The sequence below is a fragment of the Pagrus major genome, chromosome 21, assembly GCF_040436345.1.
Source record: "Pagrus major chromosome 21, Pma_NU_1.0".
Lineage (NCBI taxonomy): Eukaryota > Metazoa > Chordata > Actinopteri > Spariformes > Sparidae > Pagrus > Pagrus major.
This window is the reverse complement of record NC_133235.1, coordinates 32,648,214-32,709,161: the sequence shown is the minus strand read 5'-3', so window position 1 is coordinate 32,709,161 and position 60,948 is coordinate 32,648,214. Positions and strand designations below refer to the sequence as shown.

Sequence of the window (60,948 nt, the reverse complement as noted above, 5' to 3'; positions counted from 1 at the left end):
TTGGACCCTGAAGTCTTTTTTAAAAAGGGGTAGGTGGAGTTTCTTCTCTCTCCTGTCCCCAGACCTGAGTTCTGGTCACAGCGGTTGGGTGTTGCCACTCTCTGGTCTCCCTTCTGGTAACTCCAACAGTCCTGGTCCCTTCCCCCAAAGTAAAGCACATACCCTCCAATTTTTAAGCAAGTTTAAACCAAATTTCAACCCCAGTCATCGAAACTCTGCAATGGATCAGCACAAGTATCGCACGGCGGGCGTCCAGGAGAAGCTGGAGATCATCGGGGTGGAGGACGAGGCCGGGAACCCCATCAGCGCCCTGACCATCCTGTCTCTGCTGGAGCGCGTGGCCGGCATCATCGATAACGTCCAGTCCTGCCAGCAGCGCATGGAGGAGCGCCAGCTGGAGCTGGAGAACAACATCAAGACCATCCAGGGCGACGTCCTCAAACTGGCCAAGGACCACACCGACACCAGCGGCACGGTGGAGAAGCTCCTGCAGAAGACCCGCAAGGTCAGCGCCAACGTCAAGGAGGTTCGGACGCGCGTCGAGAAGCAAAATGTCCGCGTCAAGAAGGTTGAAACCACACAGGATGAGCTGCTCACCCGCAACAAGTTCCGTGTCGTCATCTATCAGGTAAGAAGAGGTGTTACGACTTGTTTCTTACAAATGTGAAGAGGGTTTTTTTATTTCTGGGTTTCTTAATCTCAGGGATTCAACAGTTTTCTCAACTCTTAAATGCTAGAAGTGAAAATGTGACCAGCAATAACTGAGACTGGAGCAAGTTTCAGGTTTGTGTTGAAACAATTAATCAATCAGTCGATCTCAAAGTCGAGCCAGTCGTCAGTGACAGTTTGCTGCTTTTGTCGTTGGAAATCGTTGTGTCTGGTCGAACACTTTGATTATTTTTAGACTTTTCTTTAGTTGATGTTGATGCCTGGCTGCTTTACACCTTTACTATTTCACAAACTTGGGAACAAAGAGTCATTTTGTGAGAAAAAAAAAGATTCATCCAGTGATTTCCAAGAAAAATCTGTCCAGAGGTGATTGAACGTGAAAGTGGAAAAACACTTCCCTGACACACAAAACAACAAATTCATTTTATGTTTGTAAACTGCTGAATAATTTCACATCTTCAGGCCCTGAAAACATTTAAAATATAAATCAAATAATAGTCAGGTTGAACTGGCGACCATCATATTTTGCTTAAGTAAGTAAATACTGAACGTGATCACAGTTGTGTGCTTGAATCGAAGCTTTGCCTGCACACATCCGTTTGTCACAGGTTGCATATTCCAGCCTTCAAATCGAACGAGCGTATTCGTGGTTGTGGAAATTTAGTTGTTTAAGGCTGGATTCAGACCAAATCCGGTGGTGCGGCACAAACGTGGATCCTCCTATTCATTTTAATGAGGGCAGTCTGTGAGGAGGGGGCCTGACGTCACGTTGCAGTGGTCATTCACATAAGCTGGTGATCAGACTCGCAGCATGAATAACTGAAACCACAGTGGACTGTAATGTGTCATGTGTATTCACTCAGTTTGGTTTTGTGCACCGGTTAAAACACACAGCAATGATCTGCCACATTCTGGTTGTTCGTTGTTATTTTTTTAAACCCCTTCGTTGTGGACAAACGATCACTGTAGGACCGGCATGCTAACAGCATAACAACACAGCAGCTTCAACTTTTGGTTTACTGACCAGCAGGGGGGTTCCCAATACGTCACACACACGGACCATGGAGTCACTCCCACACCGCCACACCACCCTGCAGCGCTTCGCCAACAAATTAAATTATTACTTTTGGTAAAAGTGAAAGTCACAGTCCTAAAGTATCTGATATGACATGTACTTAAGTATTAAAAGTACAAGTAAAAGTATGCGTGATGTCTTTGATAAAAAATAAAGAGGACAAAAACACAAGTAGAGAAATCTCGTTCTGTAAAATAACCACTAGTGGACGTTGAGGTAGAGCCGCTCCTCTCTGGATTATCAGATCCACGGTCCCGTTTAGGAGGAACTGGAGCATAATTAAATTAAATATCAAAAAAATAAAGTAGATTCCTTCCCTCAGGCGGTACAGACTCTGCCGAGCAGCGAGATCTTAACTCAAATGAACTCTGACTCAATTCATTAAGCGCTGGACGCAGTAAGAGGCCGAGCGGGGATGTGAGGAAATGTGGTTTAAGTTCAGCGCTTAAGAGCCCTCGCCTCCTTAATGCTGGCAATTTATAGAAAAGCTCCCTCGTTACGTGGAGAGAGAGCGCACTTTCATCAGGACGGCCTTAATCAGGTCAGGTGAAACGAGCGAAAACAAGATGATTCACTACAGAGTGTAATTGGTAATCTGAAACACTCGACTGAACACATCCGTTCGAGTGGCTTTGAGCCTAAAAGTCAACATTTGCACGGTTCCTGTTGAGTCATCTCTCAACATGAAGGGATGGAAAATAAACGGAGCGAGGCGTCTTATCTCCAAATAGACACATGATACGATGAGAACACTTTGAGGCTCTCGTGTTGATTGAGGAGGCTGTCGCTGGTGAAGAGACGGACAGACTTTATAATAGCTTTAAATTGGAGTGCTGCTGGATTTTCTGGGGAAGCAGCTGGACAGATGACGGACAGAATGAAACGTTTCTCTGAACTCTGAGGACTCTCAGCGGTGATCAAAGACTGTCGGTGCATCGCTGCAGGCTTTATGAGTGCAGCTTTGGTCAGACAAGGGGAAAATTTAAGATGCCGCCTCAATCAGAAACACTCAGTTTGCAGCGGCTACGTGGCAAATAATCTGCGGTAGTTGGATCAAAACATTGAGAAAAAAAAACACATTGCAGCTTTAAGATAAACACTTTCAAAGTGAAAGTGAAGTGAAGGTCTTTATTTATAACACTTGAAGCGTGTTTGTGCGTGTTTCACTCTCTTCTTCGTATCCAGTTGGAAAAGCTTAAAGTGGACACTGCGACCTGCCACTGAAACTCTCCTGACAATAAATGAAAGATGAATCCTCGTCTTTACGCTGGACTCTGCATACCTTCAGCGGTCAGTATTAGATGGAGACGTTGCCCTCGTTAACGTCCAGACTTCAGAATAGTAACGGGGCTGCTATGTGCTGCTAACAGCTGCGGTGGATCCGTGACAGGGAGGCCTATTCTGGGACGGCAGCATTTTAGCCTCCCTGCCAGCAGTGACACGCCATAAACTGCTTTCAGCCAGAGTCGGGGGTCTGACACGGCAGCTTGTCATGTCGAGAGAGTGGAGGGCCTCAATCATGAGGACCTGAGACATAAGTACAGTAACAGAGGGCACGATAACGATAATGGACTAAGACACATCAGGATAGTGCAGGTTTATCATCCAGTAAGGTCAAAATGTAAAAGCTTGTGTCAGACGAGCTGCAGGTGGGGAAGTATTAAAGGCCCGGTGGATTTAGGGGTGTGGTTGCAGATTGAAGCCAACTGAACACCCCTCGTCTCACCTCCCTATATATATATACAGTGGCTGCAGAAATGAGAAAGGTTCAGGGTTTGGTTTGTCCGCTCTGGGCTTCTGTAGAAACATGAATCTGTGGAAGAGGACCAGCTCCCTCTGAGGATAAAGAGCGGCAAAAGTCAGAAAAATACGTGGTAGTGACAAATAACGTGACCACACAGATGATGTTTGTCACCAAACTAATGAAACATCAGCCTGTGAAAACACGTCATTATAAAGACGACACAGCCGACAGCCTCGTTAGTGACGTCGTCTCCTAACTTAGACATTGCAGAGCTGCTCCTGTGTATCAGCAGCTCATAGAACTGAACCAGAACCAGCTCTCCTTTCACAGAACTGCAGTTGTCAATATGAGCAGATTTATTGTGATGTTCATCTTTTTTACGAGCTTTTCTGAGCCCAGTTGAGCGATTTAAACGGTGTAGTTCACTGAACGCTTTAACACAAAACTACGTGAGATTTTATTTTCTCTACTGTCTGGAAACTGTGCCGACATCTCATCAAAGATATCCGTCAAACAGCCACTTTATCGAGTTGAAAAATTTTCTTTTTATCATATCCATTGACTACTGTACTGAATTTCTTTAGAAATAAGGTCCCGCGGGGTCCACTGGAAAGGGTGTGATGCTCTAATTTCCCGAAAACACAGTTTCAGATGATTTTACACTATTAAAATATAACTATGAATATCTTTTTTTCATTTTTGCTCATTAATTCCTCCTAAATCCTGCACTGTGGGAACCAACATGATGACAGAAACAGTTAAATCCACCGGGAGAGCCTGTAAAAGCTCAACAAATCTGCTGCTTTTCTTTCTTGAGCGCTTCTTTAGACCAAAATTTGTTTACATGTTGTCAAATTGGCACCATTGAAGTGTGCTGAATTAGCTGTTAGCAGGTCCTGTTTGCATTGTACCCACTGATGTACAGACGACTATCACTGGATTACTCTGATACTGAAGAAAACATAAAAACATGAAGATTTTCAAAGTTCTGCAGCCTCCTTTTTATTCACGGTGGACATCAGAGATCATGATACCCCCAGGAAGTGTTGGTCACGCTGAATAATATCAAAGTGTTTCATGTCTGTGTGTTTCAAATTCACCTCACTCAGTATCTCTGTCTCATGCCTCTCCCTCCGCACCGTCCCTTGGAACCAGGGGTGTCACGATTTTGATTTTTAATTCCGAAATCGGTCGAAATGAGCTTTCAATCATCTCGATCAGCTCACATACAATCACCCTGATCCTGACAGGCAGCGGAGGAAACTCTGACAGCGTCCCAGATGTTGGCTTTATTTCCTTTTCGCAGAGATCCTTTATTGATTTGTTTGAGAAGAGGGTTCACTCTGGACAGATTTGAGAAGCTGAACTTGAAGAGAGGTATTCTATGTTGAACTTCTGGGTGAATATTAACTGAACCTGTCAGACCATCACCTGCAAAAAGTCGCCAGGATGGAGTCACTTTCTTTACTTTAAGTTGACACTATATTAAATATAGATATGTGATTTATAGGATATATGATAAACTACCAAGAAATTACAGTGTCACAAAGATAACAGCTCTGGGAGTGATCAGTGAAATGAGCTTTACAGAAGCTAAAGTTAACCGTGGAGCAGCCACAACAGTTGGTTCCTCCGTGTGCCTGCTGGTCCTTCTTCTTCACGCTTTGTATTTCTGTGCACAGGCTCCAGGTTTAGCTCAGTCCGGTCCCCGGCGACTCGAGCTTTCTTTCTGTCCGTCCTGCCTGCAGAGGAGACAGTCGCAGTGTTGAGTTTCCTCATGACTGATGTGCTGTCGGTTATTCTGAGGCCTCCGTTCATCTCCTAATATAGAGCTTCAGCTGCGGTCATTTAACCAGGAAGCAACAGGCAGTTTGTTAGGGACCGCCGTCGCCAGCGGCTGAATAATGAAGGCCGGGACGGTAATAAGAAAAAGATAAATGGCTGCTGGTTAACACCCAGGGCCACTCCGCCTCGGCTGTTGTTCACAACACTGGACATTAGAGGACAGTGTGTAATTTCAGAGGAGTTAATGACTTTTAGTTTGTGATATTTCTGCTGTGTGGCAATGAGAGAAGCTGAGCAATGACAAGGTTATGAGTTAAACTTCCCACCGGCACCGACACAATTAAAACAAGAGGTCACCCAGCTAACAGGGAGCGTTACATAACAGCCCACATCTCTACAGGTTCTGCACAAAAGTTGCAGAGGAATATTCCTTCATATTGTTCGTCGACAACAGAGCAAAACATTTGGACTAATTTATTTTAAACTGGAAACTGTCCCGACAAAATATCTGTTTCTGTTGTCACAAACATGGCTGGAAACCGTCCCAGCGTCTTGTCAAACATACCCATAAAAACTAATGGCTGGAAAACTGTAGAGATGTCTCGTTAAAATATCTGGATTTGTTGCCTCTAACACGGCTGGAAACTGTCCCGACGTTTTGTTAAAAATATTCCATTTCCATCCAGTTCATCAAAAAAATCTGATTTTTTGTTGCCACAAACCCATTTGGAAACTTTTCCAAAATCAATATCCAGTGGATTCACACTTACAAATGTTGAAACAAACGCTGTCTTGAACAATGAGCTCTTGCTTGGCAGCCGTGTCGTCCCGTATGAAACGTACAGCAACATTTCATTCTGGTGACTTGTCTCTGAAAACACGTATCATTTGGTGGTCGGATGAAGTGTTTCTGTATGTGTCGAGAACATCCTCCTCCTCCTCCTCACGCTAAATAAACTCTTTTAAAGCTCCTCTTGGATTAGCTGGAAAATGCATCATCAAAGCTGAGAACAGGACGTTTCTCTGAGCTCGTGGCCGAGTTGTTTCACAGTGTTGTATCAGTGCTTCTGCTGACGTGGAGGATCTGAATACTTCTTCCACCGCTGTGACGAAGGTCGAGATATTCTGACCGTAACATTTCTACGACCTTTTCCAAGACGTTGTTAACTTAAGCTTAATGTGTTGACAGGTAAAAGGTGTGTCAGGGTGTAAAATATCTTCCTCTGGTTGAACTGCTGAGACATCACAGCGTGTGTGTGTGTGTGTGTATGTGTGTGTGTGTGTTAACATAATGAATGTGTTTGTAAAATCAAAGTGTCTCCGCTGTCGTTCTGCTGATGGTCTCGGCTCCAGAGTCTGTCTCCTGCGCCAGGATATTAATACATGCCTTGACCCACATTCCCTGCTGGTGTAATTATTGTGTCACTCACAGTGTCTGGACGCGCTCTGATGACTCCTCCCTGATTAATGAGTGTGATCGTTGCAGGTGGCCGCAGTTTAATTAGGATTAATTGGCTTTCACAACCAAAGTCACCTGTAGGGCGCAGCAGGTGGAGCGGGCCTGGGAGGAGGTTCCTCCAGGAGCCGCTTTGGTTCAAGTCGGCCAGTAAGAAACATCAAATAAACGTCAAGAAACAAGTACAATATATCTGAAATGAGAAAAAGTCATGCTGGCAGCTCTGCGAGGCTGAGTTTAAAGACTTAATGTGACATTTCTGCATATAAATGTCTAAAAATGACTCAACTTCTGTTCTATATGTTGTCATATAACGTCTCCGGATCAGAGCAGAATCTGATGAGACTCCCAGTGTTTATTCCTCCAGACGGTCTGGATCTGCACCAGACTCTAATATTGTGAATTTAAAAAGTGGTGCTTCGAGCTACATGCTAACATCATGCAGGTGAAGTGTTTGCCATGATCACCATCTTTAGTTTAGCTTGTCAGCATGCTAACTTTTGCTGATTAGCCAAACACATCTGAGGCTGATTATATCGGACAAATGAAATTCTTGACCCGATGATGAGATATTTCAGTCTGGCTCAGGACCGACTGTCTAAAACCGGATGGTCTCATCAGGATTATCGGCCATCTTGAGTTACAGGTGTTGTCTCTGCCAGCAGCTTCCTGTCTGAATGAGTCTCAGTTACTCCTCATCTGTAAAAATAGAAGAAAAAAAAACTCGATCTCATGAAGATGCCGGTGTGTTCGAGGCAAGAGGCAGCAGGTCGGCTCTGACAGAGTCTCTCAGAGGAATATCATGTTTTCTTTCTGGACCTGCGTCAATGAGCGACATAGCAATTTATCAGTATTGTCTATGAGACAGATAAGAAGACGGATATCAGCTTCAAGTTAAGTTCCCATGAAGTCAACACGGATGTTTGTGTTTGTTATCACGTGTCCTGCTCGATATCTCACCTTCACGCCAGCATCACCACCAAGAAAATAGACCTGAAGTCTACGATACTGACAGGTTCTGATCACGATCATCTTCACAGATGAACTCCACTTTGTGATGTTTGAAGCGTAAATTAAATGTGTAGCAGTAAAAAGCTAATGTTAGGCTACACACAGACGACATCACGGTCACATGACTTAAACGTCTCCACCACTGAGCGTCTTACTGCACAATTACATCCAGGTTTTCTATAAACTGATCGATGTACAAGTTGTAAAGTCAGAGTCAGAACAGTGTGTAACTAAAGTGGCCTGTAGAGACGAACTAGTGAGTAGATGAGTCTCCGTGTTCGCTGTGAACAAAAACAAAAGGTGTAAATATCTTCAGCCTGTGGAGACCACACACCTTATTTCAGGCATTTAACAGAAAACTAATTCAAAACACTCATAAACTTTGAGACGAGGGAACCGGATGTGCAAAAATGCAAACTGGTTTCTTTGTTTTAGGACTACAGACCACTCCTCAAGCACTGTGATGGTTTTATTGGCTAAGTTGAGTTATTTAAGTTAATAATAAGTTATTTCTGATTGTCCTGAAGGACTTGTTGGACACTTTGTTTTCCTGACTGTATTTGACATGAAGACTCACATTATGTTCTGTTTTCTTCTCTGCAGGGCGAGACAGAGGTCCCATCAGTGGCCGTCACCAAGTCTCCCAAAGGAACCGGCCTGGACGGGCTGGAGATTGAGCCCGACTCCTACGACGTCCCTCTTGACCTCTCCTCCGACGAGGAGTACCTGAGCGTGGAGGAGGCCGACCCTTCCCGAGCCGCCCGCCTCAAGAAATCAGTGGCGAAAAGCACAGAGACCCTGAAGGCCGCATTCTCCAAGGAGAAGATGACCAAAACCAAGGACAACCTGGGCACCAAGTTCCACAACCTGGGCGAGAAGGTCATGCCGCCCGAGCGGCGGGACAAGATGCACCAAGCCGGCGAGCGGCTGAAGCAGTCGGGCGAGCGGCTGAAGGAGAACATCGCCAAGAAGGCTCCGACCAAAGAGACCTTCCGCATCAAGCTGAAGAAGGAGAGAGCCGTGGGCGAGGGCCAGGAGGGCGCCGAGGCCGAGGGCGCGGAGCCGGCGGTAGCATACACCGAGGTTGCCATGGAAACCAAGAGGGAGGGGCCCGTGGAGGAGGCCGGCGCCACCCGGATAGGAGAAGACGAGTACAGGAAGTAAATCAGACGTCAGATCAGACAGCGCTGACATGAAGAGGAGGCGGGGAGAAAAGCTCGTAATGCCCAGGATTTAGAGAGAAGGTCTGTGATTGGTCGACAGCGACGATGGACATTTTTATTCTCCAGAATGTTTTTAGACAAAAAGAGTTTCTTGAGACGGGACTGAGTCCAGAACGTCATCAGAATATGGACTGGTAATTTATCTGTTTCAGAGTGTTGATCAGAGTCGAGTTACTCGTTCAAATGTTATCTGACTTTAACAATAACATAATTTAAACAACTTGACCTGAATGTGAGAATCTTTATTTCGAACGCACAAAGAAAAGTTCAGGTGTGTTTCACTAATTTGAGTCCAAATTGAGGTTGAGGTTTATTTGCACAAGATGGCCGGAAGGAAAGAAAAGATGGCAAACGGTTGATAGAAGTTTGAAGAGGATGATGAATGTTGATCTGAAGTTCATATATTGATCTTTAATCTGGATGTACATATATTGTTGTACATACTGCCACACACACACTGGGAGGGTGAAATTTGGTCCATGCAGGCCTCAGCTGGTTTGAGGCGCCTGGTGAGAAAATCCCATCAAATGGATTCAACGTCAGACTGGTTTCTGAACGAAGTTATAGTAACCTAAACTTTCAGTTGCTTGAAAGCAGCGTCAGCGGTCGCTTAGATAGACATTAAAGCTGCACCAGGCAAAAAGATTTAGAGCTGGGGTCGGTAAGATTGTAGAAGCAAGAAAGAGCAAGCTAAATTTTGAAAGTATCCAACTGAAAAATCCCTCTGAAACACATGAACGCTGGCCAGCTGACAGATATATTAGCAGCTAGTTCTACTTCATCAAGCTCTCTTAGCTTTTTTAGTCTAATAAATACATAAATAACAACACACACGTCTCTTTTTAAATGTCACAATCATATAAATACGGGAAAAACTGCCGTCAAGAACGTACTTCAGTCCGAAAAGGCTACCCAGTGCGTCAGTTACTCCTTTCTGCTGTAGAAGTGTGCTTTGTGCTAACGTTAGCCGCCGAACAAGTGCGTTGCTGCCGCCGTAACTCTTCTCTTCGGCTCAGGTGCTGTGTGCTTCGTGCTAACAGAGTAGCATCTGATCGACAGTCTGCTGTTGCTGCTGCTGCTCACTCGTTCTTCGGCTCAGGTGCTGTGTGCTTCGTGCTAACAGAGTAAGCTAGCTGCTGAACAATGGGCGCAGGGGCTGCGTTCGGTTCATGAGAGAAGAAATCATCTCGAGTTGGCAGGCAGCTGGTTACTGCGGGGTAACGTGGTCAGCAGTTACCAAATTGGCCTTAAGTTAGCGTGATGAGGTGATAATGAGGGTAAATTCATTCATTCGATCATTCACTTCATTTTTGACACTTTTCCCCAAAATTCAGCCCGACAGATTTGGTATCTTTGGATCTTCATTAGAATTAAAGTAAAGTTATCTGAGTTTGATTGAAGGTCGACCAGCGACAGCGTTCAGAGGAGACACTGCAGGTGAAAACGCATTGTGTTCATGCACTGGTCATTTTTGAGATTTTGTTATTTTACACATGAAGGTGTTAATTTGAGTTCAGATTTCTGTCCCACGACAGGGAACATTTGCATGATTACGACAGGGATAGTGTCAGCATCAACAATAAGAAAAAAGCTATGAACAAGAGGAAAAATAAAGCAATGAGAACAATATAAACAATATAAATAAGAAACAATATCTAAAATATTTACACTGTTGAACACTGGGAGGTTGACATTTATGCAAAGTGGTGAATATTTCATTAGAAAGCCTAATTTGCGTATTTAAACATGAAATATCTCGTAAAATAAATAAATCCTAATAATTATTTTGTTCTCTGGAATTTCGCAGCACATATCTGAATGTTTTTTACAGATCATATATCATCCGCAGCCTGACTGATATCACATTTATTCCTAAAAGCATGGAGAAAATGTTTGTCTGTGTTTTTATGGCTGTTGACAGGATTTGTCTGATTTATGAAGTGAGATCGTCCCCCCGTGAAAGACTTTGACTTTGATACGTCACCAACATGTTCACATTTCTGTCCTGGAGTTTTTAACAACATAATTCCTCATTCGTGTATTTAAACATAAAAAATTCAGAAACTTTACCAGAAAAATAATTGTCTTAATGTGAATAATCGCCTGTGGAGAGCGTCACGTATCAGCTGTCATCACCTGCAGTGTCTCCACACAGACCGAAGCACCTTCAGTAGCTGGTGACTAAACTTTACAACGTGAAGCTCATCTCGATCGTCATATTCGGAGACATGAGCCTGTAATTTCTCTCCTGACAGTGAATGTGGTGGATTTAAGGCGGTATGAGACGCGGTGTTGGCGGCTTCAAAGCTTTTTTTTTTTGGAGCGCTGCTGAGTTTTGGCATATGAATGTTTTATTATTTTTTTTTCTTTCTCCAGTTTTGCTGCTTGATATTCATAGTTTCTTTTGAAGTCCGGTGAGCGCGCTGACTTCATTCTCCTGCAGTGATTAGTGAGGTCACAGCGTCTCATCAGGACTTTCAGTCATCAGATACTCTCCGGAGAAGCTTAGCTCACAGTGCTGTCGTTAGATATGAGAGCAGCGTCTTATTCTGAAAAATACACTTCCTGTAAAGCTTTAAGCTTCTGTTTCATGTGATAACTGACTGTATTTATGTATTTATGCCGAGTTGAACTGTGTTGATGGTGAATGTGATGCAGTGTTTGATAGTATTTGAGTAACTAGGTTTTTTTTTTTCATTCTTGGTTACAGCTCAGTCACCACGTTGTGTTGTTTTTTGTTGTCATATTAACAATCACCTCTCTCCTGTTTTAATTCTTTGCCGTGACAGAGGATTGATCGAGGCTGCGTATTGTTGTTGTGGCAGCACCAGACATTAATCATTTTGTTTTGTTTTTATATAAATAAAGTTCCCATCAAACCCGTATGAGGTTGAGTGCTGGATGAACACACACACCAACAAAAACGTGTTGTTGTTGCTGGGTTTTTAAAGTATTATTTTATCAGCACATTCTTTTGAAATGCTTCATTATCCAAACACCCGACACCACTGCGGACACAATCAGACCCTGCAGGGATAATTTCATTTATATAACTGTGTTTATGATTATAATTTCCATTATTTCTGCGCTTTTGATTCTTGCTTATCTTTTCACAGATGTGAGCTTTTATCACCGACATCGACGGATCATCTCTCCTCTCCGCCGCCGCTATCTCCCACTGATCTCATCTATCCGTGGCTCAAATTAAATCATTAACTCGATGTCGGCTCGAGCAAAACACGATCACTCGACTGAGTCAGCAGCAGATTCACTTTCTCTGCCAGCGTCGCCGTCTAAATGAAATGCCAATCACTCCGCTCGGCTCTGGAGGGAATTTACAGTTCGACTGGTCTCTGTGTGGCCGGAGGTCTCGCCGGCAGTTTGTCAAGTGTGAATTTATCAGCCCTGAAACAAACAGCCGGGCCAATCAAACCGGCCAGCTGCAACATAAACCCCTGAGAGGATGATAAAAGACGCTCGGTGGTCTGACTGGACACGTACGATCAGACACATCCCGGTCGGAGAGGTCGTAAAATTACATTTGAATTCAGTCTCACAGCCAGAGGAGACGCCACTAAAGCTGAAACTAAAGTTCACTCTGTTTCACTATCGACTATAACGGTTATTAATCTTACATAAGAACACATCATCAATACATCCAACTGTTCACGATTCAAGATCTTCTTTGAAGCGGCGGTGCTGGTACCGCTTTTGTCCACAGGGGCCGCCAGAATCAATCTTGTAGTGGCTTTAAGTAAAAGTACAAATACCACACGTCTAATCAGGACTAACGCATCTTAAAGAATGAATTTAAAATTACTCATTATGCATTAAATGTTTTCCTGTTATATCTGGTGTTTTGTGGATTAATCAACTTTTCATGGTGCCTTCGCTGTCACAAAGACTGTGTTAGCAACATGGGGACAGGTTTTGTAGAAAGAATGAGGAAAGAGGAGCGCTCTCCATCCAGTGAACGTCCGTCCATCCACTCTTGTTTTTACTTTGGTTTCTATCACTGCCTCTTCACCTTCTTCACCTTCTCCATTAGCTTCCTTTTCTTTCGTATAGTTTCCACAGTTAGTCCAGTCGTTCCACTGCAGTGACCGGGGGAAAACAATCTCCCTCTTTCTGTTAACTCAAATTAATTCGACCTCCACTTTCTGGGGAAAATAATCCCTCCTGGTGTCAGACTGAATATCACAGTGAAAGTGCGGTTTATAGGGAATCGATGTATACGTGGATGGTGTCATCTTTCTACAGACGTTACACTGTGACACCAGTATTCACTTCAGTAACAGAGAGGCGAAGTCCTTTCCAGTGAGTCATCACTGAAGTTTACCTCAGAAAAAACATGACAAGGCGAGAGATGCTTTATTGATCCTGTTTGAATTGTTTGTCAACTAATGAAACATCAGACTGTGAAAACACGTCGTTATAAAGACGACACAGCCGACGGTCGTTAGTGACGTCGTGCTCCTGTATATGAGCAGCTCACAGAACTGAACCAGAACCAACTCTCCTTTCACAGAACCGCAGTCGTATTATTTATTATTATTGTGATTTTCATCTTTTTTTACGACCTTTTCTTTTTCTTCAGCTTCATGGCAGAACCCAAATGGGATAAAAACAAACAATGTATGTAACTTTTTAGGACCCATGAGGTCACTGAGTTCGTCTCTCTATGATAAGTTAAAGCAGAAAAGTTGTTGTTCCCAGTTTGACAAGTACAGAGGGACACTTCATCCTTCAGCTGATCACAAGCACATCTGGAGAAACAGGAACGGGCTGAGTTGTAATCTGAAAAGTAACTTGTAACTAAAGCAGTCAGACGGATGTAGTGGAATAAAACGTACAGCCTCTGAGGTTGAGTGAAATAAAAGTACAGAGTTGCATTAAAGGTGAAAGTACCTCGACTTTGTGAGCTCACAGGTTTGATTCCCTGAAGCCTGAACGAGTCTGCGGATGTTTCTGTAAACGAGCTGCAGACTCTGATCAGCTTCAGCTGCCGCGTCTAATTTCAGCGCCGCTGCTTTTTATAACCTCGACCAAACTTAGAAAGACGACACCTCCGCTGCCGCCTGCACCTCCCGCCACAGATACGGCCCGTCGCCTGCCGCCACCTGTGCTTCACCGTTACCAGGTTGTCACGGCAACTGCACCCGTCAAAGCTCGAGAGAAGTGGAGCAAAAACGATGTTAATTAATTTCCCCCCCCACCACCACCCCCACTCGCTCAGGCAGATCTGTGATCCTGAGCCACGCGATAACTCTGTCGCTCTTCACCGTTTCTCGTCCTGACGCCAAAAAAAAACATAATTTTGATTTATTTCAGCACTTACGAGAGGGAGAGGCAGAGAGGAGGAGATAGAGACGCCACTCCGGAGTGATTGCATTCAGCTCCATCTGTTTGTTATGCATTAGCCGAGCACAATTGAGCTCTTCAAGCAATCTGTCGGAGAGACGTGGCCTTGGGTGATTCCAGTGCAGAGGAGGGAAAGACGAGCGCTGTCTGCTGATCCACGGCTCCATTAACACCATCTCATCTCCTCCTTCAGAGTGTGAACACTTCTTCCTCTTCTTGAATATCCTGCAGATGTTTTCCTGAGGAGTCTGTGTTTCTCCGAGATTGACTTGTCAAATCTGCTCTGTCAGCAGCGTAACACACTTTTTCACAGGTAGGATTTGCATTTACATTTTATGACACAGAGCAGGAGCGAGTTGGGAGCTGAACCGGGTCCAGGACTCGCTTTATTCTTCTCTTTCTTTTGAATTTGGCTTGATTCATCTGCAGAGAAGCCAAACTCTCCAGGTACAATACAGGAAATGTCTTCTTTTTAAATTATCTGTGTAAAAGGCCGAGATTAAGGCCTGCGGAGGTCTAATGCCGTTTTCTTTCTTTGTCCACTGTGACAGCTACAAGACCACAGAAGAAGAGCAATCAGCAGAGCAGAAGGGACGGAGAGAGTTTAAAAAACAAGCGTCAGTGTTGGAAAAATCAATCCCGTCTCTTTGACAATGCAAACGCAGGAGCACAATATCACCTGACTGGTTTAATGACAGCTTTTCCAACAGGATGGAGGAATAAATGAACAGATGAACCACTTAAACCACAGAGCGACAGCAAACGCAACACTTACTGCCCTGTTAGTTTACTGAGGGTTTGTTGTGTTGTGTTGGCCTCGACTCAGAGGCAGCAGGTGGACCCGTTTCATTTGTCTGCATCCTCCATATTTGAGAAATTATGAAGCATTTATCGTAGTTTCACAATGTTTTGGTCTTTTCAGTATCACAGTTTGATTGCAGGGGGCGAAGCTGTTTACGTCGAACAGTAACCGCTTTATTTGGAGCATTTATCAAGATGACGCACTTTGTAGTTTGTCACCAAAACGTGAATAAACTGTGATGTTTTTCTTCTTCTCTCTGTACACACAACATTTTACTTCCTGTCTGAGGTGTCTTCCATATTTTTAAGTGTTAAAAGGAGTCATAAGGCAAAATGTGGTTAGTGTCAATGAATAATAAAATGAAATCTAAAGACTTGAGTTCTGGATCGACACACTGAACTCATCTCCAGACCTGTAAACTGAACCATCTTGCCAATGGAGCGTGCAGTGTGTGGGATCTAATCGCTTCGCCTGTCATGTCGGTTTTCGGGGGAACAAAATGAGTCATCAAGCTGCGAGAAAAGGAGTGTTTTCTTTCAAACAAATGACAAATCCAGCTTTTGAAAGAAGTGACACCCTCCGTTAGGGAGAACGAGCGCTGACACGACGGCAGAGGAAGTGGAATACTGATGAAGACGTGAGCCGATCTCACATCTGGGCTCAGCGATTAACGACATTAGATCCTGTTCCTTTACTGACCTCCATCAGCCACGGGTCAGAACTGAGACAATATCACCGATGGGTTTTATACCTGCCAATATTTATTAATTAATTCATGTTTCTATATGTCAAATTTTACAAATACTAATATAGAAACTAATATAGGTTACTTCTTGAAGAAAAGTCCCCAGACTCCTTTAAAAAATCATGCAATTTAGCGAGTTGCTGAGTCAGGAGGAGCTTTGTGAACTATGTGAAACACTGTCTCAGACAAATACTTAATTATCTGGACCTTCTTGTAAATTCGGCATTATTTGTTACACAATCAGTTGTGTCAGTTTGGCTACAGCTTGTTGTACCTGCCAACGTTCAGCAGCTGTTTGAACACACTCGTTTCACCTGATTCGCCTGATTGTGAGACATTAAACAAACTTTTAAGTTTATTTTTGTTGTTGACCTTGAGAGGTGGTAGACACCTCAGAAGGTGAGATAAATCTTCCTCATTACTTTGACAACCACCAGCCCCCACATGGTCCTTTAATGCTGCAGAGCCGTGAAAACATCACCTATCACCCCTTTTAGAAAACATCCAGCGAAGTAATGACTCTCAGATAGCAGTTATTTTGGCACAAAAAGGCATAAATAGCCTCTCTGAATGACGCCTGGTGGGCTGATAAGCTTCCTGCTGGTCCTCAGGCGAGGCCTGCCGGCAGCCGGCTCTCATTACCGCCTCACTCAGGTTAAGCCGTGGATCCACCTCTGCCTCTCCTCCCAATTACCTCTCCGTCGAACACTGGCAAGCCAAGAAAAGGAGGCCAGGCCACAGGCTGACACGCTGTCTGGCTGCACCGAGCCTGTAATCACACCAGAGCGGACGAGAGCCCAGTTCTCTTTCTCCACAGGCTGCGTAAAGACTCGCTCGGGTCTGGGTTTGATTTGTAGGCGTCTGGAGGAGACTCATTAACAGCTTCTGCAGCCCACATCCACAGACAGCAGGCTGTCAGTGTGGTGGTTGACAATTAGGTGATACTTTTCACATTAACAACAAGCAAACAGCTCGCTGCATGTGAAGTGAAAGACAGGAGGACGATGACGGGTAAAAGCATGTCAACCCTCCGACAGCCATTTATCTTTTTTAAACAGTTGTTTTTTAATCGTCTTCTTTTTCAACGTCCGCACTGTAATAATCCTGCAACAATATCTCGATGAGCCGGATTATTCAGTGCCCAGTGCTTCTGTGTCTCCAGCTGTAGATAAATCCAGGTTGGCTTCTATCATTGCTCACTGGTTAATCCATGCGATAACATGTGATGTATGTGAGGGATTAAAACTCCGGTGTGAAGAATTTAGTGGCATCTAGTGGTGAGTTTGCAGATTGCAAACAACAGAGCACCCCTCGCCTCAGCTTCCTCTGCAAGTCTCTCTTTAGAGTCGTTCTGAGCTGACGTACAAACATGGCGGCGCAACATAGCGGACTCCCTGGGTATTATACTCCATTTCTCACCTTAAATCCTAATCGCTGCACCTTTAAAGGACCAGTTCCCCCAAAAATAAAACAATCCATTCATCATCTCCTCACCTCCATGTTGATGAAAGTCAGGTGAAGTCTCGTCGTCCACAGAACATTTCTGGAGCTTCACAGTAAAACAGCGTTGCAGTGTTCTCCATAGAGATAATGACTGAATTTGTATTTTTGGGTGAACTGTTCCTTTAAACAATATTTATATATTTCTCAATAAACAAGATGCAACATGTAAATTACTCTCTTTTTCAAGTTTCCTCCTACTTTTAAGGTGCAATATGTATGAACTTTAGTTTAAAACATTAAATAATGAAGTAAATTATCGTCAGAATTTGAAGAAATAATAGTGCTGACGCTATCTGAAACTAGTCTTTGTGCTGTGTTGCACAGATATCTATTGAAGTTGGCATGCTAACCAGCTAGCCCCACTTTGTACGCTCCCTCCGGGTCTCCCAGTCCAGGCAGAGTCGGTTAATACGACCGCTAGCTGCTCGATTACCTGAACTGTTTACTTGCTGCAGCTAACGGCCGTCTGAGTTTTCCTTTGACTGTCTGAATCACATCCACACCTGCACGTTGTGTCTCTGTGAGTACGTTTCTCAGTTCAGCTGAGTCGAGGCCGTCGGCGCAGCAGCTCTGCAGCTCGCTGGGCACCATCAGTGATGCAGCAGGCAGTGAGCCGGCCTGTCAATCAAAACACAGTCGCCAGGGAGCTCCACCTGTGTGTTCACAGACAGACAGGGAGCAGCATGCAGATTAAACAAACACACACCTCCCTGCACTGCCTGCTGCACCACAGGGGGTCGGGGGGGGAGTTATGAATTATTCACACACACACACACACACACACATGTTCTCGTCTCCAGTGGTGTGAAGAAGTATGCAGATCCTCATCAGTGTTTTCCTTTTATATCTGATGTTTTTTGCTTTATTATTACTGCTGCATTAATGTGTAGCCTCTGTTGCATTTTACTGCTGTAGATGTTCGCAGCTGAGCTCATTTTAAGTACTTTATGTGTTATATAGATAGCTACAGAGATAATTACACCGGTGACTGCCTCCCTCTTTTCAAAATTCAATATTGTTAGTGAGCTTTTAATTTGAAAAGCGTCGGCAGCAAAGCATCCGCAGGAAGACTTTTATTTCGAAGGTCTACACAGGAAGCCGGGACGCTGAGTGGAGATGTTAGCACACGATGCTAACAGTTAGCGCCGTTAGATGAGCGAAGTGCTGCTACACCGCGGTCGGGTTGTATGTTTCCGGCCCGCAGAGATGCTTTCACCTGATAAATAACGTTTTTTTTTTACTTTGATAAACGTTGAAGATTAAAATATGATTTCGCTTTCCGCTAACGTTAGCTTCCTAGCTAGCTAGCGTTAGCTTCCTAGTTAGCTAGCGTTAGCGCTCGGTTGCCTGACAACAGAGAGGAAGCCAAACAAACTAGCTAGCTAGCACAAGCTAGCTGGCTGGCTGAAGGAGTCTGGCGTCTGGTTTTTGGGGTCGTTATAGTTAAACGTTGAGCTGCAGGAGAGGCAGCTGGGGATATTAATTTAAAAAATAAAGAAACATGATGGCGGATGACGGTAGACGAGGGGATGAAGACGAGCGCGGCCCGGGAGCAGCTCACCAGGTGTTCGTGGTGATGGAGAATCTGCTGGAGAAGCTGAAGGTGTTGAGCTTTGAGGAGGAAGTTCTGGCAAAACACAACATGAAAAATCTGTCCAGGTGAGGAATAAGTCCTTTAAAGTGGCACAAAGAAAAAAGAAAACTCAAGACTTTAACTGTACGTTTTATTCTTCTACTTCTGTTTGATTTAGTTATAAATTACTTTCCACACGGATGTGTCGATATTGAATGTTTGTGATGTTCCTGTTGAGTTGAGTTAATATTAATGAGGTAATATTACAAACTGGTTTCCATCAGTGAATAAACAAGCTGTTAATAAGGTCCCAGAACACTGTTTGAAGCTGGAAAGGTGGCAGGGTCCGCCACATGTAAACACAGTAAAACAGGATGACTGTGTTGTCCTTTTAAGGTCAGTTTGTTTATTCAGTTTATTCAGTCATGAAGACAAAGAGAGTTTGATTATTTAGTTTGTTTTAGACATTTTTAAAAAAAGAAATGACAGACTCTTTTTACATTTTTTTGGATAACTGTTCCTTAGAAGGTGCAGTGATTAGGATTTAAGGTTTAATGTTGCGCTGCCGTGTTTCTACATCAGCCCAGGACGGACCTTTTTAGTGGCACTGCAGAGGAAAACTCCAAACTCATCCCTTAAGAAACACGGCACAAGATGACCGCTCACTGCAGAAATGAGAGGACTGAGAATCTCCCTGCTTGTCACCTCCTGATGATCTCCCGTCTGTTTCCCCCTCATCAGACATTACTTTGTGTCCAGTCCATATCTGGCGTCCAACCCGGGCGAGCAGTTCTACATGTTCACCATCATCGCAGCGTGGCTCATAAACATGGCGGGCAGGCCGTTCACGGAGCCTCAGGAGTACGACGAGCCCAACGCCACCGTGTCCAACATCCTGGCGGAGCTCCGGTCTTTCGTAAGTGACACTTGACCCTCACTTCTGTGTGTTGTGACAAACAAACCATCCAACTCTTATTGTGGCGCTGTGATCAGTATGCAGGTTTCATTTTGTGCTTCTTAAATCTTCTCCCGACTGACGTAAAAGTGCTTTCACTCTTCCTCTGACAGGTTACACTTGGTTTTCATTTTTCACTCACACAATTGAGCGTCTTCTTCGTGTAGCTCAGAATAAACTGTTCTTTAGACGTTCAGAAGTCTGTCTCACACTTATCCTCCATGAAACGTGCCGACGCTCTGCAACTTGGCAGATGAATAGTGAATAAAACAGAATGAAATATAAAATGTTTCTGATTCTGACCTCGGGCTCCTTGTTGTTAGCTGCTGTTATACAGTTAGAAGTCAGAGGTTTGAGAGTACAGGGGAATGATTTGACTCCTCGATGTGTCTCTCAGGGTGTAAAAGTGGACTTCCCGCCCTCCAAACTGAAATCCGGTTCAGGTGAATACGTCTGTTTCGTGTTGGACCGACTGGCTGAGGAGGTTCTGAGGAGGAGGGGCTTCTCCTTCAGAAGGTACTCAAGCATTTCTCCTCTTCTCACCTCAATAACACAACTCAAATCTTTCCGGTCTCACTCTCGGCTCTCATTTGGTTTCATTTTGTTGAACGTCTGCTGCTCATTACGTTTGATCTCCTGCTGGGTTCCTTCTCAGGTCTTAAACGTTTAGATTTGGATATTTTCAGGTCAGATATTTAACTGGTGAGATGGATCCTGTAGGGAACCCTTTATAATTATATTTAGTTGTGATGGTGAAGGCTTCAAGAGTCTGGAAATCTTTGGTTGAGGTGACTTTAAAAATCCTCAAAGTGTTAAAAAGCTGAACAAACCCTGGTCTTTGCAGGTTTATCACAAGGCAAGCCAAGTGTAATTAAATACCACCATTTAGACACACAACAATTCAAAAAGTGGACATGCAGAGTGTCCAGGAGAAGCTGATTGTGTCTGTGTATTCTGACTTCCTGTCCCTCTTCTTTCCTCCAGACCAAACTACCCAGCAGAAACCACAGAAGAAGAGTCGGTGATCGAGGACGACGCAGAGCTCACACTCAGCAAAGTAGAAGAGGAGATGATCGTAGGTGTCCAGCTTGAGTTAGTCAAATGTTCATTTGTTACTTGCAAATCTGAGCCTGTTTAAATCAAACTGAATTAGTGCGTTTTATTATTAGTAGATGTTTCTTACTTTAAGAGCTGTTTGGACCCGTGTTACATCAGTGACCTGTCAGAGACTCTATACGATACAATACAGATAAAAAAGGATCACTGCAACCTCTGACCCTTCAAAATACTTTCTAACAGCTATAAAAAAGCACATTTATGAATAAAGGAGTCATAAACTTACTTGTTAGATTTATGTGACCAGTTTTGCAGCGACAGTGAAGCTGAATTTCCAGTCGAGTGTCACAGAGTCCGGCAGGTTTTAATGTTACTCGTGTTAAGGTTAAAGGGTAATTCTGGTATTTTTATACCAGGGTCCTATTTTTACATACTTCGTTGTGTAAATGATTAAAAGGTACAAAAGAGATTGTTATTCTAAGTGTGTGACAACATTATGGAAAGGATCCCTACAGAGAGAAAGAGTCAAATCATTTTTTTAAATACCACAACAGCTGTTATATCGCTTTGTTTAAAGCCACCAGACTCCATTGACAAAAACAGTAATTTTACCTCGAAAAACACGGGAGTTGCTCGTCTACTGCTGCCTCCATCGGTTAGTTCGTTGGTGTTATTATGTGACTTTGGTGTTTTTGAAGGAATCTGGTGGCTTAGTTCGGATCTGAACCGACATGTTTTTTCAGGTTAAATAGAATCAAAACAATCATTTGACTCACGTAACATCTGTAAAGTTTATCCACGTGTTTTGTGTGTGTGTGATCTCAGGAGGAGCCTGACGATGAGGAGGAGAACGTGATGGACCTGGAGGCTCTGAAGTTACGAACCACTCACACTGTGAGTTCGTCTGGAAATATGATGCGTCTGAAAACTTTTTAAACACATTTATTGTAAGATTTTGTCAGGAGGGTCTTGTTAGGAGACGACACAAGCCCCTTCAGGTTTGTAAATCTGAGAATGAAACTGATCGTGTTGTTGGTTCCCTGACAGGAAGCAGAGCCGTCCTCCAAACCGGACGAGATTCTGGAGTCGACGGTTGATGCTGCAGAGTGGAACCTGGAGGTGGAGAGAGTCCTGCCACAACTCAAGGTCACCATCAGGACGGACAACAAGGTACACACTCACCTGAGCACCGCCTGTAGCTGGACGTCTGTTCTCTGTGTTTTGTAGTTTGTGTCTTATTAGATCCTGTCTGGTGATGTTCGGAAATTGCATCACTTTGCTGCAAAGCAGCCTTTAAAACCAGGAAAAATCAAAGGTTGTAAGACTGTTGTGTCGGTCTGAGTTTCTCTCCTGTATAAACTGTTTAAACACAGGCTGCTGTTATTCTGTAGCTTCAGTTTCTAAGGTGAGTGCAAAGCAAAGCACTCTGGGTCGCTGCTCCACATTTACATTAGACACCGAGGGAGCTCATTCGATGAAAAAAGTCAATTTCAATTGAAAGTCTGAGCAGGTTTGAGCTCTAAGAACTGCTTTCATGAGTGGAAGTGAAGCTGTAACCAACTGAGGGGAAAGCTGAGACTCTTGTGAGGATAAAAAGCAGCAGGCAGGTGTCTTTGTGCTGATTTTAATGTCTTTAATGGCTCAGTGGTCCCTGAAGGCAACGGTCTGACATCTGTCTGTTGATTTTGTTGCAAAGCAGAATGTGGTATTAAAGTGTTGTCTCATAGATCAGTTGTGATTAGAAAAACAGGCTGAACTTTTACTACTTAACTACTGTTTTACTGCAGATAACTCATGAATATGCTCGACGTCCGTTCTGAATCCTTATTCATATTCTGGAGAGCATCCAGCCACGTCACCAGGTTAAAATGTTTGCAGCTAATGTTTCTGCAAACCACAGATACAGTGAGTCCATTCACTCTTGTCACAGGCTATGTGATTATTGACATTTGTACGAAACGCATCATCTCACATTACCTGTTTATTTCCCCGACTTTCATATGGAGAGGTGGAGGGGATGGTGGTGGAGGTACAGCCAACAGGGCCCCAATCCAGTGACCAGTGAAACCACAGCGTTTCAAACATATGACAGCATGACATCACTGGATATTTTTAATTTTGGGACAGTGTCCAGCCGTGGGACAGATATTATTGACGGGAAGTCGGGCCATCTTCAGCCATGTCCGCGCCAACAAAGCCAGGTGTTTTTAATGAGTCCTCGGGACATCTCCGGTTCTCTCCGGTTCTCTTCAGCAAGTTTTGTTACTTAGCTGAATGGTTGTTGTTTGTTTTAATCTGCTCTAGCTATATGTTAATTATAATGCTCCAAAATGATGTGAAACTTCATAGATATGACTGGAAAAAGTGAAGTGTCCACTTGAGGGAGGATTTTCAAACCCCGGTCAAAAGAGACAGACCGAGTAAAAACGCTGTGTGTTTACAATCTGTCTCTATTCTTACCATCCTGATTGTTCTTACTGTAATTCTGTCATAATGAGCTGTACCCCCCTCTGTTGCTCTTCCGGTAGTTTCCCAGCATGCTCTCTGTTGTGTTGCTCTTTGACCGGTCTCCGGTCTGTGTGTCGCTCTGCAGGACTGGAGGATCCACGTGGACCAGATGCATCAACACCGAGACGGAATCAAGTCCTCGCTCAAAGAGGCAAAGGTGCGTTCACTGACCTGGTTCGATACTAAGAGCAGTGTTAAGCTGATATCTGTGTGTGTGTGTGTGTGTGTGTGTGTGGCTCCACCTGCTGTTGTTTCTTGGTATAATTACAGCAGACGATCTACATTGAATGCTGCAGCACTACTGGTGTCGTTACTGTGAGAAACAATCATTGATTTAGAGTGTTTTCTTTGTTTCCTCTCCACGACATCACAGAGGCAAATATTTTCCAACACGTTACTCGACACTTTAGAAAGTAAGAGTTTTACACACACAATGTATGACGACTAAATGATAAACTACCCGACACTATTCAGTAAGTACAGCTGAAACCAGAGCAGCTCAGTAGAGCGCATACCTCCGCCAAGGCCCAGTAGTCAACTTTAGTTCAATCAAGCCTAATCCAAGATAACGTAAAACATTAAAAACACTTCCAGCTGCAGCAATTTGCTTTTCCATGTGGTGAACTCCAGTGGGCTGCGGTGACGTCCCGTCTTCCCCTCAAACAAGTGCGTGATGTTGCAAATCGATATTCAGCTCACAATCATCTACTGACGTCAGCCTGGAACATTTTACTGCAGCCACCGCTTTTTGTTGAGAAAATCAACATCTTCATCTGGAGTACAGAAGAAATGTACACACAGAAAAGTTCATGGGCTGGAACTGAAAATGGCAGCAGGGATTCTTCTGGAAACATCCTTTAATAATATCCAGCTGTGTGTCATGACGGCGTCCTGGTGTGTCCTTTCCTGTCTCTGCAGAGTTACCTGGACAAACTGCAGGAGGACATCGGTAAGACTCTTGAGAAGGTGAGCAGCAGAGAGAAATACATCAACAACCAGCTGGAGCATCTGATCCAGGAGTACCGCAGCGCTCAGGCCAAACTCAGCGAGGTAAACGCCAAAAGACAAGTATGACAAACAAAAACTTCCAGCTGATCGATTGAAGGTTTTAGGAATGGGCAAAAACGCAGAAAGGTTGTTCTGTCCTGATGCACGTTTGGATTTCAAGTTTGGAAATATAAATCATTCTTTATTTAAGGACCAAACACAAACCTGGTAACAAACACGTGTTCTCCAACAGGCAAAGGAGCACTACCAGCAGGCCAGTGGAGGAGTGACTGAGAGGACCAGAGTCCTGGCAGAGGTCAGTGAACACATCGTATGTTTTCATGTCACTGAGGTCGTGTCCGTGTGGAGAAAGACCCAACATTAACATTCATCTCTGGTGATGCGAACACAAACGGACGGCTCTAAATACAAGTGTAAATGACCACCAAGACGCTGGCGAGGTGGTCTGGGACACATTGGACCACATTGTAAATGTCATGATGCGTCCCCGACAAGGACATCATCAGTGGAGGATGTGATGGTTGTTACGGTGACAAAATGACTTGTCTGGGCTCTTAACCTGCCAATGTTAGCAGCAGATGTTAACACACTGTCTGTTTCAACCAACGCTTCAAACTAGCAACTGCAATATCACCAGACTCCCTTAACAAATCGCAGCATTTTGAGAGTTGGTGAGTGAGGAGAAACTTTACACGATTTGTGACACAGCTGCAGCAAATTCTTAATCATTGGTGCCTTCTTCTAAATTCAGCTTCTGTGTGTTTCAGATCAGTGAAGAGCTGGAGAAGGTGAAGCAGGAGATGGAGGAGAAAGGCAGCAGCATGTCTGACGGAGGTGAATCTGATGACTGACTCTGTGTCTAAGTTAATTTGAAGAAATAAGCTGTCTGTGTTTGATACCGACCGTCTGTCTGTGTTTGATACCGACCGCCTGTCTGTGTTTGATACCGACCGCCTGTCTGTGTTTGATACCGACCGTCTGTCTGTGTTTGATACCGACCGCCCGTCTGTGTTTGATACCGACCGTCCGTCTGTGTTTGATACCGACCGCCTGTCTGTGTTTGATACCGACCGCCCGTCTGTGTTTGATACCGACCGCCCGTCTGTGTTTGATACCGACCGCCTGTCTGTGTTTGATACCGACCGCCCGTCTGTGTTTGATACCGACCATCTGTCTGTGTTTGATACCGACCGTCTGTCTGTGTTTGATACCGACCGCCCGTCTGTGTTTGATACCGACCATCTGTCTGTGTTTGATACCGACCGTCTGTCTGTGTTTGATACCGACCGCCTGTCTGTGTTTGATACCGACCGTCTGTCTGTGTTTGATACCGACCGTCTGTCTGTGTTTGATACCGACCGTCTGTCTTTGTTTGATACCAACCGCCTGTCTGTGTTTGATACCGACCGTCTGTCTGTGTTTGATACCGTCTGTCTGTGTTTGATACCGACCGTCTGTCTGTGTTTGATACCGACCGTCCGTCTGTGTTTGATACCGACCGTCTGTCTGTGTTTGATACCGTCTGTCTGTGTTTGATACCGACCGTCCGTCTGTGTTTGATACCGACCGTCCGTCTGTGTTTGATAACGACCTTCTGTCTGTGTTTGATACCGACCGTCTGTCTGTGTTTGATACCGACCGCCCGTCTGTGTTTGATACCGACCGCCCGTCTGTGTTTGATACCGACCGTCCGTCTGTGTTTGATACCGACCGTCCGTCTGTGTTTGATAACGACCTTCTGTCTGTGTTTGATACCGACCGTCTGTCTGTGTTTGATACCGACCGTCCGTCTGTGTTTGATACCGACCGCCTGTCTGTGTTTGATACCGACCGTCCGTCTGTGTTTGATACCGACCGTCCGTCTGTGTTTGATACCGACCGCCTGTCTGTGTTTGATTCCTCCTTCAGCTCCGGTGGTGAAGATCAAGCAGAGTTTGACCAAGCTGAAGCAGGAGATCGTTCAGATGGACGTGAGGATCGGCGTCGTCGAGCACACGCTGCTTCAGGCCAAACTCAAAGAGAAGTCCAACATGACACGCGACATGCACGCCACCAACATCCCCGAGCCGGCCGCCGGGCCCTTCGCTTAGGTTGACCGCCACAAACAACAAACACCAGCAGCTGTCTCATGTATTTCTCATGACGTTGGATCTTTAACACTTGTGTCTCCACAGTGTCGGTCCGTCAGCTGGAACAGTTCATCAGTTTGACTCTTTGTCCTGAACGTCACTTATTTATTTCTCAGATACATTTTTTATTGAGAGTATCTGGTTTCCTTTTTTGTGAATATGAACATACAATAAATTTTTATTCCAACAATAATTTCTGTCTTTTGTTGAAGTTGAATTTGTTCTGTGAACATTTACTCTGAGCAAAAAGGCCACGAGACGTCAGCAGCAGAGAAACTCCTGAACCTGATGAGGTTTTAATTTTAAAACTCTGATTTTATTCACCTTTAAATGACAGAATGAAAACAGGTCCAATGTTCCAACACAAGAGGGCGCCGTCATCCTGCCAACCACAGATGTGTTGGAGGTTAAAGCTCCTCAGCTCACCTGTTATACAGTTTTAGTTAACAACATGTGTTGAGGCTGATGTGAGTCTTCATCATTAAGGTGCAGTGCGTCACACATCATGGTAAACGTGTGTCGGACCACTGAAAGTGCAGATTGGATCTCTGTTGCCTCCTTCAAACTACAGTCAGCTCTCTGTGTGAGGTTGATCCATCACACAGGACACATCGTCAGCCCGCTGCAGGAAGTTAAAGTGAGAGTCTTGAACTTTAACACTCGTCGGTTTACACAGTAAAGATGATCAAATGTGTCCTTGTGATGCACCGGTGTTACAAGTCCTCATCTCTGACACTTCACCTTTTACACCCAGTGGAGAATTACATCATTTACAACTAAAAGAGCTTAAATTATTGTTTTATCAGCCTTTTTTTATTTTAACTTTAGTTTTTCCTCCTTTGTTTCAGCTTCAAATCAGCCACGTTTTACAAAAGTCTTGTGGTTTCTTTTGGCCTGATGAGACTTCATGCGTCCACCTGCTGAAGTTCAGCTGACGATGTTGTGTTTGAAGAAGATTCGATTTCAAGATGAAACTTTCACATCAACAGTTTTCAGTCAGCCTGAGATCATTTTAAGGTCCCGATGATGGAAATCAAATGTTTGGCTGTGATCACACGAGGAAACAGACTAAAGTACATCCACTTTACTGATTTATTGATTCATATAAATCATCACATGAACAGCAGAAGCAGCTGATCTGGTTCATTTGTGTCCTTCTGGGTTCAGAGTGACAACAAATATCTGGATTGATGATTTTTGTTTGAAGCTTGAAAAGCTGGTTTGACTCAGGATGATGTTGTGAAACAGAAATGTTAATCATTAAACGTGAGAACATTTTATTCCAGCAGCTTCAGTGTTTTATGACAGGCTGGTTTGATGACTCCCTGTTGAAGGTCGACTGTTTTTATGAGCAGGAAAATAAAACTGAACACAATCTGAGGAAGAGTTAGAGAACTATGGAGCCGTCAGCAAAGCCTGAGGAGCCCAGAAATATTTCACAACTAAAAACTTTGATGTTCTCAAATGTGGAGCAGGTTGTAACTGAGGCTTCATTGTAAACCAGCGAACAAAGTCCAGAGTCACAGAGCGGCTCCTCGTCCTGGAATGAAGCACAGCTGGATCAGCCCTCCCTCTTCTTCCTGCTCTCAAACACAGCAGCTCCACTCTGTCACTTTATCTCCTTGTTCCCTCCCCTTCAGATCTGCACTTTGAATGAGGGTGTAACCAGGAAGTGAAGGAGCTGACGAGCCTCATTCACTGCAGAAGCTCATGTTGTTCAGATCAGAGCTCAGACTAGTTTCAGTTATCAGGAAGTGAATCTCAGACAGTCGTCGACACTCGGAGGTGAAATGGCTCAACAAAACAATCAACTGGACCGAGCAAAGTTCTGCTGTTCCATCTGTTTTGATCTACTGAAGGATCCGGTGACTATTCCCTGTGGACACAGCTACTGCATGAACTGTATTCAAAGCTACTGGGACGAAGAGGATGAGAAGAAAACCCACAGCTGCCCTCAGTGTAGGCAGAGCTTCACACCGAGGCCTGTCCTGGTGAAAAGCACCGTGTTAGCAGATTTAGTGGAGGAGCTGAAGAAGACTGGACTCCAAGCTGCTCCTGCTGATCTCTGCTATGCTGGACCTGAAGATGTGGCCTGTGATGTCTGCACTGGGAGGAAACTGAGAGCAGTTAAGTCCTGTCTGGTCTGTCTGGTCTCTTTCTGTGAGAAACATCTTCAGCCTCACTTTGATGTGGCTCAATTCAAGAAACACAAGCTGGTGGAGCCGACAGAGAAGCTCCAGGAGAACATCTGCTCTCGTCATGATGAGGTGATGAAGATCTTCTGCCGTACTGATCAGCAGACCATCTGTATTTTGTGCTCCATGGACGAACATAAAGGCCACGACACAGTGTCAGCTGCAGCAGAGAGGACTGAGAGGCAGAGAGAGCTCGAGGTGAGTCGACAAAACATCCAGCAGAGAATCCAGGACAGAGAGGAAGATGTGAAGGTGCTTCAACAGGAGGTGGAGGCCATCAATGGCTCTGCTGATAAAGCAGTGGAGCACAGTGAGAAGATCTTCACCGAGCTGATCCGTCTCATGGAGAAAAGACGCTCTGATGTGAAGCAGCAGGTCAGATCCCAGCAGGAAACTGAAGTGAGTCGAGTCAAAGAGCTTCAGGAGAAGCTGGAGCAGGAGATCACTGAGCTGAAGAGGAAAGACGCTGAGCTGAAGAAGCTCTCACACACAGAGGATCACAACCAGTTTCTACACAACTACCCCTCACTGTCAGCACTCAGTGAGTCTACACACTCATCCAGCATCAATATCCGTCCTCTGAGATACTTTGAGGATGTGACAGCAGCTGTGTCAGAGGTCAGAGACAAACTACAGGACGTCCTGAGAGAGACATGGACAAACATCTCACTGACAGTGACTGAAGTGGATGTTTTACTGTCACTACCAGAGAACAAGACCAGAGCTGGACTCTTAAGATGTTCACGTGAAATCACACTGGATCCAAACACAGCACACACACAGCTGTTATTATCTGAGGGGAACAGAAAAGCAACATACATCAGACAACCACAGTCTTATTCTAGTCACCCAGACAGATTCACCTACTGGTCTCAGGTCCTGAGTAGAGAGAGTCTGACTGGACGTTGTTACTGGGAGGTGGAGTGGAGAGGAGGAGGAGTTTATGTAGCAGTCGCATACAAGAGTATCAGGAGAGCAGGGAGCTCTGATGAATCTTTGTTTGGACAAAATGACAAATCTTGGATGTTAGATTGTGTCAATAACAGTTATAACTTTTATCACAACAAAGTCCAAACTCCCGTCTCAGGTCCTCGGTCCTCCAGAGTTGGAGTGTACCTGGATCACAGTGCAGGTATTCTGTCCTTCTACAGCGTCTCTGAAACCATCACTCTCCTCCACAGAGTCCAGACCACATTCACTCAGCCTCTCTATGCTGGAGTTTGGGTTTATTGTTCTGACACCAGTGCTGAGTTCAGTAAACTCAAATAGACAGAAGTAATTTAAGGGACAGTGAGTTAAACTCTGAGTTTTAACTCTTAAACTTTTTCTGTCTTCATGTTTGTGGCTGATTGTTGTGTGGTGTCTTCACCTGTCAATCAAACATGATGGGCGGGACTTTGACATCTTCTCATCTGTTGTTGTGTAAATGTTTGAGTGTCTTTAGGTGGCGCTCCTTCCTGTGTCTGTTTAACCATGGAGGCTCTCACTGCTCATGATGACTTTTGTTCAGCTGAACTGACATTTGTCTGCATGAAGATATAAACGTGTCTGTGCTCTAAATGTGTGTTGAATATTTGTACTGATGTGTTTGCATGTTGTTGTTTCTCTCCCACTGCATGAGTCTAAAGAGAGAAAGCAGCAGAGCTTCATTTATCCTACATATTTAGTTCTCATCACTTTGTACATGTTTAAATTCATCTATAATCACATTTACATTTATTTGTTTGGCAGAACAAAAGCTGTCCTTGTTCCAATCGTCACACAAATTCAATAATATATGAGGAAGATCATTTATTATTTTCTTGTACGTAGCTGAGATTCAAACAAACTGATTGTGTGGATGAAGTGAAATCATTGAACCAGAGTCATTGAACAGACTTTACTGATGGGACGTGTGAACAAACTGAAGCTTTACATGGTGAATAAACAAACACGAACAAAGTCTTTTCTTGTGGTCTTTGTAGTGCTTCATGCAACATTAATAGGGAGTTTTGGGTTAAATATGGCTATCAATAACAATTAATGATTATCAGGGATAATTATTAATTATGATAAATAATAAGATCCAATTTATATTAGATCACCTCGGGGCACCACCCTTGAAGAACAGAAAAGATGGTCAATTCACCAAATCAGCCTCATAAAAATGTACTAAACTGTTTGTAACGGATTAATAATTAAGTTAATAACTACAACCAATATTGTCATAACAGCTGTAATGGTCGAAGGATTTTTGAGTTCTTGACAGTCGATGTTGGCAACATTCACTCTTGTACAATATAAAAATAGAAAGCATGAAGGTTCAAAAGTCTTTTATTTAACACAAAGATGAAAACACACTAACTAACATGTACTATATACAGCTGTGTGTGTGTGTGTGTGTGTGTGTGTGTGTGTGTGTGTGTGTGTGTGTGTGTGTGTGTGTGGCTCCACCTGCTGTTGTTTCTTGGTATAATTACAGCAGACGATCTACATTGAATGCTGCAGCACTACTGGTGTCGTTACTGTGACAAACAATCATTTATTTAGCTGCTTTTTTTTCATTGAACTGACAAAGTTGAAGCTGCAGTTGAAGAGAAGAACAATGATCTCACGTCAGCTGAGTGTTTTCTTTGTTTCCTCTCCACGACATCACAGAGGCAAAGATTTTCCAACACGTTACTCGACACTTTAGAAAGTAAGAGTTTTACACACAGAATGTATGACGACTAAATGATAAACTACCCGACACTATTCAGTAAGTACAGCTGAAACTAGAGCAGCTCAGTAGAGCGCATACCTCCGCCAAGGCCCAGTAGTCAACTTTAATTCAATCAAGCCTAATCCAAGATAACGTAAAACATTAAAAACACTTCCAGCTGCAGCAATTTGCTTTTCCATGTGGTGAACTCCAGTGGGCTGCGGTGACGTCCCGTCTTCCCCTCAAACAAGTGCGTGATGTTGCAAATCGATATTCAGCTCACAATCATCTACTGACGTCAGCCTGGAACATTTTACTGCAGCCACCGCTTTTTGTTGAGAAAATCAACATCTTCATCTGGAGTACAGAAGAAATGTACACACAGAAAAGTTCATGGGCTGGAACTGAAAATGGCAGCAGGGATTCTTCTGGAAACATCCTTTAATAATATCCAGCTGTGTGTCATGACGGCGTCCTGGTGTGTCCTTTCCTGTCTCTGCAGAGTTACCTGGACAAACTGCAGGAGGACATCGGTAAGACTCTTGAGAAGGTGAGCAGCAGAGAGAAATACATCAACAACCAGCTGGAGCATCTGATCCAGGAGTACCGCAGCGCTCAGGCCAAACTCAGCGAGGTAAACGCCAAAAGACAAGTATGACAAACAAAAACTTCCAGCTGATCGATTGAAGGTTTTAGGAATGGGCAAAAACACAGAAAGGTTGTTCTGTCCTGATGCACGTTTGGATTTCAAGTTTGGAAATATAAATCATTCTTTATTTGAGGACCAAACACAAACCTGGTAACAAACACGTGTTCTCCAACAGGCAAAGGAGCACTACCAGCAGGCCAGTGGAGGAGTGACTGAGAGGACCAGAGTCCTGGCAGAGGTCAGTGAACACATCGTATGTTTTCATGTCACTGCGGTCGTGTCCGTGTGGAGAAAGACCCGACATTAACATCCATCTCTGGTGATCCGAACACAAACGGACGTTTAAATACAAGTGTAAATGACCACCAAGACGCTGGCGAGGTGGTCTGGGACACATTGGACCACATTGTAAATGTCATGATGCGTCCCCGACAAGGACATCATCAGTGGAGGATGTGATGGTTGTTACGGTGACAAAATGACTTGTCTGGGCTCTTAACCTGCCAATGTTAGCAGCAGATGTTAACACACTGTCTGCTTCAACCAACGCTTCAAACTAGCAACTGCAATATCACCAGACTCCCTTAACAAATCGCATCATTTTGAGAGTTGGTGAGTGAGGAGAAACTTTACACGATTTGTGACACAGCTGCAGCAAATTCTTAATCATTGGTGCCTTCTTCTAAATTCAGCTTCTGTGTGTTTCAGATCAGTGAAGAGCTGGAGAAGGTGAAGCAGGAGATGGAGGAGAAAGGCAGCAGCATGTCTGACGGAGGTGAATCTGATGACTGACTCTGTGTCTAAGTTAATTTGAAGGAATGAGCCGTCTGTGTTTGATACCGACCGTCTGTCTGTGTTTGATACCGACCGTCCGTCTGTGTTTGATACCGACCGTCCGTCTGTGTTTGATACCGACCGTCCGTCTGTGTTTGATACCGACCGTCCGTCTGTGTTTGATACCGACCGTCTGTCTGTCTTTGATACCGACCGCCTGTCTGTGTTTGATACCGACCGCCTGTCTGTGTTTGATACCGACCGTCTGTCTGTGTTTGATACCGACCGTCTGTCTGTGTTTGATACCGACCGTCTGTCTGTGTTTGATACCGACCGTCTGTCTGTGTTTGATACCGACCGTCTGTCTGTGTTTGATACCGTCTGTCTGTCTGTGTTTGATACCGACCGTCCGTCTGTGTTTGATACCGACCGTCTGTCTGTGTTTGATACCGACCGTCTGTCTGTGTTTGATACCGACCGTCTGTCCGTGTTTGATTCCTCCTTCAGCTCCGGTGGTGAAGATCAAGCAGAGTTTGACCAAGCTGAAGCAGGAGATCGTTCAGATGGACGTGAGGATCGGCGTCGTCGAGCACACGCTGCTTCAGGCCAAACTCAAAGAGAAGTCCATCATGACACGCGACATGCACGCCACCAACATCCCCGAGCCGGCCGCCGGGCCCTTCGCTTAGGTTGACCGGCACAAACAACAAACACCAGCAGCTGTCTCATGTATTTCTCATGACGTTGGATCTTTAACACTTGTGTCTCCACAGTGTCGGTCCGTCAGCTGGAACAGTTCATCAGTTTGACTCTTTGTCCTGAACGTCACTTATTTATTTCTCAGCTACATTTTTTATGAAGAGTATTTGGTTTCCTTTTTTGTGAATATGAACATACAATAAATTTTTATTCCAACAATAATTTCTGTCTTTGTTGAAGTTGAATTTGTTCTGTGAACATTTACTCTGAGCAAAAAGGCCACGAGACGTCAGCAGCAGAGAAACTCCTGAACCTGATGAGGTTTTAATTTTCAAAACTCTGATTTTATTCACCTTTAAATGACAGAATGAATCCAGGTCCAATGTTTCAACACAAGAGGGCGCCGTCATCCTGCCAACCACAGATGTGTTGGAGGTTAAAGCTCCTCAGCTCACCTGTTATACAGTTTTAGTTAACAACATGTGTTGAGGCTGATGTGAGTCTTCATCATTAAGGTGCAGTGCGTCACACATCATGGTAAATGTGTGTCGGACCACTGAAAGTGCAGATTGGATCTGTGTTGCCTCCTTCAAACTACAGTCAGCTCTGTGTGTGAGGTTGATCCATCACACAGGACACATCGTCAGCCCGCTGCAGGAAGTTAAAGTGAGAGTCTTGAAGTTTAACACTCGTCGGTTTACACAGTAAAGATGATAAAATGTCTCCTTGTGATGCACCGGTGTTACGAGTCCTCATCTCTGACACTTCACCTTTTACACCCAGTGGAGAATTACATCATTTACAACTAAAAGAGCTTAAATTATTGTTTCATCAGCCTTTTTTTATTTTAACTTTAGTTTTTCCTCCTTTATTTCAGCTTCAAATCAGCCACGTTTTACAAAAGTCTTGCGGTTTCTTTTGGCCTGATGCGACTTCATGCGTCCACCTGCTGAAGTTCAGCTGACGATGTGTTTGAAGAAGATTCGATTTCAAGATGAAACTTTCACATCAACAGTTTTCAGTCAGCCTGAAATCATTTTAAGGTCCCGATGATGGAAATCAAATGTTTGGCTGTGATCACACGAGGAAACAGACTAAAGTACATCCACTTTACTGATTTATTGATTCATATAAATCATCACATGAACAGCAGAAGCAGCTGATCTGGTTCATTTGTGTCCTTCTGGGTTCAGAGTGACGACAAATATCTGGATTGATGATTTTAGTTTGAAGCTTGAAAAGCTGGTTTGACTCAGGATGATGTTGTGAAACAGAAATGTTAATCATTAAACGTGAGAACATTATATTCCAGCAGCTTCAGTGTTTTATGACAGGCTGGTTTGATGACTCCCTGTTGAAGGTCGACTGTTTTTATGAGCAGGAAAATAAAACTGAACACAATCTGAGGAAGAGTTAGAGAACTATGGAGCCGTCAGCAAAGCCTGAGGAGCCCAGAAATATTTCACAACTAAAAACTTTGATGTTGTCAAATGTGGAGCAGGTTTTAACTGAGGCTTCGTTGTAAACGAGCGAACAAAGTCCAGAGTCACAGAGCGGCTCCTCGTCCTGGAATGAAGCACAGCTGGATCAGCCCTCCCTCTTCTTCCTGCTCTCAAACACAGCAGCTCCACTCTGTCACTTTATCTCCTTGTTCCCTCCCCTTCAGATCTGCACTTTGAATGAGGGTGTAACCAGGAAGTGAAGGAGCTGACGAGCCTGAGTCACTGCAGAAGCTCATGTTGTTCAGATCAGAGCTCAGACTAGTTTCAGTTATCAGGAAGTGAATCTCAGACAGTCGTCGACACGCGGAGGTGAAATGGCTCAACAAAACAATCAACTGGACCGAGCAAAGTTCTGCTGTTCCATCTGTTTGGATCTACTGAAGGATCCGGTGACGATTCCCTGTGGACACAGCTACTGCATGAACTGTATTCAAAGCTACTGGGACACAGAGGATGAGAAGAAAACCCACAGCTGCCCTCAGTGTAGGCAGAGCTTCACACCGAGGCCTGTCCTGGTGAAAAGCACCGTGTTAGCAGATTTAGTGGAGGAGCTGAAGAAGACTGGACTCCAAGCTGCTCCTGCTGATCTCTGCTATGCTGGAGCTGAAGATGTGGCCTGTGATGTCTGCACTGGGAGGAAACTGAGAGCAGTTAAGTCCTGTTTGTCCTGTCCGGCCTCTTACTGTGAGAAACACCTGCAGCCTCATTATGAAGCAGCTCCTTTAAAGAAACACAAGCTGGTGGAGCCGTCCAAGAAGCTCCAGGAGAACATCTGCTCTCGTCACGATGAGGTGATGAAGATCTTCTGCCGTACTGATCAGCAGACCATCTGTATTTTGTGCTCCATGGACGAACATAAAGGCCACGACACAGTGTCAGCTGCAGCAGAGAGGACTGAGAGGCAGAGAGAGCTGGAGGTGAGTCGACAAAACATCCAGCAGAGAATCCAGGACAGAGAGGAAGATGTGAAGGTGCTTCAACAGGAGGTGGAGGCCATCAATGGCTCTGCTGATAAAGCAGCGGAGCACAGTGAGAAGATCTTCACCGAGCTGATCCGTCTCATGGAGAAAAGACGCTCTGATGTGAAGCAGCAGGTCAGATCCCAGCAGGAAACTGAAGTGAGTCGAGTCAAAGAGCTTCAGGAGAAGCTGGAGCAGGAGATCACTGAGCTGAAGAGGAAAGACGCTGAGCTGAAGAAGCTCTCACACACAGAGGATCACAACCAGTTTCTACACAACTACCCCTCACTGTCAGCACTCAGTGAGTCTACACACTCATCCAGCATCAATATCCGTCCTCTGAGATACTTTGAGGATGTGACAGCAGCTGTGTCAGAGGTCAGAGACAAACTACAGGACGTCCTGAGAGAGACATGGACAAACATCTCACTGACAGTGACTGAAGTGGATGTTTTACTGTCAAACCCACAACCAGAGCCTGAGACCAGAGCTGGACTCTTAAGATGTTCACGTGAAATCACACTGGATCCAAACACAGCACACACACATCTGTTATTATCTGAGGGGAACAGAAAAGTAACAAACATGAGACAACATCAGTCTTATTCTAGTCACCCAGACAGATTCACTGACTGGTGTCAGGTCCTGAGTAGAGAGAGTCTGACTGGACGTTGTTACTGGGAGGTGGAGTGGAGAGGAAGATATGTTGATGTAGCAGTCGCATACAACAATATCAGGAGAGCAGGGGACTCTGATGAATCTTCGTTTGGACGAAATGACAAATCTTGGTCATTACAACGTTACAATGACAGTTATTACTTTTATCACAACAAAGTCCAAACTCGCGTCTCAGGTCCTCGGTCCTCCAGAGTTGGAGTGTACCTGGATCACAGTGCAGGTATTCTGTCCTTCTACAGCGTCTCTGAAACCATCACTCTCCTCCACAGAGTCCAGACCACATTCACTCAGCCTCTCTATGCTGGACTTTATGTTTATTCTGACACCACTGCTGAGTTCAGTAAACTCAAATAGACAGAAGTCATTTAAGGGACAGTGAGTTAAACTCTGAGTTTTAACTCTTAAACTTATTCTGTCTTCATGTTTGTGGCTGATTGTTGTGTGGTGTCTTCACCTGTCAATCAAACATGATGGGCGGGACTTTGACATCTTCTCATCTGTTGTTGTGTAAATGTTTGAGTGTCTTTAGGTGGCGCTCCTTCCTGTGTCTGTTTAACCATGGAGGCTCTCACTGCTCATGATGACTTTTGTTCAGCTGAACTGACATTTGTCTGCATGAAGATATAAACGTGTCTGTGCTCTAAATGTGTGTTGAATATTTGTACTGATGTGTTTGCATGTTGTTGTTTCTCTCCCACTGCATGAGTCTAAAGAGAGAAAGCAGCAGAGCTTCATTTATCCTACATATTTAGTTCTCATCACTTTGTACATGTTTAAATTCATCTATAATCACATTTACATTTATTTGTTTGGCAGAACAAAAGCTGTCGTTGTTCCAATCATCACACAAATTCAATAATATATGAGGAAGATCATTTATTATGTTCTTGTACGTAGCTGAGATTCAAACAAACTGATTGTGTGGATGAAGTGAAATCATTGAACCAGAGTCATTGAACAGACTTTACTGATGGGACGTGTGAACAAACTGAAGCTTTACATGGTGAATAAACAAACAGGAACAAAGTCTTTTCTTGTCGTCTTCATTCCAGGGTCTCACACAGAGCTGATGGAGAACATGTGACACTAACATGAGAGTATAACTGAGGCACTTTTCCTCCTCAAACACCACAAAGTTCACAGTTCATGTTCAGAGCTGAAGCCGTCAGAAAATCATCAAATGAATAAATTATTCTTCACGTTTGGTTTCAAGTATTTCCATGTTGTTGAATCATAATTCTAGAAGTCAGAGAACTTAAAAAGCCTCAAATGTCACATTCCTAAATACTATTTACAACCTGAGAGCTGATGTGAAGAATATTTGTAAAGCTGAAACTCTTCTCTCCCGTCTTTCCCGTGTGACCTGAATGCAGCATCAGTGTTACAGGCTGTGACTCCTGTGAACAAACTGACACAATGTGATGTCACATATATTTAAATGTGTCTTTACTGATGTTGTTTGAAGCTGCCAAAGGCTCAGTGAAGTTTCTACATGTCTTCCTGCAGTGAACATCACAGCAGGTCAACAAGTGAACTGTGAAAACTGATGCAGGACACAAGAGGGCGCCGTCATCCTGCTAACCAGAGATGTAGTGGAGGTTAAAGCAGCTCCGCTCACTTTGTCTGCATGTTTTACTCAAAGGAGACATATTATGCTCATTTTCAGGCTCATATTTTTATTTCAGGTGTCTTTCAGAAGACGTTTACAGGCTTTAACGTCCAAAAAACTGATGATTCTTCTCCCTCTGTCCACTGACGCTGTCTGAATGTTCAGCTCACACAGACTTCCACCTGCTGAAGTTCAGGTCGACCACTTGTGTTTGAAGGTTTTACTCCAAACTTCACTTTTCTTTACAACTAACAGTCACATTTTAATCATTTTCAGGTAAAGATGGAAATCAAATGTTTGTCTGTGATCACACGAGGAAACAAACTAAAGTATATCCACTTTACTGATTTGTTGATTCATATGAATCATCAAATGAGCAGCAGAAGCAGCTGCTCTGGTTCACCAGACTCCCTTAACAAATTGCATCATTTTAAGAGTTGTTTCATGAGGAGAAACTTTAAACGATTTGTGACACAGCTGCAGCAGATTCTGAATCATTGTCTCCTTCTTGTAAATTCACCATTAAATGAAAACAGTAAGTTGTGTGTTTCCTTGTAAAAAGTGTCAGTTTGTGGCAGCATGGCTGCACCAGCCTGTCTGCTTCTGTGTCTAAAGTGCTAAAGTCTGACCTGCCAACATTTAGCAGCTGTTTGAACACACTGTTTACACTGATTTCACCATTTACACTCAATTTATGAAAGAAGAAACATTTTATTGACGCTAAACATGTCACATTTTACAGATACACTAAACAGTAACCAGTATAGGCGACTTCTTTGTCCCCCGTGGAGAAAGTCACCAGACTCCCTTTGAAAATGTCTCAATTTAGTGAGTTGTTGAGTTGGAGACACTTTATAAACTGTGTGAAACTCTGTCTCTGACTAATTCTTCATTATTTGTTCCTTCTTGTGAATTCAGCAAATGTTCTGCATGAACTTCTTTCTGTCTTTGTGTAAATGCTGTACGAAGTCTCCAGACACTTCAGTTGTTTAGGAGAACGCTGCAAAGCTACTTTAATGTTTTTGTTAATGACTGTTAGCACATTGGGATGAGCCATTATGAATCTATAGACTGGACAAAGCTGGCAGCCAATGTGACTTTGACAGACTCTGAATGAACACTGGCTCAACAGTTCATTGCAACCTTGCGATAATGTGTCTCATTTTGTTTATTTTCATATTGTGTTTATGCTTCTCGATGCTTAATGAACGTGCTGAAGGAAAAGTGTTTTGTCACAACCTTCCACCTATAAAGTGGGATGTCTGAGACTGGACAGGTGAAGTTTCACTTGAGCAGTGAGTTATTATTGTTCAAAAAGTGTATTTAAGTAACGTATATGGTCCTAACGATGATAGTCGATGATTTATTTCTCTTAATCTCTGACCTGTCAGGTCAATACTTGATAGCAGGTGATGTGATTTGCACTTTGGACCCAGTGAAAGATCGTTCAACAGGCATCGACAACACACAGGCCAAATGAAGAAGACCGATCCAACAGTTGATGAAAGATTTAAATCTGTTGGATATTTGGAGACATCTTGATCCTAGCTCGATAGCTTCCTCATGCTACTCTAGTACTCACCAAACATACTCAGGTATTGATTACTTTTCAACTGCTTCCCAGGATTACAGATCGTCAGTACCACAGTGTCGTTATCTCTGAACATACAGCAGTTTCATTAATATATATCAGTAATAAAATGGTGTGCGACGCCCCTAAATGGCGTCTTCAAACAGGATGGCTTCAGGACCCGTCATTCATAGACTTCCTTGGTAAACAAATAGAGCTTTACTTTGAAACTAATACATGTGAAACCTCAGCATGTGTAAGATGGGAAGCATTCAAAGTATTCATCAGAGGTCAAATTATTGGCTTTTGTAGTTCAAACAGCCAAACTAAAGATATATATCAGAAAACAACTGATAATACAGATGATCTTAATAAAGTGCTGCTACTAAAGGGCCTGTTGTAATGAAATGTCAGCGAGTAGAGCAGCTGCAAAGGTACTGAAATAGAAAACAAGGTGACGAACATGGAGATAAAGCAGGAAGACGACTCGCATGGCAGATCAAACTAAGACAAACTGAGCGAGCTGTTACCACAACTGAAGGCCCATCGGGAAACATAAGAGATCCAGTGAAGATTAATGAAGCATGTAGAGATTATTATGGAAAGCTGTGTGGTTCAGAGTGCTCTCCTAACTTGGACCTCCAGACGCAGTTCTTAGATAATCTTAACTTACCACAGATTTCAGAAGAAGATGAGATTCATCTAGAAGAAGAGTGAACACTGAAGGAAATATCAGAAGCTACTGATGCGATGTGTAAACGTGTAGATTTCCCAGATTCATCCAGTCATCATGACGGTCTCCACCTGAACTGCAGAGTCAAATGATCTGATGCATTCATGTTGTGGGATTCAGAGACGGAACAAGACACTTTTGATTTCTTTGTTTGAACGCATCTCACATCAAAATACAGCTTTTAATCCAGATTATATTCTGAGTTTAACGTGTTCATCTGATGTCTTAGAATCACTGCAACCATGGAAAACTTTAATTAAACTATATTTTAGGAGAACAAATGAGCTGATTGTGAAAACTGGAGAGTCGTCATCAAACCCTCTGATTCTAAGAAGAGTTCACCTCCTAGAAACTGAAGTGATCAGTGTTTTTAACAGAGAAATGATCTCTGTTGTAAACAAGTGTTAAACAGTGTCTCTCTCAAACCTCCTCTTCCTGGAATGAAGCACAGCTGGATCAGCCCTCCCTCTTCTTCCTGCTCTCAAACACAGCAGCTCCACTCTGTCACTATATCTCCTTGTTCCCTCCCCTTCAGATCTGCACTTTGAATGAGGGTGTAACCAGGAAGTGAAGGAGCTGACGAGCCTCATTCACTGCGGAAGCTCATGTTGTTCAGATCAGAGCTCAGACTAGTTTCAGTTATCAGGAAGTGAAACTCAGACAGTCGTCGACACGCGGAGGTGAAATGGCTCAACAAAACATTCAACTGGACCGAGCAAAGTTCTGCTGTTCCATCTGTTTGGATCTACTGAAGGATCCGGCGACTATTCCCTGTGGACACAGCTACTGCATGAACTGTATTCAAAGCTACTGGGACGAAGAGGATGAGAAGAAAACCCACAGCTGCCCTCAGTGTAGGCAGAGCTTCACACCGAGGCCTGTCCTGGTGAAAAGCACCGTGTTAGCAGATTTAGTGGAGGAGCTGAAGAAGACTGGACTCCAAGCTGCTCCTGCTGATCTCTGCTATGCTGGAGCTGAAGATGTGGCCTGTGATGTCTGCACTGGGAGGAAACTGAGAGCAGTTAAGTCCTGTTTGTCCTGTCCGGCCTCTTTCTGTGAGAAACACCTGCAGCCTCATTATGAAGCAGCTCCTTTAAAGAAACACAAGCTGGTGGAGCCGTCAGAGAAGCTCCAGGAGAACATCTGCTCTCGTCACGATGAGGTGATGAAGATCTTCTGCCGTACTGATCAGCAGACCATCTGTATTTTGTGCTCCATGGACGAACATAAAGGCCACGACACAGTGTCAGCTGCAGCAGCGAGGACTGAGAGGCAGAGAGAGCTGGAGGGGAGTCGACAAAACATCCAGCAGAGAATCCAGGACAGAGAGGAAGATGTGAAGGTGCTTCAACAGGAGGTGGAGGCCATCAATGGCTCTGCTGATAAAGCAGTGGAGCACAGTGAGAAGATCTTCACCGAGCTGATCCGTCTCATGGAGAAAAGACGCTCTGATGTGAAGCAGCAGGTCAGATCCCAGCAGGAAACTGAAGTGAGACGAGTCAAAGAGCTTCAGGAGAAGCTGGAGCAGGAGATCACTGAGCTGAAGAGGAAAGACGCTGAGCTGAAGAAGCTCTCACACACAGAGGATCACAACCAGTTTCTACACAACTACCCCTCACTGTCAGCACTCAGTGAGTCTACACACTCATCCAGCATCAATATCCGTCCTCGGAGATACTTTGAGGATGTGACAGCAGCTGTGTCAGAGGTCAGAGACAAACTACAGGACGTCCTGAGAGAGACATGGACAAACATCTCACTGACAGTGACTGAAGTGGATGTTTTACTGCCACAAGAGCCAAAGACCAGAGCTGGACTCTTAAGATATTCACGTGAAATCGCACTGGATCCAAACACAGCATACACACAGCTGTTATTATCTGATGGGAACAGAAAAGCAACAAGAATGAGTCAACATCAGTCTTATTCTAGTCACCCAGACAGATTCACTTCCTATCGTCAGGTCCTGAGTAGAGAGAGTCTGACTGGACGTTGTTACTGGGAGGTGGAGTGGAGAGGAACAGGAGTTGAAGTAGCAGTCGCATACAAGAGTATCAGGAGAGCAGGGAGTGAATCTTTGTTTGGACGAAATGACAAATCTTGGTCATTAGATTGTGACAATAACAGTTATAACTTTCATCACAACAAAGTCAAAACTCCCGTCTCAGGTCCTCGGTCCTCCAGAGTTGGAGTGTACCTGGATCACAGTGCAGGTATTCTGTCCTTCTACAGCGTCTCTGAAACCATCACTCTCCTCCACAGAGTCCAGACCACATTCACTCAGCCTCTCTATGCTGGAGTTTTGGTTTGGTCTGAATCCACTGCTGAGTTCAGTAAAGTCAAATAGTCAGAAGTCATTTAAGGGACAGTGAGTTAAACTCTGAGTTTTAACTCTTAAACTTATTCTGTCTTCATGTTTGTGGCTGATTGTTGTGTGGTGTCTTCACCTGTCAATCAAACATGATGGGCGGGACTTTGTCATCTTCTCATGTGTTGTTGTGTAAATGTTTGAGTGTCTTTAGGTGGCGCTCCTTCCTGTGTCTGTTTAACCATGGAGGCTCTCACTGCTCATGATGACTTTTGTTCAGCTGAACTGACATTTGTCTGCATGAAGATATAAACGTGTCTGTGCTCTAAATGTGTGTTGAATATTTGTACTGATGTGTTTGCATGTTGTTGTTTCTCTCCCACTGCATGAGTCTAAAGAGAGAAAGCAGCAGAGCTTCATTTATCCTACATATTTAGTTCTCATCACTTTGTACATGTTTAAATTCATCTATAATCACATTTACATTTATTTGTTGGGCAGAACAAAAGCTGTCGTTGTTCCAATCGTCACACAAATTCAATAATATATGAGGAAGATCATTTATTATTTTCTTGTACGTAGCTGAGATTCAAACAAACTGATTGTGTGGATGAAGTGAAATCATTGAACCAGAGTCACTGAACAGACTTTACTGATGGGACGTGTGAACAAACTGAAGCTTTACATGGTGAATAAACAAACAGGAACAAAGTCTTTTCTTGTCGTCTTCATTCCAGGGTCTCACACAGAGCTGATGGAGAACATGTGACACTAATATGAGAGTATAACTGAGGCACTTTTCCTCCTCAAACACCACAAAGTTCACAGTTCATGTTCAGAGCTGAAGCCGTCAGAAAATCATCAAATGAATAAATTATTCTTCACGTTTGGTTTCAAGTATTTCCATGTTGTTGAATCATAATTCTAGAAGTCAGAGAACTTAAAAAGCCTCAAATGTCACATCCCTAAATACTATTTACAACCTGAGAGCTGATGTGAAGAATATTTGTAAAGGTGAAACTCTTCTCTCCCGTCTTTCCCGTGTGACCTGAATGCAGCATCAGTGTTACAGGCTGTGACTCCTGTGAACAAACTGACACAGTGTGATGTCACATATATTTAAATGTGTCTTTACTGATGTTGTTTGAAGCTGCCAAAGGCTCAGTGAAGTTTCTACATGTCTTCCTGCAGTGAACATCACAGCAGGTCAACAAGTGAACTGTGAAAACTGATGCAGGACACAAGAGGGCGCCGTCATCCTGCTAACCAGAGATGTAGTGGAGGTTAAAGCAGCTCCGCTCACTTTGTCTGCATGTTTTACTCAAAGGAGACATATTATGCTCATTTTCAGGCTCATGTTTTTATTTCAGGTGTCTTTCAGAAGACGTTTACAGGCTTTAATGTCCAAAAAACTGATGATTTTTCTCCCTCTGTCCACTGACGCTGTCTGAATGTTCAGCTCACACAGACTTCCACCTGCTGAAGTTCAGGTCGACCACTTGTGTTTGAAGGTTTTACTCCAAACTTCACTTTTCTTTACAACTAACAGTCACATTTTAATCATTTTCAGGTAAAGATGGAAATCACATCATTGATTCATATGAATCATCAATGAACAGCAGAAGCAGCTGATCTGGTTCACCAGACTCCCTTAACAAATTGCATCATTTTAAGAGTTGTTTCATGAGGAGAAACTTTAAACGATTTGTGACACAGCTGCAGCAGATTCTGAATCATTGTCTCCTTGTAAATTCAGCATTAAATGAAAACAGTAAGTTGTGTGTTTCCTTGTAAAAAGTGTCAGTTTGTGGCAGCATGGCTGCACCAGCCTGTCTGCTTCTGTGTCTAAAGTGCTAAAGTCTGACCTGCCAACATTTAGCAGCTGTTTGAACACACTGTTTACACTGATTTCACCATTTACACTCAATTTATGAAAGAAGAAACATTTTATTGATCTAAACATGTCACATTTTACAAATACACTAAACAGTAACCAGTATAGGCGACTTCTTTGTCCCCGTGGAGAAAGTCACCAGACTCCCTTTGAAAATGTCTCAATTTAGTGAGTTGTTGAGTTGGAGACACTTTATAAACTGTGTGAAACTCTGTCTCTGACTGATTCTGACTTATTTGTTCCTTCTTGTGAATTCAGCAAATGTTCTGCATGAACTTGTTTCTGTCTTTGTGTAAATGCTGTACGAAGTCTCCAGACACTTCAGTTGTTTAGGAGAACGCTGCAAAGCTACTTTAATGTTTTTGTTAATGACTGTTAGCACATTGGGATGAGCCATTATGAATCTATAGACTGGACAAAGCTGGCAGCCAATGTGACTTTGACAGACTCTGAATGAACACTGGCTCAACAGTTCATTGCAACCTTGTGATAATGTGTCTCATTTTGTTTATTTTCATATTGTGTTTATGCTTCTCGATGCTTAATGAACGTGCTGAAGGAAAAGTGTTTTGTCACAACCTTCCACCTATAAAGTGGGATGTCTGAGACTGGACAGGTGAAGTTTCACTTGAGCAGTGAGTTTTTATTGTTCAAAACATGTATTTAAGTAACGTATATGGTCCTAACGATGATAGTCGATGACGTATTTCTCTTAATCTCTGACCTGTCAGGTCAATACTTGATAGCAGGTGATGTGATTTGCACTTTGGACCCAGTGAAAGATCGTTCAACAGGCATCGACAACACACAGGCCAAATCAAGAAGACCGATCCAACAGTTCATGAAAGATTTAAATCTGTTGGATATTTGGAGACATCTTGATCCTAGCTCGATAGCTTCCTCATGCTACTCTAGTACTCACCAAACATACTCAGGTATTGATTACTTTTCAACTGCTTCCCAGGATTACAGATCGTCAGTACCACAGTGTCGTTATCTCTGACCATACAGCAGGTTCATTAATATATATCAGTAATAAAATGGTGTGCGACGCCCCTAAATGGCGTCTTCAAACAGGATGGCTTCAGGACCCGTCATTCATAGACTCCCTTGGTAAACAAATAGAGCTTTACTTTGAAACTAATACATGTGAAACCTCAGCATGTGTAAGATGGGAAGCATTCAAAGTATTCATCAGAGGTCAAATTATTGGCTTTTGTAGTTTAAACAGCCAAACTAAAGATATATATCAGAAAACAACTGATAATACAGATGATCTTAATAAAGTGCTGCTACTAAAGGGCCTGTTGTAATGAAATGTCAGCGAGTAGAGCAGCTGCAAAGGTACTGAAATAGAAAACAAGGTGACGAACATGGAGATAAAGCAGGAAGACGACTCGCATGGCAGATCAAACTAAGACAAACTGAGCGAGCTGTTACCACAACTGAAGGCCCATCAGGAAACATAAGAGATCCAGTGAAGATTAATGAAGCATGTAGAGATTATTATGGAAAGCTGTGTGGTTCAGAGTGCTCTCCTAACTTGGACCTCCAGACGCAGTTCTTAGATAATCTTAACTTACCACAGATTTCAGAAGAAGATGAGATTCATCTAGAAGAAGAGTTAACACTGAAGGAAATATCAGAAGCCACTGATGCGATGTGTAAACGTGTAGATTTCCCAGATTCATCCAGTCATCATGACGGTCTCCACCTGAACTGCAGAGTCAAATGATCTGATGCATTCATGTTGTGGGATTCAGAGACGGAACAAGACACTTTTGATTTCTTTGTTTGAACGCATCTCACATCAAAATACAGCTTTTAATCCAGATTATATTCTGAGTTTAACGTGTTCATCTGATGTCTTAGAATCACTGCAACCATGAAAAACTTTAATTAAACTATATTTTAGGAGAACAAATGAGCTGATTGTGAAAACTGGAGAGTCGTCATCAAACCCTCTGATTCTAAGAAGAGTTCACCTCCTAGAAACTGAAGTGATCAGTGTTTTTAACAGAGAAATGATCTCTGTTGTAAACAAGTGTTAAACAGTGTCTCTCTCAAACCTCCTCGTCCTGGAATGAAGCACAGCTGGATCAGCCCTCCCTCTTCTTCCTGCTCTCAAACACAGCAGCTCCACTCTGTCACTTTATCTCCTTGTTCCCTCCCCTTCAGATCTGCACTTTGAATGAGGGCGTAACCAGGAAGTGAAGGAGCTGACGAGCCTGAGTCACTGCGGAAGCTCATGTTGTTCAGATCAGAGCTCAGACTAGTTTCAGTTATCAGGAAGTGAAACTCAGACAGTCGTCGACACGCGGAGGTGAAATGGCTCAACAAAACATTCAACTGGACCGAGCAAAGTTCTGCTGTTCCATCTGTTTGGATCTACTGAAGGATCCGGCGACTATTCCCTGTGGACACAGCTACTGCATGAACTGTATTCAAAGCTACTGGGACGAAGAGGATGAGAAGAAAACCCACAGCTGCCCTCAGTGTAGGCAGAGCTTCACACCGAGGCCTGTCCTGGTGAAAAGCACCGTGTTAGCAGATTTAGTGGAGGAGCTGAAGAAGACTGGACTCCAAGCTGCTCCTGCTGATCTCTGCTATGCTGGAGCTGAAGATGTGGCCTGTGATGTCTGCACTGGGAGGAAACTGAGAGCAGTTAAGTCCTGTTTGTCCTGTCCGGCCTCTTTCTGTGAGAAACACCTGCAGCCTCATTATGAAGCAGCTCCTTTAAAGAAACACAAGCTGGTGGAGCCGTCAGAGAAGCTCCAGGAGAACATCTGCTCTCGTCACGATGAGGTGATGAAGATCTTCTGCCGTACTGATCAGCAGACCATCTGTATTTTGTGCTCCATGGACGAACATAAAGGCCACGACACAGTGTCAGCTGCAGCAGAGAGGACTGAGAGGCAGAGAGAGCTGGAGGTGAGTCGACAAAACATCCAGCAGAGAATCCAGGACAGAGAGGAAGATGTGAAGGTGCTTCAACAGGAGGTGGAGGCCATCAATGGCTCTGCTGATAAAGCAGCGGAGCACAGTGAGAAGATCTTCACCGAGCTGATCCGTCTCATGGAGAAAAGACGCTCTGATGTGAAGCAGCAGGTCAGATCCCAGCAGGAAACTGAAGTGAGTCGAGTCAAAGAGCTTCAGGAGAAGCTGGAGCAGGAGATCACTGAGCTGAAGAGGAAAGACGCTGAGCTGAAGAAGCTCTCACACACAGAGGATCACAACCAGTTTCTACACAACTACCCCTCACTGTCAGCACTCAGTGAGTCTACACACTCATCCAGCATCAATATCCGTCCTCGGAGATACTTTGAGGATGTGACAGCAGCTGTGTCAGAGGCCAGAGACAAACTACAGGACGTCCTGAGAGACACATGGACAAACATCTCACTGACAGTGACTGAAGTGGATGTTTTACTGCCACAAGAGCCAAAGACCAGAGCTGGACTCTTAAGATATTCACGTGAAATCGCACTGGATCCAAACACAGCATACACACAGCTGTTATTATCTGATGGGAACAGAAAAGCAACAAGAATGAGTCAACATCAGTCTTATTCTAGTCACCCAGACAGATTCACTTCCTATCGTCAGGTCCTGAGTAGAGAGAGTCTGACTGGACGTTGTTACTGGGAGGTGGAGTGGAGAGGAACAGGAGTTGAAGTAGCAGTCGCATACAAGAGTATCAGGAGAGCAGGGAGTGAATCTTTGTTTGGACGAAATGACAAATCTTGGTCATTAGATTGTGACAATAACAGTTATAACTTTCATCACAACAAAGTCAAAACTCCCGTCTCAGGTCCTCGGTCCTCCAGAGTTGGAGTGTACCTGGATCACAGTGCAGGTATTCTGTCCTTCTACAGCGTCTCTGAAACCATCACTCTCCTCCACAGAGTCCAGACCACATTCACTCAGCCTCTCTATGCTGGAGTTTTGGTTTGGTCTGAATCCACTGCTGAGTTCAGTAAAGTCAAATAGACAGAAGTCATTTAAGGGACAGTGAGTTAAACTCTGAGTTTTAACTCTTAAACTTATTCTGTCTTCATGTTTGTGGCTGATTGTTGTGTGGTGTCTTCACCTGTCAATCAAACATGATGGGCGGGACTTTGACATCTTCTCATCTGTTGTTGTGTAAATGTTTGAGTGTCTTTAGGTGGCGCTCCTTCCTGTGTCTGTTTAACCATGGAGGCTCTCACTGCTCATGATGACTTTTGTTCAGCTGAACTGACATTTGTCTGCATGAAGATATAAACGTGTCTGTGCTCTAAATGTGTGTTGAATATTTGTACTGATGTGTTTGCATGTTGTTGTTTCTCTCCCACTGCATGAGTCTAAAGAGAGAAAGCAGCAGAGCTTCATTTATCCTACATATTTAGTTCTCATCACTTTGTACATGTTTAAATTCATCTATAATCACATTTACATTTATTTGTTGGGCAGAACAAAAGCTGTCGTTGTTCCAATCGTCACACAAATTCAATAATATATGAGGAAGATCATTTATTATTTTCTTGTACGTAGCTGAGATTCAAACAAACTGATTGTGTGGATGAAGTGAAATCATTGAACCAGAGTCACTGAACAGACTTTACTGATGGGACGTGTGAACAAACTGAAGCTTTACATGGTGAATAAACAAACAGGAACAAAGTCTTTTCTTGTCGTCTTCATTCCAGGGTCTCACACAGAGCTGATGGAGAACATGTGACACTAATATGAGAGTATAACTGAGGCACTTTTCCTCCTCAAACACCACAAAGTTCACAGTTCATGTTCAGAGCTGAAGCCGTCAGAAAACCATCAAATGAATAAATTATTCTTCACGTTTGGTTTCAAGTATTTCCATGTTGTTGAATCATAATTCTAGAAGTCAGAGAACTTAAAAAGCCTCAAATGTCACATCCCTAAATACTATTTACAACCTGAGAGCTGATGTGAAGAATATTTGTAAAGGTGAAACTCTTCTCTCCCGTCTTTCCCGTGTGACCTGAATGCAGCATCAGTGTTACAGGCTGTGACTCCTGTGAACAAACTGACACAGTGTGATGTCACATATATTTAAATGTGTCTTTACTGATGTTGTTTGAAGCTGCCAAAGGCTCAGTGAAGTTTCTACATGTCTTCCTGCAGTGAACATCACAGCAGGTCAACAAGTGAACTGTGAAAACTGATGCAGGACACAAGAGGGCGCCGTCATCCTGCTAACCAGAGATGTAGTGGAGGTTAAAGCAGCTCCGCTCACTTTGTCTGCATGTTTTACTCAAAGGAGACATATTATGCTCATTTTCAGGCTCATATCTTTATTTCAGGTGTCTTTCAGAAGACGTTTACAGGCTTTAATGTCCAAAAAACTGATGATTTTTCTCCCTCTGTCCACTGACGCTGTCTGAATGTTCAGCTCACACAGACTTCCACCTGCTGAAGTTCAGGTCGACCACTTGTGTTTGAAGGTTTTACTCCAAACTTCACTTTTCTTTACAACTAACAGTCACATTTTAATCATTTTCAGGTAAAGATGGAAATCAAATGTTTGTCTGTGATCACACGAGGAAACAAACTAAAGTATATCCACTTTACTGATTTGTTGATTCATATGAATCATCAATGAACAGCAGAAGCAGCTGATCTGGTTCACCAGACTCCCTTAACAAATTGCATCATTTTAAGAGTTGTTTCATGAGGAGAAACTTTAAACGATTTGTGACACAGCTGCAGCAGATTCTGAATCATTGTCTCCTTGTAAATTCAGCATTAAATGAAAACAGTAAGTTGTGTGTTTCCTTGTAGAAAGTGTCAGTTTGTGGCAGCATGGCTGCACCAGCCTGTCTGCTTCTGTGTCTAAAGTGCTAAAGTCTGACCTGCCAACATTTAGCAGCTGTTTGAACACACTGTTTACACTCATTTCACCATTTACACTCAATTTATGAAAGAAGAAACATTTTATTGACGCTAAACATGTCACATTTTACAAATACACTAAACAGTCACCAGTATAGGCGACTTCTTCATCCCCATAGAGAAAGTCACCAGACTCCCTTTGAAAATGTGTCAATTTAGTGAGTTGTTGAGTTGGAGACACTTTATAAACTGTGTGAAACTCTGTCTCTGACTAATTCTTCATTATTTGTTCCTTCTTGTGAATTCAGCAAATGTTCTGAATGAACTTCTTTCTGTCTTTGTGTAAATGCTGTACGAAGTCTCCAGACACTTCAGTTGTTTAGGAGAACGCTGCAAAGCTACTTTAATGTTTTTGTTAATGACTGTTAGCACATTGGGATGAGCCATTATGAATCTGTAGACTGGACAAAGCTGGCAGCCAATGTGACTTTGACAGACTCTGAATGAACACTGGCTCAACAGTTCATTGCAACCTTGTGATAATGTGTCTCATTTTGTTTATTTTCATATTGTGTTTATGCTTCTCGATGCTTAATGAACGTGCTGAAGGAAAAGTGTTTTGTCACAACCTTCCACCTATAAAGTGGGATGTCTGAGACTGGAAAGGTGAAGTTTCACTTGAGCAGTGAGTTATTATTGTTCAAAAAGTGTATTTAAGTAACGTATATGGTCCTAACGATGATAGTCGATGATGTATTTCTCTTAATCTCTGACCTGTCAGGTCAATACTTGATAGCAGGTGATGTGATTTGCACTTTGGACCCAGTGAAAGATCGTTCAACAGGCATCGACAACACACAGGCCAAATCAAGAAGACCGATCCAACAGTTCATGAAAGATTTAAATCTGTTGGATATTTGGAGACATCTTGATCCTAGCTCGATAGCTTCCTCATGCTACTCTAGTACTCACCAAACATACTCAGGCATTGATTACTTTTCAACTGCTTCCCAGGATTACAGATCGTCAGTACCACAGTGTCGTTATCTCTGACCATACAGCAGGTTCATTAATATATATCAGTAATAAAATGGTGTGCGACGCCCCTAAATGGCATCTTCAAACAGGATGGCTTCAGGACCCGTCATTCATAGACTTCCTTGGTAAACAAATAGAGCTTTACTTTGAAACTAATACATGTGAAACCTCAGCATGTGTAAGATGGGAAGCATTCAAAGTATTCATCAGAGGTCAAATTATTGGCTTTTGTAGTTCAAACAGCCAAACAAAAGATATATATCAGAAAACAACTGATAATACAGATGATCTTAATAAACTGCTGCTACTAAAGGGCCTGTTGTAATGAAATGTCAGCGAGTAGAGCAGCTGCAAAGGTACTGAAATAGAAAACAAGGTGACGAACATGGAGATAAAGCAGGAAGACGACTCGCATGGCAGATCAAACTAAGACAAACTGAGCGAGCTGTTACCACAACTGAAGGCCCATCAGGAAACATAAGAGATCCAGTGAAGATTAATGAAGCATGTAGAGATTATTATGGAAAGCTGTGTGGTTCAGAGTGCTCTCCTAACTTGGACCTCCAGACGCAGTTCTTAGATAATCTTAATTTACCAACGATTTCAGAAGAAGATGAGATTCATCTAGAAGAAGAGTTAACACTGAAGGAAATATCAGAAGCCACTGATGCGATGTGTAAACGTGTAGATTTCCCAGATTCATCCAGTCATCATGACGGTCTCCACCTGAACTGCAGAGTCAAATGATCTGATGCATTCATGTTGTGGGATTCAGAGACGGAACAAGACACTTTTGATTTCTTTGTTTGAATGCATCTCACATCAAAATACAGCTTTTAATCCAGATTATATTCTGAGTTTAACGTGTTCATCTGATGTCTTAGAATCACTGCAACCATGAAAAACTTTAATTAAACTATATTTTAGGAGAACAAATGAGCTGATTGTGAAAACTGGAGAGTCGTCATCAAACCCTCTGATTCTAAGAAGAGTTCACCTCCTAGAAACTGAAGTGATCAGTGTTTTTAACAGAGAAATGATCTCTGTTGTAAACAAGTGTTAAACACAGTGTTTCTCTCAAACCTCCTCGTCCTGGAATGAAGCACAGCTGGATCAGCCCTCCCTCTTCTTCCTGCTCTCAAACACAGCAGCTCCACTCTGTCACTTTATCTCCTTGTTCCCTCCCCTTCAGATCTGCACTTTGAATGAGGGTGTAACCAGGAAGTGAAGGAGCTGACGAGCCTGAGTCACTGCAGAAGCTCATGTTGTTCAGATCAGAGCTCAGACTAGTTTCAGTTATCAGGAAGTGAATCTCAGACAGTCGTCGACACTCGGAGGTGAAATGGCTCAACAAAACAATCAACTGGACCGAGCAAAGTTCTGCTGTTCCATCTGTTTGGATCTACTGAGGGATCCGGTGGCTATTCCTTGTGGACACAGCTACTGCATGAACTGTATTCAAAGCTACTGGGACACAGAGGATGAGAAGAAAACCCACAGCTGCCCTCAGTGTAGGCAGAGCTTCACACCGAGGCCTGTCCTGGTGAAAAGCACCGTGTTAGCAGATTTAGTGGAGGAGCTGAAGAAGACTGGACTCCAAGCTGCTCCTGCTGATCTCTGCTATGCTGGAGCTGAAGATGTGGCCTGTGATGTCTGCACTGGGAGGAAACTGAGAGCAGTTAAGTCCTGTCTGGTCTGTCTGGCCTCTTACTGTGAGAAACATCTTCAGCTTCATCATGAATTATTTGAAAAACACAAGCTGGTGGAGCCGTCAGAGAAGCTCCAGGAGAACATCTGCTCTCGTCACGATGAGGTGATGAAGATGTTCTGCCGTACTGATCAGCAGTGTATCTGTTATCTCTGCTCTGTGGACGAACATAAAGGCCACGACACAGTGTCAGCTGCAGCAGAGAGGACTGAGAGGCAGAGAGAGCTGGAGGGGAGTCGACAAAACATCCAGCAGAGAATCCAGGACAGAGAGGAAGATGTGAAGGTGCTTCAACAGGAGGTGGAGGCCATCAATGGCTCTGCTGATAAAGCAGCGGAGCACAGTGAGAAGATCTTCACCGAGCTGATCCATCTCATGGAGAAAAGACGCTCTGATGTGAAGCAGCAGGTCAGATCCCAGCAGGAAACTGAAGTGAGTCGAGTCAAAGAGCTTCAGGAGAAGCTGGAGCAGGAGATCACTGAGCTGAAGAGGAAAGACGCTGAGCTGAAGAAGCTCTCACACACAGAGGATCACAACCAGTTTCTACACAACTACCCCTCACTGTCAGCACTCAGTGAGTCTACACACTCATCCAGCATCAATATCCGTCCTCTGAAGTACTTTGAGGATGTGACAGCAGCTGTGTCAGAGGTCAGAGACAAACTACAGGACGTCCTGAGAGACACATGGACAAACATCTCACTGACAGTGACTCAAGTGGATGTTTTACTGTCAAACCCACAACCAGAGAACAAGATCAGAGCTGGACTCTTTAGATATTCACGTGAAATCACACTGGATCCAAACACAGCATATACACGTCTGTTATTATCTGAGGGGAACAGAAAAGCAACATCAGTGAGACAACCACAGTCTTATTCTAGTCACCCAGACAGATTCACTAACTGTCGTCAGGTCCTGAGTAGAGAGAGTCTGACTGGACGTTGTTACTGGGAGGTGGAGTGGAGAGGAACAAATGTTGATGTAGCAGTCGCATACAAGAGTATCAGCAGAGCAGGGAGATCTAATGAATCTTTGTTTGGACGAAATGACAAATCTTGGTCATTAGTTTGTTACAATAACAGATATAACTTTTATCACAACAATGTCAAAACTCCCGTCTCAGGTCCTTGGTCCTCCAGAGTTGGAGTGTACCTGGATCACAGTGCAGGTATTCTGTCCTTCTACAGCGTCTCTGAAACCATCACTCTCCTCCACAGAGTCCAGACCACATTCACTCAGCCTCTCTATGCTGGAGTTTATGTTTTTCCTGACACCAGTGCTGAGTTCAGTAAAGTCAAATAGTCAGAAGTCATTTAAGGGACAGTGAGTTAAACTCTGAGTTTTAACTCTTAAACTTATTCTGTCTTCATGTTTGTGGCTGATTGTTGTGTGGTGTCTTCACCTGTCAATCAAACATGATGGGCGGGACTTTGACATCTTCTCATGTGTTGTTGTGTAAATGTTTGAGTGTCTTTAGGTGGCGCTCCTTCCTGTGTCTGTTTAACCATGGAGGCTCTCACTGCTCATGATGACTTTTGTTCAGCTGAACTGACATTTGTCTGCATGAAGATATAAACGTGTCTGTGCTCTAAATGTGTGTTGAATATTTGTACTGATGTGTTTGCATGTTGTTGTTTCTCTCCCACTGCATGAGTCTAAAGAGAGAAAGCAGCAGAGCTTCATTTATCCTACATATTTAGTTCTCATCACTTTGTACATGTTTAAATTCATCTATAATCACATTTACATTTATTTGTTTGGCAGAACAAAAGCTGTCGTTGTTCCAATCGTCACACAAATTCAATAATATATGAGGAAGATCATTTATTATTTTCTTGTACGTAGCTGAGATTCAAACAAACTGATTGTGTGGATGAAGTGAAATCATTGAACCAGAGTCATTGAACAGACTTTACTGATGGGACGTGTGAACAAACTGAAGCTTTACATGGTGAATAAACAAACACGAACAAAGTCTTTTCTTGTCGTCTTTGTAGTGCTTCATGCAACATTAATAGGGCGTTTTGGGTTAAATATGGCTATCAATAACAATTAATGATTATCAGGGATAATTATTAATTATGATAAATAATAAGATCCTATTTATATTAGATCACCTCGGGGCACCACCCTTGAAGAACAGAAAAGATGGTCAATTCACCAAATCAGTCTCATAAAAATGTACTAAACTGTTTGTAACGGATTAATAATTAAGTTAATAACTACAACCAATATTGTCATAACAGCTGTAATGGTCGAAGGATTTTTGAGTTCTTGACAGTCGATGTTGGCAACATTCACTCTTGTACAATATAAAAATAGAAAGCATGAAGGTTCAAAAGTCTTTTATTTAACACAAAGATGAAAACACACTAACTAACATGTACTATATACAGCTGTGTGTGTGTGTGTGTGTGTGTGTGTGTGTGTGTGTGTGTGTGTGTGTGTGTGTGTGTGTGTGTGTGTGTGTGTGTGTGTGTGTGTGTGTCTGGCTCCACCTGCTGTTGTTTCTTGGTATAATTACAGCAGACGATCTACATTGAATGCTGCAGCACTACTGGTGTCGTTACTGTGAGAAACAATCATTTATTTAGCTGCTTTTTTTTCATTGAACTGACAAAGTTGAAGCTGCAGTTGAAGAGAAGAACAATGATCTCACGTCAGCTGAGTGTTTTCTTTGTTTCCTCTCCACGACATCACAGAGGCAAATATTTTCCAACACGTTACTCGACACTTTAGAAAGTAAGAGTTTTACACACAGAATGTATGACGACTAAATGATAAACTACCCGACACTATTCAGTAAGTACAGCTGAAACCAGAGCAGCTCAGTAGAGCGCATACCTCCGCCAAGGCCCAGTAGTCAACTTTAATTCAATCAAGCCTAATCCAAGATAACGTAAAACATTAAAAACACTTCCAGCTGCAGCAATTTGCTTTTCCATGTGGTGAACTCCAGTGGGCTGCGGTGACGTCCCGTCTTCCCCTCAAACAAGTGCGTGATGTTGCAAATCGATATTCAGCTCACAATCATCTACTGACGTCAGCCTGGAACATTTTACTGCAGCCACCGCTTTTTGTTGAGAAAATCAACATCTTCATCTGGAGTACAGAAGAAATGTACACACAGGAAGAAGTTCATGGGCTGGAACTGAAAATGGCAGCAGGGATTCTTCTGGAAACATCCTTTAATAATATCCAGCTGTGTGTCATGACGGCGTCCTGGTGTGTCCTTTCCTGTCTCTGCAGAGTTACCTGGACAAACTGCAGGAGGACATCGGTAAGACTCTTGAGAAGGTGAGCAGCAGAGAGAAATACATCAACAACCAGCTGGAGCATCTGATCCAGGAGTACCGCAGCGCTCAGGCCAAACTCAGCGAGGTAAACGCCAAAAGACAAGTATGACAAACAAAAACTTCCAGCTGATCGATTGAAGGTTTTAGGAATGGGCAAAAACACAGAAAGGTTGTTCTGTCCTGATGCACGTTTGGATTTCAAGTTTGGAAATATAAATCATTCTTTATTTAAGGACCAAACACAAACCTGGTAACAAACACGTGTTCTCCAACAGGCAAAGGAGCACTACCAGCAGGCCAGTGGAGGAGTGACTGAGAGGACCAGAGTCCTGGCAGAGGTCAGTGAACACATCGTATGTTTTCATGTCACTGCGGTCGTGTCCGTGTGGAGAAAGACCCGACATTAACATTCATCTCTGGTGATGCGAACACAAACGGACGGCTCTAAATACAAGTGTAAATGACCACCAAGACGCTGGCGAGGTGGTCTGGGACACATTGGACCACATTGTAAATGTCATGATGCGTCCCCGACAAGGACATCATCAGTGGAGGATGTGATGGTTGTTACGGTGACAAAATGACTTGTCTGGGCTCTTAACCTGCCAATGTTAGCAGCAGATGTTAACACACTGTCTGCTTCAACCAATGCTTCAAACTAGCAACTGCAATATCACCAGACTCCCTTAACAAATCGCAGCATTTTGAGAGTTGGTGAGTGAGGAGAAACTTTACACGATTTGTGACACAGCTGCAGCAAATTCTTAATCATTGGTGCCTTCTTCTAAATTCAGCTTCTGTGTGTTTCAGATCAGTGAAGAGCTGGAGAAGGTGAAGCAGGAGATGGAGGAGAAAGGCAGCAGCATGTCTGACGGAGGTGAATCTGATGACTGACTCTGTGGCTAAGTTAATTTGAAGAAATGAGCTGTCTGTGTTTGATACCGACTGTCTGTCTGTGTTTGATACCGACCGTCTGTCTGTGTTTGATACCGACCGTCTGTCTGTGTTTGATACCGGCCGTCCGTCTCTGTTTGATACCGACCGCCTGTCTGTGTTTGATACCGACCGTCTGTCTGTGTTTGATACCGACCGCCTGTCTGTGTTTGATACCGACCGTCTGTCTGTGTTTGATACCGAACATCCGTCTGTGTTTGATACCGACCGTCTGTCTGTGTTTGATACCGACCGTCCGTCTGTGTTTGATACCGACCGTCCGTCTGTGTTTGATACCGACCGTCCGTCTGTGTTTGATACCGACCGTCTGTCTGTGTTTGATACCGTCTGTCTGTCTGTCTGTGTTTGATACCGTCTGTCTGTCTGTGTTTGATACCGACCATCCGTCTGTGTTTGATACCGTCTGTCCATCTGTGTTTGATACCGTCTGTCTGTCTGTGTCTGATACCGACCGTCTGTCTGTGTTTGATACCGACCGTCCGTCTGTGTTTGATACCGACCGTCCGTCTGTGTTTGATACCGACCGTCTGTGTTTGATACCATCTGTCTGTCTGTGTTTGATACCGTCTGTCTGTGTTTGATACCGACCGTCCGTCTGTGTTTGATACCGACCGTCTGTGTTTGATACCATCTGTCTGTCTGTGTTTGATACCGTCTGTCTGTGTTCGATACCGACCGTCTGTCTGTGTTTGATACCGACCGTCCGTCTGTGTTTGATACCGTCTGTCTGTGTTTGATATCGACTGTCTGTCTGTGTTTGATACCGAACGTCTGTCTGTGTTCGATACCGACCGTCTGTCTGTGTTTGATACCGACCGCCCGTCTGTGTTTGATACCGTCTGTCTGTCTGTGTTTGATACCGCCCGTCTGTGTTTGATACCGACCGCCCGTCTGTGTTTGATACCGACCGTCTGTCCGTGTTTGATACCGACCGTCTGTCTGTGTTTGATACTGTCTGTCTGTGTTTGATACCGACCGTCTGTCTGTGTTTGATACTGTCTGTCTGTGTTTGATACTGTCTGTCTGTGTTTGATACCGACCGTCTGTCTGTGTTTGATACCGACCGTCTGTCTGTGTTTGATACCGTCTGTCTGTGTTTGATACCGACCGTCTGTCTGTGTTTGATACTGTCTGTCTGTGTTTGATACCGACCGCCCGTCTGTGTTTGATACCGACCGCCCGTCTGTGTTTGATACCGACCGTCTGTCCGTGTTTGATACCGACCGTCTGTCTGTGTTTGATACTGTCTGTCTGTGTTTGATACCGACCGTCTGTCTGTGTTTGATACTGTCTGTCTGTGTTTGATACTGTCTGTCTGTGTTTGATACCGACCGTCTGTCCGTGTTTGATACCGACCGTCTGTCTGTGTTTGATACCGTCTGTCTGTGTTTGATACCGACCGTCTGTCTGTGTTTGATACCGACCGCCTGTCTGTGTTTGATACCGACCGTCTGTCTGTGTTTGATACCGAACATCCGTCTGTGTTTGATACCGTCTGTCTGTCTGTGTTTGATACCGACCGTCCGTCTGTGTTTGATACCGACCGTCCGTCTGTGTTTGATACCGACCGTCTGTCTGTGTTTGATACCGACCGTCTGTCTGTGTTTGATACCGACCGTCTGTCTGTGTTTGATTCCTCCTTCAGCTCCGGTGGTGAAGATCAAGCAGAGTTTGACCAAGCTGAAGCAGGAGATCGTTCAGATGGACGTGAGGATCGGCGTCGTCGAGCACACGCTGCTTCAGGCCAAACTCAAAGAGAAGTCCAACATGACACGCGACATGCACGCCACCAACATCCCCGAGCCGGCCGCCGGGCCCTTCGCTTAGGTTGACCGGCACAAACAACAAACACCAGCAGCTGTCTCATGTATTTCTCATGACGTTGGATCTTTAACACTTGTGTCTCCAGTGTCGGTCCGTCAGCTGGAACAGTTCATCAGTTTGACTCTTTGTCCTGAACGTCACTTATTTATTTCTCAGCTACATTTTTTATGAAGAGTATTTGGTTTCCTTTTTTGTGAATATGAACATACAATAAATTTTTATTCCAACAATAATTTCTGTCTTTTGTTGAAGTTGAATTTGTTCTGTGAACATTTACTCTGAGCAAAAAGGCCACGAGACGTCAGCAGCAGAGAAACTCCTGAACCTGATGAGGTTTTAATTTTAAAACTCTGATTTTATTCACCTTTAAATGACAGAATGAATCCAGGTCCAATGTTCCAACACAAGAGGGCGCCGTCATCCTGCCAACCACAGATGTGTTGGAGGTTAAAGCTCCTCAGCTCACCTGTTACACAGTTTTAGTTAACAACGTGTGTTGAGGCTGATGTGAGTCTTCATCATTAAGGTGCAGTGCGTCACACATCATGGTAAATGTGTGTCGGACCACTGAAAGTGCAGATTGGATCTGTGTTGCCTCCTTCAAACTACAGTCAGCTCTCTGTGTGTGAGGTTGATCCATCACACAGGACACATCGTCAGCCCGCTGCAGGAAGTTAAAGTGAGAGTCTTGAAGTTTAACACTCGTCGGTTTACACAGTAAAGATGATAAAATGTCTCCTTGTGATGCACCGGTGTTACGAGTCCTCATCTCTGACACTTCACCTTTTACACCCAGTGGAGAATTACATCATTTACAACTAAAAGAGCTTAAATTATTGTTTCATCAGCCTTTTTTTATTTTAACTTTAGTTTTTCCTCCTTTATTTCAGCTTCAAATCAGCCACGTTTTACAAAAGTCTTGCGGTTTCTTTTGGCCTGATGTGACTTCATGCGTCCGCCTGCTGAAGTTCAGCTGACGATGTTGTGTTTGAAGAAGATTCGATTTCAAGATGAAACTTTCACATCAACAGTTTTCAGTCAGCCTGAAATCATTTTAAGGTCCCGATGATGGAAATCAAATGTTTGGCTGTGATCACACGAGGAAACAGACTAAAGTACATCCACTTTACTGATTTATTGATTCATATAAATCATCACATGAACAGCAGAAGCAGCTGATCTGGTTCATTTGTGTCCTTCTGGGTTCAGAGTGACAACAAATATCTGGATTGATGATTTTAGTTTGAAGCTTGAAAAGCTGGTTTGACTCAGGTTGATGTTGTGAAACAGAAATGTTAATCATTAAACGTGAGAACATTTTATTCCAGCGGCTTCAGTGTTTTATGACAGGCTGGTTTGATGACTCCCTGTTGAAGGTCGACTGTTTTTATGAGCAGGAAAATAAAACTGAACACAATCTGA

The 60,948-nt window shown here is 43.6% G+C and overlaps 6 protein-coding genes across 6 annotated transcripts in view; all 6 read left to right on the top strand.

Moving 5' to 3' along the window:
* The first annotated feature begins 220 nt into the window (after positions 1-220).
* Positions 221-8,904, top strand: cavin4a (caveolae associated protein 4a). Its single transcript, XM_073491720.1, has 2 exons — positions 221-628; positions 8,344-8,904. Exons 1-2 carry the CDS (start codon positions 221-223, stop codon positions 8,902-8,904), a joined length of 969 nt encoding a protein of 322 aa, XP_073347821.1.
* Positions 8,905-18,484: 9,580 nt separating this feature from the next.
* Positions 18,485-26,796, top strand: LOC141016586 (intraflagellar transport protein 57 homolog). Its single transcript, XM_073491044.1, has 11 exons — positions 18,485-19,033; positions 19,689-19,863; positions 20,300-20,418; positions 20,887-20,977; positions 21,784-21,852; positions 22,006-22,128; positions 23,552-23,623; positions 24,385-24,516; positions 24,707-24,769; positions 25,242-25,308; positions 26,383-26,796. Exons 1-11 carry the CDS (start codon positions 18,876-18,878, stop codon positions 26,562-26,564), a joined length of 1,251 nt encoding a protein of 416 aa, XP_073347145.1. The 5' UTR covers positions 18,485-18,875; the 3' UTR covers positions 26,565-26,796.
* Positions 26,797-28,118: 1,322 nt separating this feature from the next.
* LOC141017102 (uncharacterized) lies at positions 28,119-37,765 on the top strand. Its single transcript, XM_073491719.1, has 5 exons — positions 28,119-30,064; positions 31,981-32,112; positions 32,303-32,369; positions 33,409-33,537; positions 35,331-37,765. The coding sequence occupies exons 1-5, from the start codon at positions 28,394-28,396 to the stop codon at positions 37,091-37,093; spliced, it is 3,762 nt and encodes a 1,253-aa protein (XP_073347820.1). The 5' UTR covers positions 28,119-28,393; the 3' UTR covers positions 37,094-37,765.
* A 3,313-nt stretch (positions 37,766-41,078) lies between these two features.
* Positions 41,079-43,670, top strand: LOC141016623 (tripartite motif-containing protein 16-like). Its single transcript, XM_073491098.1, has one exon. It carries the CDS (start codon positions 41,337-41,339, stop codon positions 42,996-42,998), a length of 1,662 nt encoding a protein of 553 aa, XP_073347199.1. The 5' UTR covers positions 41,079-41,336; the 3' UTR covers positions 42,999-43,670.
* A 3,430-nt stretch (positions 43,671-47,100) lies between these two features.
* Positions 47,101-49,515, top strand: LOC141016411 (tripartite motif-containing protein 16-like). Its single transcript, XM_073490768.1, has one exon. The coding sequence runs from the start codon at positions 47,182-47,184 to the stop codon at positions 48,841-48,843; it is 1,662 nt and encodes a 553-aa protein (XP_073346869.1). The 5' UTR covers positions 47,101-47,181; the 3' UTR covers positions 48,844-49,515.
* A 3,490-nt stretch (positions 49,516-53,005) lies between these two features.
* LOC141017101 (uncharacterized) overlaps positions 53,006-60,948 on the top strand; it is a 10,695-nt gene continuing 2,752 nt past the window's right edge. Inside the window, 4 exon segments of the mRNA XM_073491718.1 lie at positions 53,006-54,745; positions 56,702-56,833; positions 57,024-57,090; positions 59,348-59,476. Coding sequence (XP_073347819.1) covers positions 53,084-54,745; positions 56,702-56,833; positions 57,024-57,090; positions 59,348-59,476 — 1,990 coding nt within the window. The 5' untranslated portion in view covers positions 53,006-53,083.

Coding starts and splice junctions, on each gene's coding strand:
- LOC141016411 (XM_073490768.1), top strand. CDS start 47,182: ATGGCTCAACAAAACATTCAACTGGACCGAGCAAAGTTCTGCTGTTCC.
- LOC141016623 (XM_073491098.1), top strand. CDS start 41,337: ATGGCTCAACAAAACATTCAACTGGACCGAGCAAAGTTCTGCTGTTCC.
- LOC141016586 (XM_073491044.1), top strand. CDS start 18,876: ATGATGGCGGATGACGGTAGACGAGGGGATGAAGACGAGCGCGGCCCG. Junction 19,864..20,299: donor TGGCGGAGCTCCGGTCTTTC/GTAAGTGACACT, acceptor TGTGTCTCTCAG/GGTGTAAAAGTGGACTTCCC. Junction 24,517..24,706: donor CTCAGGCCAAACTCAGCGAG/GTAAACGCCAAA, acceptor GTTCTCCAACAG/GCAAAGGAGCACTACCAGCA.
- LOC141017102 (XM_073491719.1), top strand. CDS start 28,394: ATGGCTCAACAAAACAATCAACTGGACCGAGCAAAGTTCTGCTGTTCC. Junction 30,065..31,980: donor CTGAGTTCAGTAAACTCAAA/TAGACAGAAGTA, acceptor CTGTCTCTGCAG/AGTTACCTGGACAAACTGCA. Junction 32,370..33,408: donor CAGAGTCCTGGCAGAGGTCA/GTGAACACATCG, acceptor TTCCTCCTTCAG/CTCCGGTGGTGAAGATCAAG.
- cavin4a (XM_073491720.1), top strand. CDS start 221: ATGGATCAGCACAAGTATCGCACGGCGGGCGTCCAGGAGAAGCTGGAG. Junction 629..8,343: donor TCCGTGTCGTCATCTATCAG/GTAAGAAGAGGT, acceptor TCTTCTCTGCAG/GGCGAGACAGAGGTCCCATC.